Source organism: Cupressus sempervirens, chromosome 1 (genome assembly GCF_028749045.1).
Source record: "Cupressus sempervirens isolate cs-2001-9-10 chromosome 1, ASM2874904v1, whole genome shotgun sequence".
NCBI classification, from domain to species: domain Eukaryota; kingdom Viridiplantae; phylum Streptophyta; class Pinopsida; order Cupressales; family Cupressaceae; genus Cupressus; species Cupressus sempervirens.
In genome coordinates this window covers 797,925,332-797,997,420 of record NC_143118.1, presented here as the reverse complement: position 1 = coordinate 797,997,420, position 72,089 = coordinate 797,925,332, and the positions used below count along the sequence as shown (strand labels likewise).

The 72,089-nt window shown below is 33.9% G+C and overlaps 1 protein-coding gene and 1 long non-coding RNA gene across 2 annotated transcripts; both read left to right on the top strand.

Annotated features, from left to right (window-relative positions):
• Window positions 1-40,992: 40,992 nt before the first annotated feature.
• Window positions 40,993-44,203, top strand: LAS (GRAS family transcription factor). Its single transcript, XM_089790221.1, has 2 exons — window positions 40,993-41,179; window positions 41,306-44,203. Exon 2 carries the CDS (start codon window positions 42,324-42,326, stop codon window positions 43,629-43,631), a length of 1,308 nt encoding a protein of 435 aa, XP_089646347.1. The 5' UTR covers window positions 40,993-41,179; window positions 41,306-42,323; the 3' UTR covers window positions 43,632-44,203.
• Window positions 44,204-44,761: 558 nt separating this feature from the next.
• LOC149580289 (uncharacterized) lies at window positions 44,762-49,432 on the top strand. The gene is made up of 2 exons (XR_016353481.1): window positions 44,762-44,950; window positions 49,018-49,432. It is a non-coding gene; the product is annotated as an uncharacterized LOC149580289 (long non-coding RNA).
• Window positions 49,433-72,089: the final 22,657 nt, after the last annotated feature.

Sequence of the window (72,089 nt, the reverse complement as noted above, 5' to 3'; positions counted from 1 at the left end):
TCTGATCTACAAATGTTCTACTGCACACTCGCCAAAGTTCATGAGACCTTCAAGTTCTGTGCTTTTGCACCATCATTGAGGTGTGCAAGACCCCTCCAAAATTGCAATGCACAAAAGCTTAAAATGGTACACAGTTGCGCACCTGTCCGGGTGTGCTACTACGCACCCCAAATCTAAAACCACACTTCACATGGAGAAAACTTAAAAAACTAAAAAATTAAACCCTCCATGCAAAGGTAGGGCATATAGTTGTGCACCTAATATGGTGAGCTACTGCACACCCTTCAAAACTCATACATCTAGTTCACTTCCGTGTACCCTATCTAAAGCCACAAAACAAGAAAATAGTGCACACTTGCACACCTAATTTGGTGCACGGTGCACACCTAATAGTGCAAAACAAAAAAAGTATGGTGCGCACTTGTGCACTTGGTCTAGTGCGTAGGTGTGCACCTTTTTTATTTTATTTTTTCTTTGCTAAATAATAGGCAGTAATTGGATATTTTTGCATGTTTAATTCTTAGGGTATTAATAAGCCTTATTATGAAATTATTTTGAACTAATAAATGTTTCTTCTTTGTGCAAATATAATGGCATCCTCATCTGGTGAGAAAATGGCACCCAAGCTTGTGGTTTTCAAGTTCCAAGGGGTCCTGTCCAAGTCAAGATTCGAAGATGACTATGCAAAAATTAAAGACACTGATTTGGACACACAAACTTGGGAGAATTTCTAAGAATTTGCAACAAACCCACACAGAGATCAGCCTTGGTATCTACTTTGATTCGATTAGGGTTGATGAGTGTAGCTTTGCATCCAATATTAGTACAGTCATCTAAGCTCATCATGACACTAGCTCAACACTTTGTTCTTGAGGAAAGGGTGGTTAAGAGTGTAACAGGAGAAGTTGTACTTGACCTCTAACCTGAAAACATTGAAAGGGTCTTTCATCTCCTGAGGGTAGATCAGTTCATAAGACTCTCTTATGAGGCAATAGAAAGGTGGTATAGAGAGCACTTGAAAGAGACAACATATATCATTCAATCATCTTACCTCATTGAGAAGACTCCTCTAGGAAAGATAATAGGAAAGGTGGACATAACAAGGGGGTACGTGAAGGAGGATATTAGCTACTCTATTATTCTTTTGAGTAGGGTCATGGGTCTACCAATAGCTGGGCACCTAAATGTTTTCATGGGGAATTTTATTGAGATTATCAAGACGGCAAAGATGCCACTTGACTGGGCCGCCACATACTTGTGTGAACAATTGGGGGTGGTCAAGGATAAGAAGAAGCTCTATATGACTTCATACATCATATATTTGCTAATGGCAAGGGCCACAAATTATCCTAGACTGTACAAAAGAGGCAACATGTAGGATCTCAATGCTTGACCTTACATTGTCTACCCTCAACTGGTGAGGAAGAAACTCTCGGGACAGAGAAAAGAGTACAAAATTGTGAATGATACATTCATTTTTGCAATCATCCAATTCATAGAGGGAGACTATGAGAAGATGTTATCTAATTATGTAATAGTGTAGATAACAGCTCTTGGGGCCTACTACATCCAGTTCAAGACATTTACATATCTACGGGTAGTTGGTGCCACTATCAACCCAAAAAAGCTCCCTAGATATCATTGTGATATACTAGTTTTGTTGGAGATTGTGCGATAGATTTAATCTGCATATGACAGGGTCAGGATGCAATAGAGACCATGTTGGAGATGACCCCTAGTTATAGGACCATATTAGGTGAAGAGGAAGCAAGATATCCTACCCTTCAAATGGGAGTGGGAGCAGTATTCTCTTGAGGAATACAATTCTCCTAGGCCATATTTTGATAACATTGGAAAAGTTGAAAGTCTGGCTGGTAGAGAATTTCACCACAAAGAGGCCATTGAGGACCAATAGATGAATGCAAAAAATGACTACGATGCTCATATTATGAAATATTGTAGGATGACTTTATATGTAGCAGAGAAGGCCCTTAAAATAAGCATTCTTGGAGAGATAATGTAGCAAGATTCTGAGGAGCTATTAGATACTGAAGTTGCTCAAGTCAAGGTGGACCCTTAATTGCCTCCATTTGTGCCTAGCTAGTCTAAAGAGGAAGAAATCGAACAGGTCTCTATCCTTCCTCCACAAGCAAAGCCAGCATCCCCTCCTACCCCCACAAAACATAAAAGGATTAAGATCCATATTAAGAAGAGGCAAAGGGTGAATAAAAGAATGGTCCCTTGCCCATCTATTCCTAAAACCATTCCCGAAGGAGAAGAGGAGGAAGAATAGGAAGATGAAGAGGAACAGGTGCCTTTACAGGGAAGAACCTAGCTAGCTTGAGCCACATAATAGAAAGGGAGAAGAAGTTCCATAGTAACACCACCATCTGCCCCAATGGAATCCTTCAAAGTCTCTTCATTAGAAGATGAGGTACAACAATGGGTGGATGAGTGGGATACAGAGGGCAATATTGTGTTTAAGATGTCAAATTTTGACTTCATGCTCATGGGAACAAAATTAGTTCGGGAAAAGATCAGGGATACCCCTACAGGTGAACCCCAATAGGAAGACTAGATGCAAATGTTACCAAAGTCATAGGGTCTCGATCTTACTCCCCAATCTCCACCACAAGTCTCAATGGAAGATAAAGGTTGGGTTACTCCTCTACCCCAAAGTTCAAAAGAAGAATAGGTTTAGAAGGAACTTTCACAAGAGGAGCAGCCATAGAAAATGGTGATTGATGAAGTGTCAAAGAAGGGAAAAATGGTAGAATATTCTTAACTAGCCTCCCAAGACACAGAGGTGCAAACTATAGGGTCTATGGAGATAGAGGCCAAAAAAGAAGAGCCCTCACAAAGACAAGCAACTCCAAGGAGGATTCATAAGGGAAAGTAGGTAGTTGAGCATACCCCTTCATCATCCTAAGGTAGGTCTTTCATTGAATGAGTCCCAAGATGGCTCAAGAAAGAAATAATGAGGAGCACAAAGCCATAATTCCATGCTGACGAGGAGGATATTTTTGAGTTCACTGACATCTTGAACAAACCTAAATCCTCATCACATGAAGCTAGACTGTTGACATTTGTCAAAAATACCTAGGATCAAGATTTTTTTGCTCAAGTGGTCATCCCTACTAATGATATAGATAGAAAAAGCTTGGGTCCATAACATTACATCAAAGAGGTCATGCTTGGGAATCCCACGTGAGATACAACCAAATTGATGGTAACCATGGGGATTAAGGAAATTTTTAGGAACATGGAACAAGAAGAGATCGAAGTCTAAACACTTCAAAGGTAGAATGGAATCCTAAGAGGATATTTATCCAAAGTTGTTGGTCCTCTAGATCATGAGCATCCTGAGGAGATCTTAGACACTATACTCAGAGAATGGGGAGCTATGCATGTAGACCCATTTTGAAATCCTATCAATAGTGGCAAGAAATTTTTGAAGAAAAGAGCATTTTGATAATCTAGGGGAATCTAAAGTCTACATGCTACACAAGAGAATGTGAATAAAATGGTGGCAATTTTGAAGCAGGATTTCAGCATACTAGATGAAGTAAGGGCTTGGAGTAAGGACTTAAAAGTTTTGCAAACAATAAATGGGCAAAGATATAGAATTTTGGTAAATTTGTATATAGAGGAAGAATTATATTTGATTGATGATTGCATAGAGAAGATTGTAGATAGTAATAAAGTAATGGAAACATTACACACAGAGATCCATTGGCTCAAGGACCAAGCTTGAGAGAAAATTTTGGAAGCAGAGAGGCATTATAGAGATACATGCTTAGAGATTTTTGAAGATGACAAATGGGAGAAGTTGTTGGCTATAGAGGTAGTAGTGGATATTTTCAAGAAGATTTTTGAGGAAGCTACTAATGATGAAGATATCTGATAGGCTTTTAGAACTGAAGAAGCCTTATTAGAATTGGATACCAAACTTAGGGATTTTGCTGAGACTCGAATTGAGTAGACAATTATAGATAGAAGGTCAAGGATAAATATGAGGCTCTAGACTTACCAGATGTAACCAAAATTATAGAGATTATAGAAAAATTCAAGGGCAAACATCCAGACATAGCTTTGGGATGGAGGGGATCAAAACCCAAAAGTCAAAATTTCAATTTTGACACTTCGTAAAATTTTGAGATTTTGGATCATTTTGAGGTGCACAAGTTCGTAGGTGTGTATGTCCACTTTTCCAAAGGTGCATTGAAAGTTAACTACTAGTTCCAAAAATAAAGCTTTCCATGCATCAGAAATACATTTTTGACAACAATTTAACTCTGACAAACGCCTAGTGAAGGATTAGCTTCCATTTTAGCACTTCTAAACACTCCACTTTGACTAAAGGCTTCCTCATTCTTTCTCCTCTCATAATTCTTTGTTTTTTAACATGTAAAGGCTCATGCATCCAATTAATGAATAAAAATGGATGGGGTCTTTCTTATCACTAGTTAGAGTGTTAGTTTGTATATAATTAGTTTGTTTTATTAAATTAAAAGCATTTTATTGCATAAAGATATCTATCACTCTCAACACAAATTAAGGAGACAATTTCTTATAAATACTCCATTGTAATATGTAATTAGGGCCATTGTTATTTTGCAATAAAATTATGTTTTTGGTGCTTGCATTTGGAGTGTAGTAATTCTTGCCTAGATGTGTCATATTTGTGTGGATGTATGTTCATGGAATTGTGATTGAGATAAAAGTTTATTGCTTTGTTTCTGGTTGTGTGATCTTTTAGTTCTGGCATTTGCTATGGTTTTGATGAATTTTGGTGATGTATCTAACTCAAGAAGAAATTATCAAATTGTGCCTACATAACTTTTTGTCTCGCATGAGCGCACTTTCCATTGCCTCGTGATTTGATGAAGAGTGAAATATCATATGATTACTAAGTTTCTCATCGACGATTGCATTAGTGGAATTGAGGAAGTGTTGCTCCTACTTTCATTGGTTACCCATTGATTTCTTTGAAAGTTTAACTCATAGATGTGTTTTTTTTGTAGCTTATGTCCATTAGGATTTCAATTTCATGTTATTTGCTTTAAAAAAAATTCTTGTTATTTTTTTTAGTAACCCCCTTGTTAGAATAGGACTTCATACTAGTTTCATTGTTACATTGCATTCATAAAAAATATAAAAATACAAAACATAGGTCTTTTTTGCATGTTTTATTTTGAAGTAGTGTGTAGATTCTTTATCTCATCTGAGATCAAAATGAACTAGCAAAGGCTTCCTCATGAACATTCACATTCATCTTCAATTGAGCAGATTCTAATAGGTCGCAAGATCGCCTAGAACCTTGGAATTGATTCACAAGATTGACTTTTCAAGAGAGGAATTTGAAAAAATTCATGTCATTAAGCATTGTGCAAAATGACAACTCAACAAGAGACAACCTTTGGAGCCATATATATGCAGATATTAAGGCCACTTGACCTAGATAACTCTAGGGAAGACTAAGCAATGGAGAGGTTGACTGGAAAACTTAGTAGTCATGGTGTGGAGACCATGGTGAGAGACAAAGGCTTGGGATGATGCACCTACAGAGTTGGGATATATGTTTACCTCTTGACCACTCATCAGTCACTCTATACAAGTCATAGAGAGATTCCCACTGACATGAGTCTTGCAATAGTATGGTAAGCCATTATACATCTCACAGGAGTACTATTGATATGCATGACTCACTATAGATTTGGATCATGGGTGGTTAGTGAGGTTAGATCTGGGTCATTTGATTATCAATGTACAAACCATAGTGGCAACATGGTGGGATTACCTATTAGCTCTAACAAATAGGGGGATGATGTTAGCATACCAAGCATACTTGTGAGTCATCCCTTTCCATCATTCATAGACCTAGTAGGGATGGTCATACCCATACAACCAATTTAGACACCATAGCCACCACTATAGTAGCCACAACAAGAGAGAGCTAGGTAGAGGACTTGATAAATTCTGATTCCTCCTTGACAGATGGGATCATATCTGAATGCTAGTGGTAGTGGGACAAGTCACAAGCATCCTCAAGGTAAGATGGGATTGCTAGTAGTGATTGGAGAGGACACCTAGAGGCCATTTACAAAGGTAGAGCAGCCAGTCGAGTAGGCAGAGAAGAGAGTAGGTGATGAGGAGATGTAGGATTAGCCTACTATTGAGCCACGGAGTAGAGATATCCTAGCATAGACCCAGGATGCCCATAGTATATCTAGATATCGAGTGAGGACAACACAATGGTAGTTGGTCGAGTTGCATATATAGCTTGTTGTGTGAGACACACAGGTAGTAGAGAAGGATCAAGAGATCCATGGATTACGAGAGCTATTGGACTAAGAGGCTCATAGATTAGAGTAGCAACAGGACAAGATTCAACTATAGTTAGTGAGGGTAGCATACTATTATGCAACATATGTTGCAGTAGTGCCCCATGAGGCAAAGCATGTGCCCCAATTTTTCCAGTATGCTTGAGAGTCAGGAGGTTCAGAGCCTCTACTGAGACCAAATATGCCTCCTCCTCCTCCTCCACCAGCTGGAGGTAAGGGGGAACAAGATAGTTAGCTTACTTTATTCTAATTTTTCTCTGGCTATGTATCAATTCATGTACTAGCACCATTTTGTATCATTTTGAGATTGATAGCACTCAAGTAGCATTTAGTTTTACACTAATGCACACCTGACTCCATATACATATGAGATTTTTTATTTGAGTACTTTCACATGTGTCATCTTTCTCTTTTTAGAGTTTGTTGTACATGAGATGTTAATGTGATGACTATGAAAGAAATTTTGATATGATGTATAAATGTAGTGTAGATGAGACAAATCATGATGGAATGTACAAAATACAAAATTTGAATGAACTAACATCTCATGCAATGTTCCATTTTGTTGATAGTGATAGGTATCCCATGAAGATCAAGAGGACGAACCAAAGAACCAAATGCTTGTGTAGTCATGAAGAAACATGATACTTTGGAGAAACCAACAATCCCTCATCATAAATGATGCAAGTAAATTAGGATGCAAGTAAACAAGTGATCTAACCGTGTGCTTATCCAATGCAGCCCTATGCTAGATGCAACACTAAGTTTGGTTACCAAGCTTTGAAAATTAGCATCTCTGAGCATTTAGCTATATCCCAAATGTCATATGATTCCCATTGACATATAAATTATAGGAATATGAATAAGACATATGTTCTAGTTTTGTCACAATTAAATGTAAGCATTCAAGGCATAACAAGCTAGAATGACTAGAACATTTTCCATTTTAATGTAGCAAGCTAACATAAGCATCAAAGAATAAATACTAGGATTACTAGAATGTTTCTTACATATAGACACACTAGACACATGAGAGATCCTTCTTATGCTAAGTAATCAGTAAATATTTTGTCCACAACAACCTTGCATTCATAACCTAAGATATAAGTGTGCTAGGTATACTCATAGTAACCTATATGTTCATTTAGCAAGATGAGTATCAGTATTTCCTATAGCATAAAGAGTTTACTCCAACAAGCAAGGAGAAGAACCAACTTTAGTGAATAGTCCATATAAAATGATTCAAGGTACACATGACCATCCAATACAAGATAGAGGCTCTTATAGTGGACACCCCTTTTATATGGATTCTTTAAATCATTGGAACTAAACTATCAAATGGAAAGAAAAGAAAAGATCATGCCCCTAGTCCTTGCTTCTTTAGTCAAAAGAGACATCATCAAGTTTCTCAAAGGGGAATGATAAAGAAAAATAAAGACAAAAAGATAAAAGTTCAACATATCCCAAACAAGTTCCTCATTTCAGTTCAGTTGTTGTGTTATAGGATTGATGTCAAGTGTCAATGTTCAGAACATATATGAAAGAAATCTCTTCAATTGGGTGATGATAGTAGACAAATGTAATTAGAATAACTGGTGACTAAAATCAAAGAGGAATCTTCAATAAGAAGAACCTTAGTAAGAAATTGAGCGACAATAGAAAGACATAGTTAGAACAACTAGTGACTGATGTGAGAGATCTTCTATTGGAGGAATCTCAAAAGTGACACAAGAAATAGTATGCAGATGCAGTTAGAATAACTAGTGACTGATGCAAAAGATATCTTTCATGAGAGGAATCTCAAAAGTGACACTAGCGATAGTAGGCAAATGTAGTTAAAACAATTGGTGACTGATGTGAGAGATCTTCTATAAGAGGAATCTTGATAGTGCACAAGTGACAGTAGGTAGATGCAATTAGAATAACTAGTGACTGTCATGAAAGAGATCTTCTATGAGAGGAATCTCAAAAGTGACACTAGCAATAGTAGGTAGATGCGATTAGAATAACTAGTGCCTATCATGAAAGAGATCTTCTATGAGAGGAGTCACAATAGTGACACGAGTGACAGTAGGAAAATGCAGTTAGAACAACTGGTGACTATCATGAAAGAGATCTTACATGAGAGGAATCTCAAAAGTGACACTAGTGATAGTAGGCAAATGCAGTTAGAACAACTAGTGTCTAACATGAGAGAGATTCCTATGACACTATAGGTTGTTGCCCCTAAGTTATGATAAGAGTCAATCCATGGATGCATGAGTGAAAGTAGCAAACTAAAGTAGGAAAACAACTATACAAGAGCCAAAAGATGCACTACAAGATATAGCATTTGAAACAAGAGGCATCTATTTACCAGGTGTAGATGCTCAAAAATCAGAAAACACTTAAATCATGCAATTCTAATCAATTAGTGCAAATTAAAGAGAGAATCAGAAGAGACACAACAAACTTTCAAATCAAAAATCACATCAGGTCATTAATCACCTATCAAATCGACAAGACCTAAATCAACTTTAAAAGAGGAGAAAAATAATTCAAATTCATAAAATAAAATTCAAAAAAGGAGGGGAAAGACAAAAGTGTTGAAAATAAATAAGGCATTTATTAAATCAACAAAATCATTTATCCTCATAAGATTGAAAATCTCCCTTTTTCATTTTAAAAGAATTAGAAATATCCTCAATTATCCTGAAAATCAAGTCTACTGGACTCTTCCTCTTGGTCTCTTATGAGATATTTCTAGTTTCACTTTCACCCCTAGTCATAGGTGAAAATCCGAATTCTTACCCCAACCCCTTCTGAAATCCTATAAATAGGAGGGAAATCTAAGAGGCAAGGGACCCAAGTTTTTATGCATCTACACTATACGCACATTTGAACTCATCATTTTAACATTTTTATTGTAGCAAGTTCATAGCATTTTAGCATCATTTATTGCATATTAGTTCATGGCATGATCATTTCAAGAGCATTTCTAGGAGTTTTATTTCACCTATAATATGTATTTTAGCCATAGATCTTGCATGTTTTCATTGTAGATCTATATTCTAACCATACTCCCAATCTAGAACTATCACTAAGATGCTACTCTAAGAGCTATTTTAGCAGTTGTAGTTAGGGAAAGATGATACACTCATAGAGATAACATTTTTTTGATGATATATTGGGTCTAGTATAGTTCGTCATCAGTCCATTTTCATTCTACACTAAAGTTTCATGAATACGTGTTCTCACCATGTACAAAATGGTGCCCACCATGGGCCTGAACTAAAAGCCTCTCTGTTTTAAAGTTTTTCAATCTAATTTTTTATTTCTAGTATAGATCTATATTTCTTGATATTCTCTTGTGTAGATTTGATCAAATACAGGTTCTACAATATCTGTGAGACCTCATATCAGCAAGAACAACATTCCAAAGTCCTCCCTAAGCTACAAGGGTTGGATCTAAATTTTTTGACACTTCTACACCTTGTTTCAATGCTTCTGAGAGATATTTTGATGCTTATGAACTTTATTTTAATGCATTTAATCTTCCTATAGCACATATACATAGTTTTGTAATGCATTTACATAGTTTTGTAACACATTTACGTAGTTTTGTAACACATTTACACAATCCTGTAACACATCTACATCTTTTTTATAGTGCATATGAATCATCTTATAGTGCACTTGATTTTCTTATAGAATATTTACATGATAAAATAATGCATATAAGGTTTCCTATAATGCATATGAGCATTTCTTTAGTGCATCTGGTAAAAATTACAGTTTTTTGATTGTAACTTCCATATCTGAATATCTTTTGTTTATGGGTCCCTTTTGCATTAACGAAAAGGCCTTCAAATTATAGACAACGTGCAATAGGAATGAAGACCCTCATAAATGTGCCTAGCCTTTGCTAACTCTAAATCAAGTAGGTGGACCTCGACTCTTGTTGATTAAAAGTATGGCATTTATAAGTTTTCAAGCATAGCTTAATAAGAACATTTGATCTCGCTAATCTAATAAAGAAGTAGGCCTATGCTCTCAACTCCTTCGAGTTGATCAAAATGCCCAACCTTCTGTAAAGATCAATCACAATTGAACAAGGAAAGAACCCACATGTAGCCTAATTAGGAGCCCCTCTATCTTTAGTAGTATACGGGTTGGTAATTAAACCTTTGTGTCTGTCATGTTTGGAGAGCCAAAATAGTAGGGATATGCTCTTATTCTTCTCGAGTGATCAGATTTCCAGACCTATTTGTGACTTCCATTTCTCGCTTTTCACTAGGTGGGATTATCTAGCCATAGAAGGGCTACCTCCCCAGTTTCCTTAGTAGGGCAAGTGAGAGGGATTTCCCCCTAATCTTGTATTCCTAATCAAATGCAAGCCACCTATATTCAAAACATAGCCTTCCTCTAGTAGTACCATAAGGGATTGTACCAAACCTCCCTAGCATTGGTGGGAAGCTCTGTCATAGGAGAGGTAGATCTGATCATAATTGGAACACTAAGACCCACTAGTCACTAGCTTTAGGTAACCATGATAGGAAGCCATTTTTCTTTCATTTTCTATGTGTGTACGATTTTTCATTTTGTTTTGGTCTCACTACTATTGTGCTTGGAAGTGCTTTAAAACTTTATAATGAACACCACTACAAATCACAAAACTTCCAGAAGGACAAACCTCAAATTGGTATCGATAAACAAAGTCTAAGACAAAGACATTGCTAAACAACCCTTAAAGTAACACATATATTGCATAAAAAAATGCTTCTAAATATTCCTGTAATGCTTTTGATTTTTTTTATGATGCATACACCTATAAAACAACACATTTGAGCCTTGAAACAATGCATCTAATTCATAAAATAGCACTTATGACAATTAAATTAATGCATCTGAGTACTTAAATAGCGCATATGAACAATGGAACAATGTGTTTGATTACTAAAATAGTGCATCTGACCATTCCTATGATGCATCTGAGCAAAAGCATAAAATAAAGGCTACCTATGTGCATAATAATCACAAACAAATGATCAATTTGGATACCCTTTTCCTTGCTGGTATTTTACAAAGTCTAAGAAATTTCATATTTGATCGAAAACATCCTTCCAAAACAAGTAGAGCTAAAAACATCATTATCACCTCAATAGTTACCATTGTTTCATTTTGCACATCAATTCAAAAAAATTTGGAGACACACATCCATCCCTTACCTGACTTCATGAAAGTGAAACTCATCCTATCAACTTTCCTAAACACCTTGTCCAATCTAGCTTGTTACCACAAACAAATCATGGTCAATAGGAACCCTTTCCTTTTTGAAAAATGCCTAAGAACTAAAGGAATCCAACTCATGTTTCATGCCACTGCATAAAACTGGTACAGCTACAAGACCAAAGGGATCACCTATATGAGTGAGTTCTAGAACAACCAATAGGACCATCAAATGAACATGACCTCTAAATCTCCTCGAGCCTACTACAACAATAGATTTCCCATAGAACATAGTTATTCACAAGTTGCCCTTGTTTAATCAAAAATTTGAATCCATGGCCACAATTGGTTCATCTAATGTCTGGGATGATAGAAGTATTGAAACTAAGATTGAAGATTTCTAGTAAAATCCTGAGCTTGTCGACATAATGGACAAGATACTTGAAAAACATAAGGAACATTATATACTAGTGTTAGCACAACAAGGTGCAAAATTACCATCTAATTTTGATGTGACCAACTTGAAATGAAATGAAGAAGAGTCACCCCTAGATATTTTCATGCAAAAATTACAAGACTTATAAATGAAAATGGAAAGAGTGAAGAGAGGAAAAACACAACCCATAGAATTCAGCCTCAAGAAGGTGTGCCCTCTCCTCTTTGATAAGAACATTACCTTCATGTCTTTCCCACAAAATGTGCAAATACCAAAATATGATAAATATTTTGGTACCTCAGATCCACAAGACCACCTCAGACAATTCTATACCTTGAGTATGGAATTTTTCCATGACATGACGTACCTAATGTGATTATTTCCTAGAAGCCATGGAGTGGTTCTCTAAGCTACCCTCCAATATCAAAACCTTTGACCAACTAGCTTTCATGTTCATCTCCAAGTACTCCTAAAATATTGAAAGGGAAGTTACAATGATCAACCTATGCAACATGAAACAACTCCCCAGTGAGTCATTCAAAACTTTCTTACAATTATGGAGACACACTTTCACTAAGTACCATAGAGACATACTCGATAAAGAGAAGACTGCCATCTTCATTAATAGTTTCTCCAAACCAATGAATTATTGACTTCCAACTCCAAGGGCCCAAAGTTTTCAAAACCACCTTAGAAAATTTTGCTAAGGTAGAAGAGACTTTACTAAATAATGACATCATTAAACTATCAAATGATGGTAAGGGCTTTTCAATTAACTCCACACAGACTCATAATTCCTCTGATCAGACCACCGATAAACAAAATTTGTGGTGGTGAAACATCAACAAGAACACTGTTAATGATGGGATGGTTGAAGCCAACCATGTGAAACCTCAAAACCAATCCCATCTAAACCAATCATATCCTATTGTCAACAACACTAACCTGAATGCACCCCAACAAGATAATGCCCGCCCATTCTATCAATGTAATGTGGAAACTCCCTCGACAAGAAATCAACAAGTTGCTTACAATCTAGGTTCTCCCTCACCACAAATACCAATCTTCTAATATACCCAAGGTATATGCTCCTATGAGAGTGCCTTGCAAACCCTCTTGGCAGATGAGCTCATTGTACATCCTAAGGCTAAACTCTATGAACCCCAAGTCAAACCAAAATGGTGGAATGACAAACACATTTGTGCTTACCATCAAAACAAGGGGCATTTAACAAACAATTGTTTTGACCTCAAGGGGGCAATCCAAAAATTGATCAATGATGGGTTCATCAAAGTAAACAACCTTAGCAATAATGAGGATCATACGGCCTTCAAGAACCCTTTCATGAGTCATGAAAATGGTGAATCCTCCAAAGCTAATTAGAATGCACTCCCTCAAACTAAGGTTAATTATGTGCATCATTATGACAACACCATTAAGACGATTTCCAGCTTTGATGATACCATAAACGTCATCATAGTTAAGGATAAAAACAAAAAACAATCCTTGAACATTGTTACCCAAGGCCAAGCCTCTAAAGTTATTCTACCAAGACCTGTGACAAACTTTGGCCCTACAACTACAAGCTCCTCCTTGCCCAAGTACAACCTAGTTAATCAATTACTCAAGACTTTGACCCACATCTCTATTTTCAAACTATTGCAAATCTCTGTAGAGCATAAAGAAATACTCACCAAAGCATTAGTGCCAAATGACCTAGATGTGAGTAGATTCTAGAATATGGTCAGCAATCTAGTTGCCCCTCACTACGTGTCTTCTTTAGCTCAAGATGACATTTCTATCATCTAGCCACAAAATTCTTCTTTGCATATTGAAGTATTCAACCATAGGAACCGAGTTAAGAGAGCATTGGTCAATGGTGGGGCTAGTCTCACTTTTTGCACACTCAATTTAGTAAAAGTCCTTAGGTATATAGAGGGTGTTGTTGACCCAAGAAATAAAATTACCATCAAGGCTTATGACGATGAAGAAAGATCCTCCAAAGGCATGGTTAAATTACCAATTAGAGTAGGACTGGTTGTGAAAGAGACTGTTTGTCAGGTCTTAGACCTACAATTAACTTATAACATCCTATTGGAAAGACCATGGATTCATGACATGCAAGTTGTTCCCTCCACCTACCACTAGTGCCTTAAATTTCCTTACATGGGTCAAGAGGTGACCATACCCAGAGATCAACACTTTGCCTAGTATTGTAACTCACTTGTCCCTCATAATAGGGAAGAAACTAGCACATCAACAGGTGACATCAGCCAATCCATAGCTATAGACACTTTACACTCTACTAATCAAATGAGGAACCACTCATCAACATCAACTAAGGGTAAAGTGAAAGTGGTTTGTTCTAGTCCTTCCACTCCTTCACCACCGTCATCATCAAAAGATCCTAAACAATCACACTATGAGGAAATGGATAAACTAGTGAAAGAATTTGATAGAAAGTGTAAGTTGCACCATAAAGGGGTAGACCAATACTCAGTCTCCCTATTTGATCCCCCACTTTCTCTGAGGTCTCATAGAAAACTATCATCCACCAAGCCATATCATGCACATTTTATCAAAGCAAGTGGCACACCTCAAAACTCAGTGGAAGACATCAGTCAATAGAACATTGACATATCCTCCCACCTACATGGGAAAGGCTTTGACCTAATGAAAAAGATGGGATACATGAGAGATGGTCCCTTAGGGAAAGGGACAAGCATCATCAAACCTCTAATGGCATAGTTCAAGTCCAACAAGTCTAAAATAGGGGTAGGTTATGGTAGACAAAACAAAGCGCAAACCTCTTCCAAAGCTTGTTTGAAGCATAATGATCCTTCCTCTTCTACCTTGGTTTGGGTACCCAAACAAAAAGACAATTATACCTTGGCAACAACTAACATCATAAATGTGAATTTGTCCCCCTCAAGTTCACATTCCATGGAAGAACCACCCATAAATACCAATAATGAAGATGATGATTATTCCACTAAATGGGAATTTGAGTAACTATCTAAGTAGTCTCTCCATGACAAAGAATGTGATGTTTTCCACATACGCACCCCTGACAGTTTGGCTACACAAAGAACAACTCATAGTTCAAGATCCACTTCACCGAGAAATAGAGTACATCAGGGTGGCTTAGAAGATGATGAGCACAAGGAACGGTTTCAATTTAAAACCTTATTCCCTAACTTCTTTCCAATAGAAGTTGAAGATGATTACTACAAGCCTCTCACAAGCTCTACTTTCCTCAACACTCTAGAAGAAGTCCATGTCATAGATCTAATGAATACAACATATGAGCCATCCAATGAAATTATGTCTTTAAACCCCACTGAACCCTTTTACATGCTATGAATCATTTTCCCTAGTCCAACCTAAACTCATTAATTTGGATACAATCGAGAGAAGGAAGATCTTATGAAGTTAGAAGATAGATTGTGTGTTATATTTGTAACAACTTAGAACACATTGCTCAGAAGTCATGCACTTGATAATTAGCAGAATCTTAGAAGTAGAGCACCTATATGTTAGTTATGCAACAACTTTGGACACACAGTGAAGTACTACAAAATGGATAGAAACTTTAGAGATAGAAGAAACAATGGAAGAAACTTTAGCAATAGAAGAAATAATAGAAGGTACCATGAAAGGAACTCTAGGACTAGCAAAGAAAATCAAGAACAAAGAAATATTATGAGTAAACTTTGAGAAGAACTCAATGAAGCATTTGTGAAAGGAACAAACATCTCAAAAGAAAATTTAGATGATGATGAGATAGGAAGATCAAAGTCAGTTGTTGAGTTAAACTAAGCTTGTTCATAGAATCAGTATTTGAGAACTTCATTCAGAGACCAAAGTAGAGATAGTGAAGTTGGGAAAAGGCATATTCAGCTATGTTTAGACCATACCTAAGCTTGCTTGTGATGTGGAGCTCATATAAAGAAGTTATGATGGAATTTAGAGTTATTGGTATTACAATAAGAATCAGTCTTATAATAAAAGATAAAAAGTAAGTTTTTTTAGAGAATTTTTTGATGCAAAATCTTGAGGATATTTTTCATAATGGAAGGAGGCTATGGTAAACCTTGGGTGACATCCAAAGATTGTATAGATGATCTTGAGTAGTTAACTGATTGCATAATGCAAGTAATAGATTTTTCATATTTGTGAGGTACACAATTAGTGCAAGTTCAAGTTGAGGGATAAATGGAGTATAGAATTGATTTTAATTCATTGTGAAACATTTGAAGTGAAGAGCATTTTGAAGCAACTTGTCAGAGTGATTTCGAAGCAAACCCTATTTTCGAAAAGAGGTATTTTTTCATTTTTTTTGCAAAATTTGTTTAGTAAAAGATATTGTTTGATAAAGATCATGGATATGTCAATAGTACACAGTGTTGAGAATGGAGATAGACCTAAGTTTAAGATGGTTTATGTAAAACCTAATGAAGCAAACCCTAACTCTATGTTGTCTATTACTCTGAACAATGTAGTTTATGTAGAAGACATAGAAAGTTATTTGAATTGCAAGTTTGAATCAATTAGTAGTTAATATATGAATAAGGATATGGAACTAGTCTTTAACCATCACATGATAGTGAAGCCTGAATTTGAACATTTAAAAGAATTAGACTTGTTTAAGTATCATTTCTACTATGAGCTAGATATAGATGAATGGACTCAAATCATATTGAGTAAGATACATGATGGAAAATTGTGGATGCAAGATAATGTAGTAAACATTTCAGTCAACTTTATACATGAGGTAATTGGTCTTAAAAAATAAGGCAATGTACCCATAGGTGAGAAATTGGTAAAGATGAAAGTAGAAAGTTATATTAAGGTTATATACAATGGGAAGGCTATGGTAATTAGCTCCATCAAGTAGGATGATGTGAGATTTCTTAGTAGAATTATTGCTTATTTAGTTTGTGCAAGTTCTAACAAAGGTGAACTCTCAGCTAGATTTATATATGTAGCTTATAAGATATGTGTTGAGAAGGAGCAAGTAAATCTAAGTGAAATACTAAGGATGCAACTCTTGGAAAACCTTGAAAAGATTAAGGGAACCAAGAATGGTGTGTTTAGATTCCAATCATTGATAAATCACATATTCTTCCATGTATTGAAGAGATTTCCCTACTTATTAGTAGCATATATGATGAGTAGTGACAGATGCACTATGGAGAAGATCATAGAGTATGCAGAAGATACCCTACAGATAAGATATTGGACAATGAAATCCTAATTATGAGGACTTTCCAAAATGAGATGAAACAAAGATTTAGGATTTCACCTACAATTATGGATACATTCAAGGAGGATATATGTATTCTAGTTTATACAAATCATACTTATATTCAAGCAGTGGAACCTTGAGAGACATTTTAAGATCCCTTGAGCTATGAGTTGAGTGATGATGTTGCAGTTCGTTACATTGATTTTTTTTTTAAATTCAAAGAAAGAAAAAGAAGAATATAGATTTGGCACCTATGATGAGAATATATAGCACGCTCATCAAGCAACTTTGGAGAAGGCATCTCATAAGAAGGTTGAATCTATTATGAGGAAGGCATTATCAAAGGCCAGAATGACAGAAAGTGAATTTGAGGTTGTGAGACAAACATTGAATCAAGGTGTATTGAACATACAACTCTTGTCAGTATCAATTGCTGAGACATCTTCAGAGTAGAGCATACCGTATGTGGTAGTATTCGATGTTCAGCATAGTAAGCAAAAAAGAAAATTAGAAAGATTAGTTGAAGCATTATCTTCAAAGGTAAAGAGGGTCAAATAGATGGCCACAAGACCTGGTAAGAGGTAGAAAACATTGTTGACAATTGATTCAAGTGATGAAGAAGAGGAGGAACAGGAAACTAAACAAGCTGAAAAGGTGACTCCACCTAAGCAAGCAGCAAGAAAAGCTTCGCAACCATAGAAGCTAAAGATTGAGAAGATTAACACAATGATTTTCAATGAGGAAAACTTTGTTCAAATAAAAAAAATTTATGACATATAAAATAATTTTGAGAAGGATCAGATTGATATATCTACTGTGAGATATATTATAGCAAATAATATTACTATGAGAGATATCAAAGGAGTAGTGAACCAAAAAGTCTATGAGAGACTTATAGATAAGAAGACTCCTACAAAGAAAGAAGACGTTGAACTTTAGGAGTCTATGCTAAGGACTATCTACAAGACTAGTGATGAAGATGAAATTATGAGATTGTTGAATAACCTCACACCATATTTGAGGAATAAGTTGAGGCCATTCTTATTTATGGTTGGTGAGAAGCATAAGTTGAGAAAGGATATTGCAATAGCTATCAATAAGATGTCGACAGAGTCATAGGCAGCATCTCCTCTAGCTCCAAGAACCTTAGAAGTATCAGTAAGTGGTGACACCATGAAGATTGATCAAACCAATATTACTTTTAACATTGATGATACCAATTCATTTGGTAGCTCCAAACCAAATGTACTTGATACTAAAGATATTAAGAAAACATTGAAACAAATTGAGGAAGAAAAGAGGCTACTAGAAAAAGAAAAGTAGAAGATAGAGGAAGCCAAGCACCAACTACTTGAGGAAGAACAGAAAAGAAATGAAGATGAAGAAAAGATAAAAATTGTAGAGTAAAAGAGGAAAAAGAAAACTAAGGAAGAAGAGAAGAAAAGATCAGAAGAGAAGAGAGAAAAAGAAGAAAAGGAAAAGAAAGAAGAGGAAGAGAAAAGAGCACAATAAGTAGCAAAGAAATAGAGGGAGGATAAGACTAAATCATCTAGTTCATCTACTCTACTCTCTCTTACTAGTTTAACTATTGATGATTATGATCAAACTAATCTAATTTCATCCTTATCTAAACTTTTACAAAAGAATAAAATGGTGAAAATTTTGCAGAGATCATTAATGGAAGTTATTGATAGATTGTACAATACTTTGATAGTACAACATACTGAGTTAGATCCTGAACAGAGAGCACAGGCAGTGCTAAAATCTTTTGATTAAGAGTTTACGATTTTTTGAATGGTGTAGAGGTGAAGGCTCAAATTTCCCATGATGTTAACTTGTTTAGCACCATATGAAAGAATATCAAGATAACTTAGTCAATCTTGATACATGCATAAAAGAGCTTCAAAAATGTCAGTAGGAAGGGAAAACTTTGTATGTTAAGTGTACCTTATAATACAAATTGACTAAGGATTTGGACATTTAGTTAGACACTAAGATGAGTGAGCTAGAAGCTTTATCCAACCAAATCTAACATCCATCTAGCAAAGTTGATGATTTTGAGAGTCAAGTTTCCAGTGTTCACTGCAAGATCAAGAAGTTGGAATTTTAGAAAGAGAAATTTTTGAAGAGAACATCTAATTTCAGAGAATATATTGCTCTAAAGTTATCTTTTGTTGAGAAGAAGCTAGAGGAATGTGTCAAGGCCAAGGACACATATACAAATTTTTTATATTTAGATATCAATGTAGTTGAGATTGTATCATATGCATTATGTGCAATTCTCACATCAACTAAGTCCAAAGAGACATGGACAAAAGGTATGGACAATCAGAAGACTATTTTTGATGATTGTATGAAGATTATTTCAGCATAAAGATGGACAACAATTTTGATACTTTTTAGGCAAAATCTTGACATTTTGACCTTTGTCATTGATGTCAAAGGGGAGAGATGTGAAAATTGTATACATGAAGAAAGGAGAGATTGTTGGGAGAAATACATGTGAAGATTGTAAAGGTATAAAGTATATTGTAAGGGGGGCATATATGTAAAGTTGAACAAGTTATAATAGATATAATGTTTATTTTGATAGTTAAGTTTTGTCACTTAACCAATTTTCCTTATTTTGTTGCCATCAATGCCAAAGGGGGAGATTGTTGACAATTTTCTAATTGTGATATGTAATTTTTTTCATTAATGGCAACGAATGATGTACATGTTGACAAGAAACCATAGAAATAAGGATACTTAGTGTTTGGTAATTAGAAAATTGTCTAAGTATAGAATTTGGTTTATAGCAGTGTATTGTTTTGTTTATAACATGTTACAGACATCATATTATGACTAGAAAAGTTGCATGGAGATATTATACATGTTTATGATGGTGTGTATAACCTTGGAAGTTTTTACGGACTATACAAAATAGAGATAATCATGTTTTGATGATGCAGGATAGCAGAATTGAAGGAAAGAATTATTTTGTTTACAAAAAAATTACTTGTACAATTACTCTAACTTGGAAAAGTGAATTGTGGTCCTAGTTGACCCAAAAATAATTTATGTAAAGGTATGGTATTTATGCAAAAAACTTCTTGTGATGAGAAGTGTGCTTGTGATTGTGAAGCTATGCTAAGTAACTGAACTTTTGTGAAAGTGGTATATGCAAAGTTTTGTATGAGCTATCTAGTGATTTGAGATTGAGATGAAGATTAGTGATCAGATAAGGAAGGCAAATAATAGTAAATTACTTGTTTGAGCAATGAGCTCTTCTTGTAGTTTAAATTGCATGTTTAGGTAGTGGACTCATCTTGCATACATTATACAACTCCTAATAGGGTTGGAATCTCCTACTAGTGATTCAAAGTCTCTAATAGGGACTGCTTACATTGAATTTTTTCATTGACTCCTAACAAGGTCCATCCTCTAACAAGGAACTTATATATTAATATATTATCTAGTGGGTATCATCCCCACCTTGGTTTTCCCTAGCTAACAAAATATGGTGTTATGATTTATCTCTATGCATTACTGTTCTTACTATTCAGCATTACTTTATTACTTTGTTATGCGTGGTTTAAAGTAAGTAATAATATCTAGTTTGCAACTAAAGTTTGTAGATTACCTATTCACACCCCCACCCACCCCCCCCCCCCCCCCCCCCCCCCCCAACCCCCCCAGTAATCCCTATTTCTAATAGTTATCTCCATCTCTGAAGGAATGTGAGGAAAGGTTCCCCATCTTTCTGTTTAAGGTTACACAAGTCTTGTATGTTAACTGGATGTTGCATGTTGTGGGAGTACTATTGAACAAATAGGTTAGCAATCTCATTGAATGCTTTGATACTAATAGGCAATCATGAAAACCATTCCATGGCCTAACCACGTAGACTTCATGGGAATAGATGCATGAGATATGTCTAATTATGCATAAATTCAATAGACAAGGCACCAAATTCCCATAAATGATATTGGAGATCTGAAGTTCCAAAGTATTTATTGCACTTGGGTAACTCAACTCCTCTTACAAAAGCAGGCATGTCTATACTCTTTTCAAAAGAAAATGGACAAAGAGTGTCTAGGGTGTATGTTTTTGTAGGTTTGTCCTTATCACACATCATTTGGGCTAACTATTCTTGCATGATCTTTAGTTTTTTTGCAACTTGGACATTTCAGTTTCCTCTTCAAGTGTAATGATTGTTTCAACATTAAAGTGATTAGGTAGCTTGGCTCCCTCCTGAGCAAGTTTGAGAAAGTATTTCTCTTTCTCTTTGTTAAGCAAGATTTCCATGACTTTATGGAAGTGTTTATCCTTATGAAATCTTTTGATGTGTTTGGGAAGTATTTCTTTGTCTTCCTCATTCTCATCAATAAAATGATCTTTACATCTTTCATTCCTTTGGTGATCTTATTCTCCATTATGTTCTCCATTTTTGGGGTTTTGATCAGCTATGCCAGGAATATGATAAGTTTTAGTGTATGTTGGTTGAAAAGGTCTCTTGAATAAGAATTTAGATTTTTTGTTTAGAGATGTATGACCTTTGTTAGTTTTAGGATCCTCTTGATACAAGGGGTTCCTCATTTGCTATAAGTTTATGGAAAGCGTTCTCTAAACATGAGGGGATCTAATAAGTGAAGGAGATCATGAAGACTCCTCACTAGATGTATTGGATATAGACCTTGTATAAGCTGAGAAGCAACCTCTACCATAATTATGACCCATAGCTCTACCTCATCTAATTCTATGGGGATGAAACACATTTCTACTCCTTGTTGCCACAGTCATAGACAATGACAAGGAGCAAAAGCCTAGACAAAGACCACACTAGAACATAGCCTTAAAAAGTGAGATAAGGGTGTTGTATACTTAGGTACAAGTCATCTAAGTAATGGCTAGAATAGTTAAGGGTTATGACTATCATGACAAAAAGTACGACAAACACAAGAGGACAAAATAAGATAACTAAGTGAGGAGACTAGTCCATGTCTAGATTACAAGTTGTCAACTAAGCAAGGAGTCACCATTTGGCACTATTTACCAATAGAGAAGTGATCAAATATTGCAAACACAAATTAGACTTGGAGTGTAGATAAATCTAACATAATAGTTTGACATCTTCAAGACAAGATCCTATGAGAGGATTCACAGGAAACTGTGTGAGAAAGTACAACAAAGCATGCAAATATTCATAACAACAAAGTTGAACTAATTTTCTCATGTGAGGACTTGCATGGAGTCATGCAAGGATTTGAAAATTTAATAAAAAGATAGAATTTTGGCATCAGTAAATAGTGTTTGGAAAAATCTTGCACAAAAATTCATAGAGAGTCATGTGAGGACTTGCATAGAGCTGCATGAGGAAGTGCTAACAGAGAGTTTTCTCATGTGAGAATTCATAGAACTAGGCATGAGGAAAGGACCAAATCAAGAGTTTTTGATTGAATTTGAAAATATTTTCAATGGTTTCAACAATTTTGAATAGAGTGTTGATTGTGTTGACAAGTTTTAGACAAATATTAGCATAGTTTTCAAGTTTTGGACATCATTTTGGTTTTCGAATAGATAGCTATTTTCAGACATCGAAAGTAAGCACTAGTCACAAAAAATCTAACCAAGGGAAAAGAAACTTAGAGGGACAAGGGAGTCTTGAACTTTTGTTTGTTTGATAGATTTGGACAAGTTTAAAAACTCAAAAAAAAGACGCACTTTATCCCTCTAACCAAAAATGGTAGAGGAAGCAAAACCTTTGTCTCACAACTTATGTGCATGTGTTCACCTCACATAGCCATGTCACCCAACTAGAGGGTACCCATGCTTTTGGTGTATTCCAAGGACTTTATAACATATATGTTGAATCAACACCCTTATGGTAGGGGTCAAGCACATATACCACCTTCCAGCATCTAGGTACATGCCTATGGTGAGTATCTGTAGGAGAGATTCTTCCCCCTCCTTGCACAAAGATTATGCCCCCTTTCAAAGGTGAACCAAGTAGCAATTAACTAAGAGGTTTTTACTTGGCTTCCATTCATATTAACCCCCAGTGGCTTTGTGAATGAAATTGAGGCCAATAGCCCACACCAGCATCTAAAAGTGCACACACTTGACTGGCAAGACTGGGGTTGGTAGTGGCCAATGCAATAGATAGAGCCTCTTCTTGATATGCAATACCAAAATGAAGAAGAGGAAATTAACATGGCTTTGGAGTATTTTTCTCAAAAAATATTTTTTATCATAGTGAGTTGGAATCTTGGATGAAAGGAGTGTGCTCACTTGGCTCATTCCTAGAGGTTGGATCACTCTGGCAGGCCCTCTAAAGGTTTACTTGGACTAGTGGTTCAGATCTAAGGGTCTAAGTTTCTGATTTTCTGCAAGGGGAAAGAGCATACTCCTCTACCTCATCACCTTACCCAAACACATAGAACATGTTCATCATTGAGTTAGCTTATTGATCTTGACTTGTCTTTTCTCAAGATTTTGATTTCCTAAAAGGATGTCATCATCCCTTCATAAAAAAGACTCATACAGGAGAGTCACTAACTTTCTTGCCTCCCTTGGGTACCATCTTTCAAAGGCATCTATGTTTCTAATTTACTCTTGGGTAGTAGTAAAGAGCATACACCCCTATTCCTTTGTTTAGAACCCTACAGAGTTCACAAGCCCTATTAAACTATGTGTAAGAAAGTAGTAAAATAAAAAACAATGTTTAAGTGGGTTTGAATTGATTCTTCAACATGCATATCTTCTACAAACATCCTATAATCAAATGGTCAATACTATTTCAAGGCTCTATAATAAGGTTTCTTTGATAAGCATCCTGCAAAGCACTGTTAAGCTATTGAAAATCATAAGTTTCAAAAGTGAAAATACTTTAGAAACAACCATTAGCTTAATCATGATGATAAAAACTAAATCTAAAAATTGCACTTTACATTTACTAATGTGGAATTTTGCACAAAATCTTGCATAGGCATACGCAAGAAAATAGAATGTACCACGTGAGAAACTGTGCAATTATACACTTTTTCGCATGAGGAAGTGCAGTACAGGGAGAAAAATCTTAGGTTCTTTGCCTAAAAATGAGATTTTTCATGCGAGAAACTGGAGTACTGTACAGATGATAGTGATAGAATATCAAAATATGCAAAAGAAGGAACAAATGAGGCTAGAAACTTTTTTTCTCAGCCCCACAGTGGGTGCTAGAAATGTATGTGGGAAATGTGGGCCTCAATCTTCACACACACTTCAACATGATCATTATATGTGGAATCACCCTAGAATGAACATTGGGTTGTTCATCCGAAATAATTCAGCAAACTGATATGTTGCCTTCAAACTGGATTGATTATGCTATTGCTCTTAGAACACGAAGCTAGCAACCAGACATCTAGAATGAAGGATTTATTTCTATGAAGCTAACCATACATATATTAAGCTAAGAATAAAGAAGAGCATTTTATTCTAAATAGATGCATTTTAAAGCTAGAATGATATTGTAATGCAAGGAAAATGGCAAGCTATGAATGTATGATAGAATAAGTATTTTAGAATAAGTTTGATACAATTCAATTTCAACCTCTATAATGAGGAATTGAAGGCTTCTTAAATAGAACCCCAGAAATTGATCAATAGTTAAGATCAAATAGAACAAAAAGTTGAGATTGGAAATGAGATTCAGTTGGATTGGAACTTCCTTATGTAGATGGAGTTAATTAATTCACTTCTGAGTGTCATGGAGAGTTAACTAATTCTCTTTTGAGTATGAGAAAGAGTTAACTAAATTAATTCCATTTTCAATTTCAGTTCACTCAAAGTTTCCATTTCTGAACTAAAGAAAGAATTTGGAGAGTATATTTAATTTAATAAAATTGAATATGACCTCATAAATGGATATTCTTAATTAATTGAACAATTAAATTCAATATATTAAAATGAGAATATAATCTTATTAAATAAAAAACATTTAATTCCCTTGTACATTAGCTAAAAAGGTAATTTGAATTTAATTAAAAGTATGAAGACTTATAATTAAATTAAACTTAATTAATAGGTATAATGTAGCTAATTTGAGTCAATACTTAGGAATTAAATAAAGAGTGTGACTAATATAGATTAGGGTTTTTTACATTTGACACTTAGGTCAAGTGGTGATTATCAGAATAAGAATTGCCTAGTAAAATAGGACTTAGGATTGATCAAAAAATAGACCCAAATTGGTTTGCATGGCAATGTGCCAATTTTGGGGTATTAAAGATTCGAGAACTTATATGAGCTTGGATACTGATTTTTTAGAGGCCTACAAATTATGTACTAACTTTGAAAATCATTTCCATAGTGACTCTTATGAATATACCTTGCAAAATGGGTTGTTGTTCAAGGGTTAGCAATTGTGCATCCCAAGGAGATATATGAGGGAAAATCGCATACAACAGAAGCACAATGGGAGCATGAGTGAGCATTTTGACCTTAACAAGACCTTAGACCTTGTGAAAAGGTTTTGCTACTGGCCCAAGATGGAAAAGGATATAAGGAGGTATGTAGAATAATGTGAGATATGTCAGAAGGAAAAGGGCACTTCATCCAATGCAAGACTCTACCAACCTCTACCCATTCCTAATAGGCATTGGGAATGCATCAGCATGGATTTTATAGTGGGATTTCCAAGGACAAGGATAGGGTTAGATAGTGTGTTTGTGGTGGTAGATAGGCTTAACAAGATGAGCCATTTCATCTCCTGCAACCCAACACATGATGCAAGCAATATAGCCAATCTCTTCTTTAAGGAGGTGTTCAAGATGCATGGTTTTTCCAAGGAGCATAGTAGCTAATAGATATGCCAAATTCATGGGGCACTTTTGGAAGGCCCTATGGAAAAGGTTGGGAGAAAACCTAGCTTATAATTTTTCCTATCATCCCCAAATAGATGGGTAGACATAGGTCATCAATAGGGTCCTAGGAAACCTCTTAAGGTGTCTTACCAAGGAGTATGGATGGAGTTGGGAGCAAGTCATAGCTCAGGAAATTTTTTTCTACAATGATAGCAAGAATAGGAAAATAGGCTTAAGTCCTTTTAAAGTAGTATATGGAACTCATCCAAGGGGGAAAATGTAGTTAAGAGACCTACTAGTACATGACAACATCAGTGAGCATGTTGATCACTTTTTTCAGCCTATGAAAGAGGTGCATGATCAAGTTAAGTAGACCTTGATGGAGGAAAATCATAAGTTGAAGGAGAAGAAGGATGAGGGGAGAAGAGAACTATAGTTTCAAGTGGGAGACATGGTGATGGTCTATTTCAACAAAGCCAAGTTACATAGGGCATCCCTAGTAAGTTGTAGATGAAGAGGATTGGGCCATGCAAGGTACTAGAGAAGTATGGACCCAATGCCTATAATGTAGACTTACCCAAAGACATGGCTATCTCTCCCATCTTCAATGTTAAAGACTCTATACCTTACAAAGTTCCAAGGCTGGATGAAGAAAATTATTAGGAATATCTAAGTAAGGATATCTGAGACCTACATGTACTTGAAAAGAAGCAACCATAGGTGGAGACGATATTGGATTCTAGAGTGGAAAAAGTACAAGGAACAAGGTTTGTAAAGAACATCTAGTGAAATGGTTAGATACGCCTGAAGCTGAAACAACTCAGATTGCTGAGAATGATTTCAAGAAGCATGGTATCAGGAAGGAGTTCATCTCTCCACAAGTACCTTAGGCTTCTTCTTGTAGGGAGAGAATGGTGCAGGAGCACCTAGGGGTATGGTAATACCCTAACTCAAGTTTTTGTTTGTAAATGGTCTAACCAACCATTTAGGGAATAGGTGCTACATATAAAGTCCCAAGTTAGTCTTAGGAGGTGTGGTTAGTTAAGTGTGGAGTGTGAGTCAAGTTTTCATCAACTAGGTCTTAGCAAGCCTAAAAATTGCTTAATGTTTCTCTATGAGGCAAAAAATGAAAAATGCCTAAAATGGGGCAATAAATGTTCAAATAAGGTCATTAGAGGTCTTAGGTTAAATTTATGAAGATGAAAACCAAATTGGTCAAGTTTCGAGGCTTAGATTGCAAAATTGCAAAAGTTGTCAAAAAGTTACTCATTGACAACTTTACAATTTTTGCACAATTTTGGAAAATGGGTAATGTGGGTAGTTATAGCTCAAAAAAATGGCAAGGTAGTTAGAAGAGCCTATAAAAACACCTTCCAACTCATTTATATGGGTTGGTCATACATCTGTATGCACAACATATACATGAAGGAGAGTTTTGCTTGACAGAAAATGGAGTTTGGAGGATTGGGCAAAGAAACTTAATTGAATGGCTTACTATTTTGAAAGGAGTAGTGTCTTAAGATCATGTGTTAATTTTGTGCATAATTTTTCTGATCTTGAGCGTGTTTTATATAGGGTTTACAAAATTAGTTAAGATTTGTGTTCCTAATGTCTAGTTTTGAATCACCAACACTCAAATGGCTATAGCTTGAACTTCCATGGTCAAAACACAATGGCCTTTGGAAATCAAGAAATATCCCCTATACATTATGTATATAGTGATTTTTAGGTTTGTTGAATCTAAGTAGCTAATTTTACAAGTGAGTGCTAGGCAAGAAAGAAAGGCTTGGCAAGGTGCAATGAAAGCTTGTAATGGAGTTTTGGTGAAAATAGAGGATTGGCATGTGACAATCTTTCTTATTTAATTATGGGATAGGATACCAAGGGTCTATAACTCAAAGGAGGATGTTGGATGAGGAGTTTGGAGCAATTAGAGAGAGTTTCACTATCATTTCCTTTGAAACCCTTAAAACAAGGGTTTTCTAGAACTATACTGTACAGACACCATAGGAGCCTAAGACATAAAAAAATATTCAAGCCTAGGTTGATCGGAAACAAAATCATAAAGACATCAACAAGCCTTGTTAATATTTTTTGTGAGTTATTGCATGTTCCTTCTTTTTAGAAGGGCTAATAGGGGCTCCTAGGGCTACAAGAGCAAACATTACAAATTGGAGTTGTGGGTATGGTAGACCTACCCAAAGGATTCATAATGGAGTGAAAATGATTAAGAACCATAGAAAGATGGTGTGGACTTGATTTTTACCCTTTGAATTCATTTGGTGGAGTTTTGGCTTGCTAGGTCAAAAGATGCATGGTTGGGGTTGTGGAGTGAGGAGTGAAACTTAAGTTGATTGGTGAGTTTCTTGGAGAGAAGGGATTGGTGTTAGGTTGTGGTTAAAATACTTATATAAAAAGGCTTAGGGTTAGGGATTGTTTCATAGGGTGTGATGCAAAATTGGTTCTTGCGATGGTATCAAGCTATAAGGGATTATGGATTGTAATTAGGTTGTAGTCACTAGATCATAAAAATATTGGACTTGTTTGGTGGACATAGCCCAGGGTTTGGGTGAACCACATTAAATCTTGGTGCCTTGTGTTCTTTTCTATGTGATCTATTATTTTTTCTTGTTTTTGGTTATATTTGCATGTAATTTTTACTTCTGTCCATGGTTTAATACTAATTAGTGGTATCAGAGCCTAGTTGTTTTTTAGTTATTCTTTGTAGGAAAATTCACGGTTGAGTTGGAGTCTCACGGTTGAGTAAGAGCAATGGAAGATGAGGGTAAAATGAGGGTTGATAGGTTTAATGGGCAGAACTTCCAATTATGGAACATGCAAATGGAAGACTATTGATATCAGAAGGATTTATGGAAGTTGTTGGAAGGCACAGCCAAGAATTAGGGATCTATGTCAAATGATGAATGGTATCTTTTGGACAGAAAGGCACTTGGAAGAATTCGATTGTGCCTGGCACCATTAGTGGCATTTAATATTACAAAAGAAAAGACAACAGAAGAATTGATGAAAACCCTAGCGACACTATATGAAAAGACCTCCACTTCAAACAAGGTATTTCTCATGAAGTGTTTATTTAATATGAAACTGGAAAAAGTTGGATCTATTACAGATCATTTAAATGAGTTTAATACTATTACTAGTCAGTTATCTTCTGTGGGTATCAATTTTGAAGAAGAAATTAGGGCTCTCTTGATTTTGTGTTCTTTTTTTGAAAGGTAGAATGGCTTGGTAATGGCTGTGAGTAATTATGTTCCTGGATCTAGTACCCTAAAATATGATGATTTGATCGGTGTTATTTTGAGTGAGGAAACTCATAGGAAAATCTTAGGTGCATCTACATCAAGAAGTGCTTTAAATGCACAAAGCAAGGGTAGAACAACTGAGAGAGGAAGTAATTCTAGAAATTGTGGGAAATCAAGAGGAAAGTCAAAGGGGAGGAGGTCTCAATCGAGAGGACCGAAAAACTACTAGTACTATGGGAAACCAGGGCACAAAAAGAAAGATTGCTGGAATTGAAAGAAAAATGAAGGAGATAAATCAGATGGAGACAAGGAGGAAAATGTGGTAAGTAAAAAATCTGAAGAGGATGCTTTTCTTCTATCTTTAGAAAGTGTTGATGATTCATGGGTTTTAGATTTTGGTGCTTCATTTCATACTACACCTCATAGAGGTTATTTAATTGTTTATGTCTAAGGGGATTTTGGGCTTGTTTATTTGGGGGATAATGAACCCTGTCAAATTTTTGGAAAGGGAAAAATTAATATTAAGTTGCAGAATGGAAATCATTGGCTACTACATGAGGTAAGACATGTTCCAATGTTGAGTAGGAATTTAATTTCAGTAGGGCAACTCGGTGATGAGGGTTGTGTAGTTACTTTTAATGATAAAAATTGGAAGGTTTCAAAAGATTCCCTTGTAGTAGCTAAAAGTGTAAAAGTAGGCACGTTATATCTTTGTACAGGTCATATTATTCCTTCTACTTTAATTTTTTTAGAGAAAAATGAATGTTCAGGAACAATTGTTGTAGTTGAGCAGGGAGAACAAATAGCTATTATAGATTCTAATACAGGGTAAAAGCACAAACCTGTGTCACCTTTTATAAAGAAAAGTGATATCAGAATGTGACAGTTCAACATTAATGACAAAAAAAATGGTATTTGCGTTTAAAATATGAAGATGATGATAGCTACATTATTTTATGTTTATATGTTGATGATATGCTTGTAGCTGGGTCTAACATGGATCACATTAAGGGGTTAAAAAGCCAATTAGCACATGTATTTTCTATGAAGGATTTGAGGGCAGCAAAAAAAATCCTTGGTATGAAGATTTGTAGAGATAGGAAAAATAGAACATTGATGCTATCTCAGGCTGATTATGTTGAGAAGGTGTTGCAACGTTTCTCTATGAAGAATGTTAAAGGTGTCAGCACACCTTTACCTAGTCATTTGAAGTTGACTAAGGAGATGTGTCCTAAGACACAAGAAGAGGAGGATAAGATGTCCAAGGTACCCTATGCTTCAGTCGTAGGAATCTTGATGTATGCTATGGTATGTACTAGGCCAAATATTGAACATGCAGTGGGAGTTGTTAGCAGGTATATGAGTCATCCACGAATCGAGCATTGGAATGCAGTCAAATGGATTCTCAAATTTTTGAGAGGAACATCTAATAAGTGTTTACACTTTGGGGGCTCTACTACTGATTTACAGGGCTATGTTGACTCAGATTTGGTAGGGGATATTGATACTAGGTGGAGTACTACAGGTTATGTCTTTACTATTGGTGGGGCAGTCATGAGCTAGGTTTCTAGGTTACAAAAGGTTAATGCTTTATCCACTACAGAGGTAGAGTATGTAGCTACTACAATAGTAGCCAAGGAGATGATATGGCTTCGATTCTTCTTGTAAGAATTGGGACATCCTCAGAAGGATAATTATTTGTTCATAGATAGTCATAGTGTCATTCATCTTGCAAAGAATTCAGCTCTGCATTCAAAGACCAAACACATACAATTGTGGTACCATTTAATTTGGTCATTTTTGGAGGATGGACATTTAAATTTGGAGAAGATACATACTAATGAAAATCCAGCAGATATGTTGAAAAAGGTAGTAAGAAGGGAGAAGTTGAACTCCTCTTCAGCTTTGGTTGGTCTTCTAGACTGAATATGAATAAAAGAATAGTAGAGTCCAGTGTGGTTTGATCCAGTGGGAGCCCCATGTGTTAACGGTATTACTAAAAGATCAATCTCCAAGTGGGAGATTGTTATTTAGTGTGGAGCCTGATCAGTCCCCAAGTGGGAGATTATTAGTTTGTGGTGACTAATCAAGAAAGTACTATATATACTTCATAAATTCTTTGGGGTCCCAAAAAAATAAATTTGGGCCCTATTTTATCGAGATTTTGGGCTGACATGTAATTATTAATTATAACCTTAAAGTGGTTAAAATACTTGTATAAAAGGGCTTAGGGTTAGGGATTGTTTCATAGGGTGTGATGCAAAATTGGTTCTTACGGCAGTATTGAGCTATAAGGGATTACATATTGTCATTAGGTTGTAATCACTAGATCATAAAAATATTGGACTTGCTGTTTGGTGGACGTAGCCCAACATTTGGGTGAATGACGTTAAATCTTGGTGCCTTGTGCTCTTTTCTATGTGATCTATTATTTTTTCTTGTTATTGGTTATATTTGCATGTGATTGTTACTTCTATCTGTGGTTTAATCCTAACAATTGGAAGTGAGTCTGCTAGGTTGGGGTTTGGATAGGAACCCTAGGTAGGCGAGGAGTGTCCTTGTTAGAGAAGAAAATCTCTAGAGTGAAGAAGCTACCCATCAAATATCTTTGTGAGCTATTCCATAACTTGGCCACTAAGACTCTGAGGAAAGACCGGCATAAGATAAGTGTAATCATGCATAAAATCCATACTCAAAGTATAAATTGCCTAGTGTGATCAGAAGGGTCCCTACTTCCATCATCCTTTTCCTATTTGGGAATTACATTGGAAAGAAGAACAACAACATTACACATGTTCAGTCTAGTTCTAAGGAAAAAGCTAAAATAGACCCCCCCTATAGACCTTGGTGACCTAGATGTGGAAACTAGTGAAGGCCATACACATTTGAATAAGATTACTTTAAATCTAAGGAAGATGCAGATGGTGGTTAGAAATATTAATGTTGATGAGGATGATATAGGTTTTGGGTCTAAGGATAGTGTTGAAATAAAGGCTAGTAGACCAAAGAAAAAATAGAAAGTGGTGAGGAGTATATACATTGAAGAAGAAGAAGAAGAAGAAGAAGACATATTAGAGTCTCAAAATGATAAGGCCAAACTAGAGGTGGATACCACTACCAACAATAGGGATTCTATGCATTTCTATTAGCTTCAAAATTAACATTGTTGATTCCATTTCTCCTAAGGGCTCCAAAGGCCTCAAAGATAATTCTCCTATGATAGCTACTTTCCTGTTGGTCCTATGAATAAAGATGCTTCTCCTATGAAAGCCAATTTACTTTTTGGTCCTTTTGACAAGGGGAAGAAAAAATTAGATGATTTTTTTAACCCTCCTCATGTGTAGGATGAGGCAAGTGTGAAGGCTAAAGCTAACTACTAGAATTGTGGCTTCCTCATGGATGAGGAGAAATGTTTGAAGAAGGAGGTGAACAACTTGAATATCATGGTCACTAATTTGTAGGAGAGATTCTCTACCCTAGAGGACTTTTTTGTTAAAGTGATGCACTCAACAACTACTATGATACAATTCCTTAACAAGGAGATAGATGAGGGCTTGAAAGGTGATATCAAGGTGATTCAAAGAGGTTGTAAAAGTTATTGGTGGATGATTGTCGAGAGTTTTTCTCTCAAAATCCTTGAAGAAAACCACCAAAAATAAATGATTTTAATTTATTTAATGTTTCTCTTTAGTTTTGTTGGTAACATGGTTTAGAGTACTTTCCCTACATGACACTTAAACACTTGTTTTAGTAACTCCATATTTGATAGTTATTGTAGTAATATACTTACTCTCTTTAGTAATATGATGAATCACAATACTCTTGGTTTAAACTCTATTTTTAACTACTATAGTTTGTTTAGTATGTTATTTCTAGAGAGGTGGGATGATTTTTTGATATTGAAAAAGTGAATTGGCTGAGTTTGTAATGATATTAGTTTTTTCTATTTATTTGTTGTTAGAGGCTCTATGTCTAGTCAGTACTATTGGGTCAACCCCCTAGTTTTGGGTACTTTTTAATATATAAAAAAAATCATGAATGATTATAAACCATTAAATTTGTACTTAATTTATGACCTAACATTTAATAATGATGTTTTTTTATTCTCATTTATTGGATTTGTTTCTTCATGTTTGCAATAAGTATCTCTTCTTCCTCACTAGGAATATTGGATTTAAAGCATTTGTTGTTAGCCATTGTATGTCCTAGGTTTATGTGAACAACCACACATAAAAGGTTTGATAGGTTTAGACTAAAACCATACCTAAAATATCATCTCAAAGTAGGTGCAAGTTACAACAAGGGTGATGTTTCCAAGATATGAATAGTCAAAAGAGTGGCTAGAACAATCGAGAGATTGACTATCATGACAATAATGAATAACAACATAGTAGAACAAGTAGAATAATGAAGCAAAGAGACTAGTTTAGATGTGGGTCACAAGTGTTCAACTGAGATAGTTTAGTTTCAGATAGTTGCAAATAGAGTTGTGTAGGGAGTTTTCTTAACATAGACTAGTAAAGATTCAAGAAGATGGTATAGTTATCATTTTCAAGTTGTTTCTCATTAGATATTTAACTCACCATTTCACTAGTTTTGACTTATTTGATGTTTATGTAGATTTTGGACTTTGAATACTCAAGCATGCCAAACACATCAACAATCCTATCAAGGCTTTCAACTAGGATATAAAAAGATCAACTATAGGGTGTCCTCAATATACACAAGGTATGTGAGGCCCAAATTGGTCAATGAAAAAAAATATTGCCACATAGTCAGGAGGAGACGGTAAGCCAAATCTCCACCTTCACTTCCCAAAGGTATAAAGTTCTTTGGGGCTTAGCATAAAGTGACAAGATTATACTTCCAAGAGAGGTTTCTTTTGATTCGCCTCCCAATATTTATACTTCGCTAGAGCATGTGAGTTGAGGTCATCCCAAGGGGTGATGAAATCCCCAAGCAAATCTCCTAAAAAATAAAATAAGTTCACTTATTTCTTATGCACTCAAGATCACCTATAGGTGCGAGAGGAGTGAATATGTAAGTGGCCTTGGTGTTTTAAAGATACTTGTTCTTTCCCAATGAATCTTTAGATTTTGTAATCTACTCTTGAAGATACTCATGTTTAGCATGCAAGGTTCTTTCCAACTTACAATGTAGTTAACATAAGAAATTGATAATTCGTCAACAAAAGTAAATCAAGCGTCATCAACATAAGAAATCGATAATTTGTCAACAAAAGTAAATCGAGTATCATCAACATAAGAAATCAATAGGGAAAAGAGCTAATTCCTTTATGCATTCAAGATTGAATGAGTGTTTTTTTTAAGCATTAAACTTGAGTGTTATAGATTCATTCCAATGAAAGCATGTAAATTTCCTTTAAGCATTAAAGATTGTGTTTTAGCATGCATTCCAATGAAAAGTTTAGATTTTAGTTCATGGCATTCAAGATTGATTTTAGTAACATTGATTCAATGAAAGATTTGTCAGTTTATTAAGATACTCAAGATTGAATTTGATTGTATTAATTTTGAAGGCAATCAAGAGTGTGTTTTGATTTTGAATTTAATTACAACATTCATTCAAAGACAAATGATTAATCAATGAAGTTCATTCCTTCCTAATTTAAATTCCTCCCATGTCTGCTTCTTTTCCACTTTCCACAGACCTGCAATATTTTTTTTTGATTAAAATTCAAAGATTTGCATCATGAGTTAATTTTTATGAAAATACATTAAAATTTTTATTAAAAATATAATTTAGAGAAAAGAAATCCAAATTTTTTATTTTGATCTCCTGATAGCATACCAAACATGCACTAAAATGTTTAGATTAAAATTTTGTGATTTGTATCATAAATTAATTTTCTTATGAAACATCATAAAAAATTATTAAAAAATATATGTTTGATCAAAAAAATATGAAATATTTATTGGAAGCTCTTGAAAGCTTCCCAAATATTCAATAAAATTTCTAGATCAAAATTCTATGATTTGGGTGATAAATGAATTTTTTTAATGAAAAATATTAAAAAAGTATGAAAAATAGAATTTTGATAAGAAAATTATGAAATTTTTACTCAAAGCTCCTGAAACCATTGCAAATCTATAATAAAATGTCTAGATCAAAGTTCCATGATTTGGGTGATAAATGATTTTTTTTAATGAAAAATCATTTTAAAAATTACTAAAAATGAAAATTTGATCAGAAAAAATAAAATTTCTCTAATCTTTGCATATCCATATCAACCTAAAAAAAATATTTCATTTTTTAGTTTGATTATTTGTGTCCAAAATGATATTTTAAATGAAATTTTTTTTTTTTTTTTTTAAATTGGAAAATCAACCCAAAAAATCTAATTTTTTAATTTTGAGTTGCGCATGTATACATAAATTTACAGGAAAAACAATCATTTCCCAATTCAGTGATTTGAGCCCAAAATAAAAATTTTAAATGAAAAAATCATAAAAATAAAAGAATATCAAAATTCAATCCAACAAAATCTAATTTTTAATTTTTATTTCTAAAAACATTAAGATAAACCTAGAAAGCAAATTTCATTAATCATTTCCATGTACATTATTCACATATATTGATGATTGACATGCTACATTGAAAATGTGTTCAAAACTCGCCACTATTGGACTTGGAAATTGCAATCATAAAATTGGCCCTTGAGCACAAAACTATGACTCTAGTTTCTCATTCAAAGATATGGCTTGTCAACAACAATCAATTCAATTAGAGTTAAAGGGTAAGATTATTTTTATTAAAAACTTTGACTAGTGTCGATATTTTAACGCTTACTACTATTGATGGTATAAGCAACCTATCAAAACATCTCTACAAGTCATTGTTATTTCAACACATTCTGTTGTCAAGAATATGACAAACTTGTCGAATCATCTCTTGTAGTTGTCAATAGTTCGACAAATCCTATCATCAATGATGTGCAATACTCATCGAACCATCTCTCATAGTCATTGATATTTTAACGTTTCGAACTAGTTGACTAATGTCGCCATGTGATAATGATGGCAATAATTTTTGATGAATTTTGTTGTCAATACATTGGCATTCGTCTTGTGCGTCAAAATTTTGACTCCAGTTTAGCAATAGTAGTTTTCGATGTTTTCGAGTTGCAATTTCGGTGAACGTGCGTCAAAAAATAAGGCCAGATTTACTAGTGATTCAAATAAGTTTCCATCTAAATCTTCTTCTAACACCCCATAAGTTGGGGGCTAAGGCCCAGAAGTCATAATTCTATTGTCTCTCTAATTTTGTTGGGTGGTCAGGTTATCGTTAGTTTAGTCCTAATGACCACTAGCCTATGTGTGTGGGGGTGATGAGATGTCGGGATCCCCTTGTTTTGTTTGTGTACTATTGTGTTTATGTCTTATTTCTTTTTTATAGAGCTTACTACAAAACTTTCAATTTAGTTTGCAAGTTGTGCAACTTTGCAATTGCTCTACATATGGGTTTCAGGGTCCATTCAAAACCTATTCTCCTGATAAAAAACAAATGACAAGCCACCTTTTGTAGAGAGCTCTTTTTAAGTAATTTGTTATTATCAATTTATAGGTATTTTATAAATTTGAAGGTGTCTAAGCTTTTAGAATAGTCATAATTCATATTAAACGTTGTTTAATTTTTTGTTCTATTATTGGAATGTCTCATCCCAATTTAGACATTAAACAATAGCATTCCAATGGAACAATATTGCCACAACAAACTATAAAACAATGTCAACTAATTTATCTATTATATTTTATTTATACCATAAATAAATTTTTAGAACATATATATGATAAATCAAAACATTATATATAATAAAAAAATATGAAAAACAAAATTGAACCACTCAATGTCATCAACAAATCACGAGCCACAAAAAATAGATCATAATGTTTGCACTTAAATGAAACTTAATCTTTGATTAAAAAAAAAACATTGAACCATTCAAGTTGACTAAAAAATGACGAGCCTCCATTCAAAAATTAATTTATTCATAGTGTCAATTTTAGCATCTTGGTTTTGGTAGTTTGGTTAAATATTTTGTTTTTATTTTATATCAAATGATATTGCTTGCATGACGATGTATGTAAACATTAGTTTAATGAAAAAGCTTTCATACAAAAATTTGTGCACGCTCAGGTACTTTATAAAAAAAAGTGGAATTGGATGGATAATTCCTTTCTTTATCATTTATTGTTTTATTAAATCTCAAGTTTGTTGCACCCAATCACATCATATCTTACCACCGTATCTCTTTCCTCTACATTTTCTTACCAAATTGACTTGATAAGAAGACCTTAAAAAAGTTTTGTCTGTGACTTTTATGAATGTACACATTCATATAAAATAATTGTTTTCAACAAAGCAAAATTCAAGGAGAAGATTGCAATCAAAGAAGGGGCCAATAGGGTTAAATCATTCTTCATTGATTGATAAGATTAATCATTGGATGCTTTAAATACATCCCACAATTCATATCCATACAAAGTTGTAACAAAATATTGGGAGTGAAGAATCTTTGATGGAGTTAATAATCAAATCATAGAGTAAGAGTGTAAAGAAAGGAGAAATGATTAAAATGATAGTTATTGTATGATGATGATGAAAAAGGTGTGGACTAAAATATTATTCAATAACTTTGCATATAATCCATGGTGGTTGTTAGTGATGGATGAGAAAAATTAAAAATTGAATTGGTGTGGTTACTTGACAAGAAAGAATCTTCCGACATTTCTACTAAACCTTATCATTAAATATAAATCTTTAAGGAATAAAATCAGAAAGAAGGGAAGACAAGATCCCGAAAGGAGGAAAGAAGAAAACGTGGGGCCTTTGGTTTTAATAAGAATCATTATTGCCATCCAGAGTAGGAGAAGCATATCATTTTTTTAAGTAGTAGGTATGATAATACTATTGTAAAGTAATGACGTTAGTATTGTGTTGCAAGATTATTTTGTGGGTTTCTAAGATTGAGTTCGTTGGAGGATTGAAGATGCTTTACATGGTCAATGCATCTTCTTTATTTGGATCCTTTTGGTGGAGTGAGTGAGGGAGGGAGTGCCTAAGAGTCTTCTATTTTAGGTTGCAAGTTGTTATCTGTGATGATTGGTGATTAGAGTTTTGAGCATATTGAATTGACTGAATAATGAAAGAATTCTAATGATGGCGTATATAAAATAAAGTGGTCTAAGGAATCAATTTAGATTCGTCTCTTTTGTAAATATTTGCTTCTCAGAGAGTTCAAATTATCTGTTGTTAAGTTGTCTATCAAACTGACTACGAGTATCTAAGGGATCAATTTAGATTCGTCTTTTTGTAAATATTTGCTTCTCATTAAGTTCAAATTATCTGTTGTTAAGTTGTCTATCAAACTGACTATGAATATCTTCTCGTACTTGATATTTTTTGATGCAATGCAACTCAATCTCATCACCCCATTGTTTAAAAAATGCAAGTCACTTCTTGTTAATCTTCTTTGATTATCATCCACCTACATGTTTCACATATCAAATAGTGAGAGCTACTAGTCCTTAATCTTCTTTGGGCACTCCTCGTCTACCTATTTGGCATCCCACATGATCAGATAGGTTAGAGCTAGTCCTTGTTCATTCAAACTATCCATTTATAAGTTGCAATGAATTTGACAATATATCTCTTCACATGTTGCACACTTCTTTAATTGAATGTCATTAACTTTCCACCATCCTCTTGCTCCAAAAGTGCACGTCCAATCTTCTGAGTATCGTCCATCTACTCATTTCACATCTCAAATGGTGAGAACTAGTTAGACCTAGTATAGTTGACCTTTAAGTCATTATCAAACTAACTACAAATATCTTCACAACTCATTCAAATTGTCCACTTTTAAGTCATTAATGAACAAACTACAAATGTCTTCAAACATTACATATTCCTTGATACAATGCCATTACCAACCCTTACTATGAAAAGTCTTGAAGTCATCTCTTTGGGCAATCAACTTTTGGTACCATTCATCTAGTCAAAGCTAGTTCTCACTTAGTCAAATTGTCCATCTTTAAGCTATTATCAAACTTACTATAGATATCTTCACAAGTTGCAACTTCTTGATGCAATACAATTCGATTTCGACCACCCATTTGTTGCAAAAAATACAAGTCCTTTCATTCCAATCTTCTTTGGGGACTATCCATGTACCTCTTTTAGATCAAACTGTACAAATATCTTCATATGCTACACAATTATTGATGCAATGCCATTTAGTGTCCACCACCACCTTGCTACAAAAAGTGAAAATCCTTTCTTCACAATATTCTTTGGGTATTGCCTAGATCTACCTATTTTACATTAAACTATGCACATTTTAGTCATATACACATATATTCACACATTTTGCACTCATTGATGTAGTTGACACCTTCTAGTTTCCTCCACCCCCTTGTTGGAAAATGTGAGAGTCTTTTCTTTCCATTTTTCTTTGTCTATTGTTAGTCTACCTATTTCACATCTAGATGGTGATAGCTAGTTAGAGCTAGTACTCATTAATTCAATTTTGCTTAGTCTACCTATTTCACATCTAGATGGTGATAGCTAGTTAGAGCTAGTACTCATTAATTCAATTTTGCAATCTCCAACAGATTATGAATATCCATTAATTTTGACAACCCTCTTGGGCCAAAACCTAAAGGCCCTTTCTTCACAATCTTCTTTGGATATTGTTCATCTACTTGTGGGTGATTTTTTAATGGAGGGAGAGAACCATTGAGATGTGTAGTTGATGAGAGATAACAAAGTTGAACTAGCTGTCTAGAAATCCATCAAAGTTGTGCATGTCTTTTTTTCGCAATCTTCTTTGAGTACTATTCATCTACCTATTTCACAAGTCCTACTTTGCAATCTTCTTTAGTATTGCCCAATCTACCCGTTTCACATCTAAGATGGGGAGAGCTAGTTGCCAAATGCACAATTAATATATTGGTAGTTAGTGGATGATTGATTTGTTAATGGAGGAAGGAGATAACTGTGGAGATGTGTAATTGATGAGAGACAACGAAGTTGAACTAGCTATGGATATCCATCAAAGTTATTCAAGCCTTTTTGTCACAATCTTCTCTAAGTACTATTCATCTACCTATTTCACAAGTCTTATCTTCACAATCTTCTTTAGTACTATCCAATCTACCCGTTTCACATCTAAGATGGAGAGAGTTAGTTGCCAAATGCACAATTAATATATTGGTAGTTAGTGATTTATTCATTTGTTAATGGAGGAAGGAGATAACTATGGAGATGTGTAGTTGATGAGAGACAACAAAGTTGAACTAACTATGAATATCCATCAAACTTGTTCAAGTCTTTTTGTTGTCGTAAGTAATCTTCTCTGAGAACTATTCATCTACCTATCTCACAAGTCCTATCTTCGCAATCTTCTTTGAATAGTGTCCAAGCTACCCATTTTGCCCCATTCCACATCTAAGATGGGGAGAGTTAGTTGCAAATGCACAATAAATATATTGGTAGTTAGTGGGTTATTGATTTGTTAATGGAGCAAGGGGCATAAGTATGGAGATGTGGAGTTGATGGGAGAAGGTGGCGCCCCCACATGAAGTGCAACGTCCATCTAAATGATTTGGAATTTGTGTTTTATTCTCTTATTTTAATTGCTCTGTGGATTCTTCCTTTGGATGCACGCATGACTGACCTCCACTTTGGTTTTCCCTTTCTCTCCATCACACTCTTTCTCCACCATGTTTTGCTTTTCAGGCAGAGGGCAACAGACACAAGCAAGGCATCAATGGAGGATTACAAAACAGCTTGTCGGTGTAGAAATCCATCAACAAATCGGGCCACGGATTAAGGTATAAAAATCTTGTCAATCGGGTGGCTAAGCACAAGAAATAAAATCAGAATGATTTGTTGTTGCCATTTTTTCTTTTTTTGCGAGTAGATGAGCGAAGAAATCTGATAGCTGGTTGTCAAATCAGAAATAAATTGTGGAAGAAGGAGAGCTGGAGTGTATTGAGATTCACACAAGCAAGGGAGATTCAGACATAACGTTTCGATTTGGACAATTCGGTGGTGGAATTTTGTTTTTGCAGGTGGAGGAACAGGAATTTCAGGGTACAGTTAATATTCCTGTGCAACCAAATCCCCTGACTTGTCGATCAGAATGATTTATATTCTACTTGTTTGGCAAACTGCTGTACAAGATGCTGAGAGAATGGATCGGAAACCACAGCTGGAATTGAAGGGAGAAGCGAGAACGGGCAAGGGGCTATAGGCTAGGGCATATGTATTATGTTTATTTCGGTATATGTACATTGTGTATGTACATATTTACATGGCGTGTGGCTCACGGTCAGAGGATATACTAAATGAATATGTATGAATGCCATGGAATGGGCGTGTAGTACAGATGGGCCAGGGGTTGCGTTTGTGCTGCAACTTAGCGCTGACAGGAAGTCATCCCGAAAAGATTGGTGCCACAAATTGTGCTGAACAAATGCGACAAGGGTTACAGTGTTCTTAGGGCGAAATTGATGGTGTCTTTGCACAGATTTTTTGTGGTAACTAGCGGTACGCATACTATTTCTGCCCGGATTTTCTTTCAAAGCCTGGATAAGCATGGGGTGATTGCGTGAGGTGAAGGAATATTTCTGGGGATCGACAGCACGGCCGTCCTTGCGATAATAAAAAAGGCGGGGAGTAGAAGAAGAAGATGAAGAAACAACAAAGCCGGATCAGGATCTTCTTCTGAGAAAGTGCAGTGTTTGATGTTATTATTATCAATTTTTATTTTATTTCTGATCGCTGATTGCTTCTTGGGGTTTGCAAGCAGTAGTACTGGAGATTGGCAGGGCAGGCAGGCAGAGGCGGGCAGGGCTGTTGATCTCAGATCATGTTGTCCTCAGTTGTCAAAGCGTATAGCGTTATTATTATAACTAAGGGCTCCAGCAGTCTGGTGGCTCCATTGCGGAGACTCGAACTCGAGCACAGGTGCAAATGCAAAGCCAGCAGAGGACGCAGCAAAATCAAGAAGATCAGGAGGAAATTGAGAAGAAGAGCGGTGGTTACAGCTTCTTCAACCTGCTCTGCTGCTCGACCGCATCTTTCAATGAAATGCTGGCTTCTTCTGATTCTCACGAGGAAGAAGAGGATCAAGAGCAGCCTTCTGGAAATGTCTTTGAAAGCGGATCAAGAACAGAGCCTGGACCTTTGCCGCCGCCGCCGCCATTGGCGTCGATTTCCGAGCTTTTGATGGAAGCCTGTGAAGCCGTCGCGCAAGGCGACCGGAACCGCGCAGGGCGACTTGTGGAGCTTCTTTCCGCGCGCTCGTGCAACCGCGGCGACGCTACAGAGCGCCTGGCGTGCGAGTTCGTCCGCGCGCTCTGTTCAAGAATTCAAATCCCTTCCATTTTCGGTGAATCTGCCGAATCGGCCGCGGATTTGGAGACGGCGTACCTTGCCCTAAATCAGGTCACGCCTTTCGTCCGTTTCGCTCACCTGACGGCGAATCAGGCCATCCTGGAAGCCATTAATGACCACGAAGGTTCGATTCATATTGTTGACCTAAATATTATGCAGGGAGTCCAGTGGCCGCCGTTTATGCAGGCTTTAGCGGAGCGGCCCCGCGGGCCGCCAAGCCTGATGAAGATCACCGCCGCGGGGTCCGAATTGCAGAGCTTGAACAGGACCGGACGGCGCCTGCACCGATTTGCACAAACCCTAGGTCTCCCTTTCGAGTTCGTCTCGCTTCCATTTACGGAACAATTTACCGGCAACGTAATTTCTGCCCCCGGCGAAGCCCTAGCCGTGAATTGTGCCTTCTATTTACACAGATTGTTAGACGACAATGTGCATCACCGATTGAGGTCCTTGCTGCTTCAAATCAAGGGCTTGGAACCGAAAGTTGTGACTGTTGCAGAGAAGGAAATGGACGGCAACCAGGCGGATTTTGTGCACCGTTTCCCCGCAATGTTTGGTCATTATTCTTCCATTTTCGAGTCTCTTGAGGCGACTTTGCCTCCTAACAGTAGAGAGCGGCTCAGTGTAGAGGAAATCTGGCTGGGAAGGGAGATCGTTAATACTGTTTGTAATGATACTAGGCACCAGAGATTTGAGCGGTGGGCTGAGGTCATGAATGATTGTGGCTTTAACAGTATTCCTCTCAGTGAATTTGCTGTCTCACAGGCCAGGCTTCTTCTCAGACTCCATTACCCTTCTGAAGGATATTATTTGGAAGCTCTCAACAATTGCTTCTTTCTAGGATGGCAGAATGCTCCTCTTTTCTCAGTCTCATCTTGGCATTGATTTGATTTGATTGACCAGCATCCTTTTCCAGATCCAGTGCTCTCTCTGGTTTCTTGTCATTACATTTCAATTACCTAATGCTACCATCTTCAACAATTTCAAAGATTACCTACAACTCTGGCTCTCATTAGTTAGTTGGATGCAGGCTGCTGAATTCAACCTTCACATCACATCACTATATCCATCCTAGTAATCCTCATGTATTTAAGGCCATTAGATGAACTAACCAATAATATTGATAATAAGATTGAAGTCATATATATATTTTATGAAATCTAGCTGTGTTATTGAATTTAGAGAGCTATAAGTTCTTGTTGAATGTGAATCCTTGCCTAAACACCAGAAAATGGTGTTTTGCAGAGATACTCAAGAAAGAAAGCAACTGACTCAGCGCAAATGTTGCATGTATGCTGTCTTTCACAGCATTCATGCAAGTTTTGGAATCCTCTCATTGAACACTTGTTATAAGATTATTTTTTTCCTAAGCAACGAATATGTATATCATTTTCAGACCAAGATAGCTTTTTTGCAGACTGGTTGGTTTCAATTCATAATTTGATTTGATTTGCGTACTCCAAGGCTTGCTGGGTTTTGTTATTATTCAATGCAAGAGATGCCTTAATAGATTCTTTCATTTGTTATTCATGTTTTGTTTTTTCATATGATGTCTTTATTTCTGTTATTTTTCATGTATTCAATGCAAGAGAATGTCTTGATGTGATCTTTTAGCAGAGAGCGTCTGTGATATATCTGGTGTTCATCTTTTCAAACCCAACAGTAGGAAAGATTAACGAATTAGTTCAAAGTTCACCGTGTTTTTTTATTACATTTGTTATCTTTCTTGCATTCAATACAAGAGAATCTGTTAAATTCTTTCATGCTTGCTATTGCATTTGTTATCTTCAATACAAGAGAATCTCTTAGATTCTTTCATGCTTTGTTATTGCATTTGTTATCTTCAATGCAAGAGAATCTCTTAGATTCTTTCATGCTTTATTATTGCATTAGTTATCTTTCTTGTATTTAATGCAAGAGAATCTCTTAGAGTCATTCATGCTTTGTTATTGCATTTGTTATCTTTCTTTCTTTATTGGTGTGTTTATTTTTTTCAGACCCAACTGTAGAAAGATTACTGAATTACTCAGAGGGTATTTTAACATTGCTTCCAAAAACATGAAACATGGTACATAATTATATTAATGTTTCAGTTTGTCTGAACTTTTGTTGTTGTTTTTCATGTAACAGAATGTTTCAGGAGGATATATGAGTTTCTGTTGTCTTGCAGTAACGTGGAATAGATCCTGTCAGCACTTACACAGGTATTAAATTCGTTGGCAATCTTATTTTGAGTTTCGTATTTAATGTCTCATAGATTGATATATGCAAGTTGACCTGTAATATGGGTCACTCAATCTCCATTATCTTCCTCGTCCTTTCTCTTTATGTATTATTTTATGCTGCTTCTTATTCCTTTTTCCTTATTTATTGTATTTCTTCCAGTTTTGTGGCAATGAGAGGTGTTAGTGCATTGTGATGTATGCACATTGTAACTATTTTGTTATTCGAGATGATCTTTCTTCCTTCAGAAAAGGTCAAATCCATGTACTCAAAAGATTTATTATATATAATATAGGTGGTATGGGGAATATTGATGCATAAGTGCCAACTTTTTTTTTTTTTTTGGCTTTGTCAATTTTTTTGAACTTTTGTTTTTATTTCTTGCAGCATAGTTTAAACCATTCTTTAATGCAATTCGCTTTTGCACTTTCATTTATTTACGTCCATTACAACCTGAAACGTAAATCATGTATCCTGACCAGGTCAATTCTTCCCCCAGGTTGTTTTTCTTCTTCTTCTTTTTGGCCATTGTGTTGCGAGCTTTTGCAGTTACAGTTGTTTGTATGCTTCACTCTTCTTTCTTCGTAGAATCACGACGTGTAGCGTGATTGAGTGGACTATTACATTCAACTAATGACACGTAAATTGATGAATAAGTTAAGTTCTCCTCGGGGAAACCATATGACGAATGAGTTAAGTCCTCAGGGAAACCATATGATGAATGACAGTTTCTCCAACTGAAGGATCTTATGGAGATTCATTTTGAAGTAGGTGAGGGAGAAAGAAAAATAGACCAGGTTTCTGTTTTGATTTTGATTTTTCGATTGGTATTTGAATAGCTTTCAAATTATTGGAATACCGTTGAAATTCAATCTGACCTTTTTCAAGGTTGGTTTGATTGTGTCGTATTGTCATTTTCCTATTGGGAATAGGATTGGAAGTGGGGTCTAATCGATTGTTTGAAGAATATGAGTTTTATGTAGGTAAAGAATAATAATAATGATATATTGGTATACATATTTTGGATATTTGATAGGGTTATGAAAGAAAAGATGCATGGGAATTATTTATCAATTAGAAGACAAAGAAGAATGACATATAGAGCTTAAATTTGGAGAAAATGTTGTCAATATCATAATCAAAAGGGAGAGGTAGGTCAAAGATTGATATTTTTGTTGTAAATTTGGAGAACAAAATGGTTGAGTAGTAAACATATACAACATAATTTAATAACAAAGAAAAATTTGGATATGGGAGAAACAAAAGCAACCATCAACTTGAAGATGAGAAGAATGGTAGATAAAACTTGACCTTGAAGCAAATACCATCAATACCATAATCATATAAAAAGGTTGATCAAAGAAGCTTTTAGATAACAAAATTAGAAAAACATTTAATGTCTATAAGTAGTATAAGAATGTAACAAAATCTAACAATTGAAAACTATATAATTGTCCATTCACTTGTCATGGAAACCTAAATCAGTTAAGTAGGGAGAGACATCTTCTCCAACTCAAAAACTTTGACAAGGTGCAAAAGAGAAAATATCTCAAATTTTTCTTATAGAATTAAAAGTCTTCTTATCATTTACGTTAGAAACAGTCCAATACAAGATACAATGTTTATATAAGACAATATAAAACCTTTTGATTCTAGTAAAAATTTAAGATGGATTAAGTATTTTCTAGTACTGATGATTTTAAATGACTTCTAGGAATAGAGGAATGACCATCCTTTTGGTATGGGTCAAGAAAAGTCTCTCTCTTTATATATCCATGTATACACAATTACAAATTTGATTCATACTTTATTATTTAATTTTTTTACTAATAAAAATTTAAGTCAATATAAGAATAGAGAAGGTAGGTTCGCCTATTTTGTTAAAGAGTAAAAAAATTAAATGTAGACTACATAATTTTATAACTTTCTAGAAATAAAAATTTATATATTTTCCTTGATATGATTAAAAATAAATAACTAAAACGAAAAAATGCTATATATAATAAAATATCAACTTTTTATGTGAATGTTGAATATTAATCAAACATCAATATTTACTTCTTATTTAATTTTTATCTGTACATTTTTATTAATTTAATAATATGTTTTTATTTAATTTTCTTGTCATAATTTGATAATTATCTTTTAATTCCAAATTACATATTATTAGCTTCAATTTTTTCATTCTAAATCAATAGAAATGATTAAAACATTAATACACAATAATAATAACTACAAACATAAACTCCGGAAAACAATAGTTGCTTTAAACTATTAAAAGGAATATAGTGAATAAAAAAAAATGTTAAATGCTAATAATTCAAAAATTAGATTAGTTTATTTACTATATTAAAAATTAAAAACATTTTAATCTGTAATCTTTAATAAGCTATATTCACATGATTACCTACCAATTTCACCGACGATGAATATAACCCAGGTGTTCACGATAAACGAAACTAGGAATAATAGTATATATTCGCAGTTTATAGTAGAGACTGCTAGCAGGTTGGCAAAAACCTAAAGTACAGATAGTGATGCAGTTGCTTGTAATATATAAAACATATTGAGAGCCACTGTTTTTGCAGTGGACTTATAATACTTTCTTCGGGTTAATCTATTTCAGATTTAGTATTTTGTTTTGTGTTTATAGGCGACCATTAAGGCTATTAGGATGAGATTTCTATCGTCCAGTAATTTAAAGGTTACAGTTTAGAAGAGATTAGATTTAGTGATGGAGGCTACTCTGACTAACATGAGCCTTGTATCATTCAGTTTATATGTTATGCATATTGACTGTGAGTATATACAAATTAGAAAAAATTCAATCTATTAATTCTCACCTTCTATTTGAATTTATAATCTCTCTATACACACATCCTTCATCCTTTTTATATAATAATGATTATATACGTATAATCTCTTTATAATCTCCTTTTACATATTTTTTCCACAATTATACATAATATTAGACTTAGACTGATACTGATAACAATATAATAATAATAATAATAATCAAACCCAACGGATTTATATTAGTAACTTTGATATCATATCAACTTTACAGAGCAACAATTATATTCTCATATTAATATTATACATAGTATATTTATGTTGTTGACAATAATTGTATGCCAGATGGGATTCCATGTATTTATTCACCATATTTCAGATCTGAAAAGGAACGATACACCCAGTTATCTGAATTACTTACTATTTTAAGTGTAAAGTACAGACGTGATGTATAATAGCTTGAATTGTTTTTTAATGAAAATGAAATCGAAATTTCATCATAATATGAACCGTAGAGCCTCAAACTCATATATTCTGTAGAACTTCAATTAATGAATTTGGCATAATTCTGTCTTCTATGCAACTGTACTCTTACAAGTAATTTGCATGGTTAGGAGTATTAAAACCATTGAATCCACTTTTTGAATCATGCTCATATAACTAGCAAAAGCTATCAGCCAGCCTAGTAATAGACTGCATTTAAATCTATTATACTTTTATATAACGATAATCGTACAAATGCACTTCTTATTCAAAATATGGAAATACGGTATGCTTTGTTTAATGCTGCCTGGGTCACCTTTCAGAACATTTTCGTAGGCCGTAGAATGATTTTCTTATTATACGGTAGAAAATCTAATAATACGGGGATAACGAGTTTAGATTTCGCGTTAATAAAATGTTTCAGTACAAAGCATTTTACAGTAGAAATGCCAATATGATGTTATAATCTGTAGATTTCATTTTAATAGAATGCTTCAGTAAAATGCAGATTACATTAGAAATACCAACATGGTTTTATAATCTGTAGATTTCACGTTGATAAAATGTTTTTGAGTACAAAACATTTTACATTAGAAATACCGAAATGATTTTATAATGATCTGTAGATTTCGCGTTAATAGAATGCTTCATTAAATGCAGTTTACATTAGAAATACCAACATGGTTTTATATCTGCAGATTTCAATTTAATACAGTGTTTCAGTACAAAGCAGTTCACGGTCGAAATACCAATATGATTATATAATCTGCAGATTTCATGTGAATCGATAATTCGATAGAATGCAATTGATAAAAATGTCTGGCATTTTGGGAGCAATCGCTATTAGAAAAACAATATTGATACAGAATTTGCAGGCAACGCATTTACAAGGATGTTGCTTATTGTACTAAATTCTTGACTTGACTCCATCTTTCTTATAATTTTTATTCAATGCTGGTCAAGTATACGTACGTTTATCAATGAGAAACCAGTTTTTGGTCGGTCAAAAATTAAGAATCATTGCGAAAGGGTGAAGGCAGACATAAATTTGTCTGAGTTTTGAATATAATCACCAAATTATACGTACGTGCATGTTTTAGCAATAAATTTCCTCGATTTGTACGTTTGTGCAAATAAACAAACACAACAAAAAGCGTTCTCAATGGAGACAAATTTGTTTCTATTTATTAATTAGAGTAGAAATTAGAGAGTAGTTATGTTTTGAATTTTAATTTAGTTAATACATTATCTTGTCACACACCTTTCGATCTTTTGATGTCTTTATACACATTTCCTTGTCAATGAAGGCATACAAAATAGTCTATAGCCCATAAGTAAAGTTCAAAAGTGGATTGGTTGTGAAGGTTAATTTGGTTAATATGGATTTTTTTTTTATTAATCTAATTGGAATTAAGATTTAGAAGTGTAATTAAGATTTGAAAGAATGACTTATTATATAACTTGCTAAAACTCTGTAGAGTGTGGAATACTTCTACAATGATTTTTGGGAGTTTCAATCATTATTTAAATTTAAAAAAAATTAATTAGTAAACAAAAAAATTATTTGTTGTTAGTAGAATATCATAGTTATATTTAAAATATAACTTATAGATAATCTTATTGGAGCAAATCCCTATTACTAACAATAGATCTTTGTTATGTCTAAGTTTTTTATCTAATAAAAATTGACCAATACATTTTATAATATAAAATAGGATGGTGCTACCACAATAATTGTACAGATAATTTTTTTCTATATCATTAGTATCAATACTTAATCTAAAAGTTCTTAGTTTTACCAAAGAAAATTGCTAAAAAAATAGTCTATTGTGGAAATTTTGTAGATTATATTTTTCGTCTTATAGTGCATTTTGTATGGAGATTAGCTAACTCCCCAAATGTGTCTTAGTAAAGCTAATTATAGGAACATGAACAATTTTATTTCATTTATCATTTGTACTAATACTTAATGTGAATTTTTTTTATTTCATTTATCATTTGTACTAATACTTAATGTGAAAAATTCTTAGTTATTGAACAAAAAAATTAATTATGGTTAGGGGAAAGAACCTTGTACTTGAATAAAGTTGTTAGTACAATGACCTACCTAAATGGACCAAATACCCATAAATTACTTTTGTTTGGAATATAAATGGACCACAAACTTATTGACAATCTTTCCCATTTTATGGAATAATAAAAGGCATTTATTGTGTTCATGTTTTATATATGTGATAAGACAAATTATTAATATGAAATACTCGAGATTTTGTGATATTGCTATTAGAATTTAACTTTGTGATTCTTGAGTCAAACTCATTGACCCATGTTTCATGGGTAGTGATTCAACATGAATCCATCTCTATTATCTTTATTGTTTCATAATAAAAACAATATATATATATTAGGTGGCCCCACCCCCCACACCCCCCACCCCCCTTTCTCCTCGTTATTTCTTGTCCCATCAGTGGTTGTTCTATTGTTGCACAACACTGCTACAGAACACTGCCGCTAGGCTGACGGGCCTTTAAAAAATGTTAGAAGTTTATTGTTATTTATTTTATTTTATTTTTAATAAATTTTATTTATTAAAAGTTATAAATTAATAAATATTTTTATATATAGTTTTTTAATATATTTAAAATTTATTACATTTTAAATAAGTTAATAAATGTTTTATTATATTTGTTGTTAATTTATGTAATTAATATAATTATTTAATTATATTATTATTAATAGATTAGTAGTTATTTTATTAATAATTTAAAATAAGTTATTAATAGGTAATTATAATCATTAATGATTTAATGATTTTTGGTTGGAGTTTAATAATTTTTAATTAATTTATTATTAAAATGTATTTATACAACATACTTTGAATTGTGATTTTAGAAGATTGGTAACTTTGGGTTGTGCTTGATGTTTCAGTTTGGTCATAAGATCATTTTTATCATTAGGGTAATTGTATGATTTGAAAACTTTAGTAATTATTATACCTTCAAAAGATAGGAACTGAACTCTGATGGTAATTGAGAATTTTAGTGAATCTATGATTTAAAATGAAATGAAAACATAAACCATTTATTGTAATCGAAAACCTTAGTCATTATAATAATTTGAAATAGAAAATGAAAATTGAAACCCTAGTTGTGAACATTGAATCTTGTATTTGTTTTGGTAATGAATTGAACTAGGAAACTATGTTTAAACTATTGACAATTGACTAATAGTGATATGTAATTGTTGTCATTAATGACAACACATGATGTACATGTTCACACGAAACCTTGGAAATATACTTAGTATTTGGTAATCAGAAAATTGTCTAAGTATAGAATTTTGTTTACAACAATGTATTGTTTTGTGTATAACATGTTATAGATGTCATATTATGACTAGCAAAGTTACATGGAGATAGTATACATGTTGGTGATGATGTGTATAACCTCAAAAGTTTGTACAAACTGTACATAATAGAGCTAATCGTGTTTTAATGAAGCAGGACAATGGAATTGAAGGAAAGAATTGTTTTGTTTACAAAACAATTACTTGTCCAATTAGGGCCAACATCCTAGATGTTTACTCTAACTTGGAAAAGTGAATTGTGGTCTTCGCTAACCTAGTAATAATTTTTGTAAAGGCATAATATTTATGCAAAGGACATTTTCTGATAAGATTGTGAAGCTGGCAAGTGTTTTACAAGTGCTATCTTGTAAGATTGTGAAGTGAGCAAACTTTTGTGAATGCGATATCTATGAAGTTTTATATGAGTTATTTGGTGATCTGAGATCGATCTAAAGAATAGAGATCAGTCAAGGAAGGAGATACAATACTTATATCCAATCTGATTACTTGTTTGAGTAGTGAGCTCTTCTTGTGATTAGAGGTGCATGTTTGGGTAGTGGGCTCATCTTGCATCTACTACACCACAATTCCTAATAAGGTTGGAATCTCCTATCAGGGATTCAAAGTCTCCTAAAACTGAATTTTCTCATTGACTCTTAATAGGGTCCATCCTCTAACAAGGAATTTATATATTAGTATATTATCTAGTGGGTATCATCCCCACCAGGGTTTTCTCTTGGCTAGGATTTCCCTAGTTAACAAAATATGGTGTTATGAGTTATCTTTGTGCATTGTTACTATTGCTATTCAACATTACTTTATTGCTTTGTTATGCATGGTTTAAAGTAAGTAATATTATCCAGTTGCTGACTAAAGTTTTTAGATTACTGATTCACCCCTCCCCCCTTCTTAGTAATCCATATTTCTAACATAAACGACTTTATATGATTTGTTGAATCATTTGGAATTCCAGTGAACTCAAAAACCTTAGTAAATCTGGTAACTAGAGAAATGGAAATTGAAACCCTGATTGAAATTGAAAACATTATCAACTATAATACTTATAAACATAAATGAAAACTTGAAAACCTTTAATAAAAATTAAACCGTTGTGTTTTCTAAACCTAATATTTTGTGAAAATTACTTTTGTATGTACTCTTTTTATGATGTGTTATTTTATTGTTGGGTGTTGGGTTGACTTAGCTTTGACCAGTCAGGATGCTTACCAGAGGCTTGGGGGTTTTGTTTTGTGATGTCTTAATGATGTTTTGATCATGATCTTTTATACTCAACCATGGTAATGTATCTTGTGTGCTCTATGAGGTGTTTTGATCTATTGATTGTTATTGCTTTCTAGTATTCTTGCGTGAATCTAAGGCAAATGGTGTGACCTATCTGATATAACCTGAGTCTTTGATCAATTGTATTTGGATTGTTTTCTAGTCGCTTGCATAGGAATGAGGTGTTTGTATGATTTTTTCTTGGTGATGTCATGTTATGACATGGATTAGTTTATGTGTATTTGACTAGTGATTTTGGTACTTGTCAGTTGCTTTTTTAAGAACTAATGTGTGCTTTATGGTCATATGAGACCTTTTGATTTTATTGAGCTTAGGGTAGGTTATTTGTATGTCATGTTGGGAAGTGACTTAGAATGGATGCCGAGGCCCTAAAGAGGCTAACAAGAACCCATTGTAGGTTATGTTAATAAGTGATAACTTTTAATTAAATGGGTTTAAAATAAATTAACAAGATATTGGTACTATAGAAAGTCACTAGGGGGCCGAAGGATTAAAAGACTAGTTGGGTAACCTTAGAGATGATTCGTTAGTATGCCTTGTCAATACGAAAGGATACCAGTGCCACATTGAGTCACTAGGGGGTCAAAGAATTAAAAGACTAGTCAGGTAACCTTAGAGTTGGCTCATGCGATGACACTTGCTCACATGCATAGTAGATTCCCTGCATTATTGTTGCCTATGAGTTTAGATGTATTCTATGTCTTGGTACCTTTAAGTTAGATTTCTTTTAGGTTTTTCTTGACTTAGATGTTGGATTTGATTATTGAGTTTGTTATCCTATTTGGGACTTCAAACTATCTCCTCAGCATGGTGGGAGTGGACCTTTTTGGGTTCCACAAGGTTGGGTGGTAATGCTTTTTCTTATACCATTGAGATTTGACCGTCGAATGTTGTTGCTAGATGTGTTTGTGTAGATGTTCTTTTCTATTTCATCTTGTATTTCTAGGATGGATGGTTATGATCTAAGTGTATTTTATTTGATTTCATAGATCTTACAAGATGATATAATCTATTTCATGATTATATTATTCAACCTTTCATACCCTGTGACTTGTACAATGGATGATTGTGCATTCTGTTTATTGCCAAGTGGCATCCTGTAATTGTATATTATTTAAATGAAATTTGTACTTGTAGTTATTCTTTAATGTGGTTGTGTTATATATTGGTTTTAGTATTAATTAAACTTAAATGTGATTCAACATCATGGGACCCTTAAGAGTTGTAACTTGATTATGTGTTGTTGATGTATGAGTGTATGTTAATTACTTCTGCTATTCTATAACTATTGTTGTATCTTTATCTTTAAAAAAAATGTTTGACAAATTATTAGTAGGAAAACTTTAGGTTAACTTCTTTTTTTGGGGTCCCTGGCGGGGCATTACATGGAATGTTTTAATATTGCATATATTAAATTAAATAATTATCATTAATCAATTTGGTCTTCTTTCTTGTAGCTTTTAAGGTGTAATTTTATATGACACCTAGTTTTTTTAGTTTTTTAAAATTGTTGATTCATTGTTATTTAAAATATTTTGAAGAATAATAGTCAATTTTTTATCATTACTTCTAGCTGTTCAAAAGTCAGTGTAAATAGAGACAAATGCGTCTCTTTTATAGTTGACCTTGTATTTTCCTCTACCTATAGTCCATAAAGATGTATTCAAGAATACTGGAAGCACAATATTGGATTTTATGAACATTGGTTTGACTCAAGTAAAAAAGAATAATTTTATTATAATTCACAACCATTCTAAATGATGTGAATCATTTAAGTGGCAATATGAATAATAAAATGCCAGGACCAACATGGAAACACTCACAACTAGGGGGGATCAATTGTGTGATTAAACTTGATAGTTTAATTAAACAATTCACCATATTAAGAACTTACAACTAAAAAGTAAACATTAATTCATAGAAGATCACAACACCATAACACATAAAACCATTTTATTTACATGGAAACCATATTAGGGGTAAAACCATGATGAGGATCAAACTCACTAAATAATGTATGACCACAAATATGTTGTTAAAGGTAGAAGTGGAATGTACATGCATTCACATGCCACCTAGATATCATTTCTTAAGGATACAAAAGAGGAATAATCTTGAGAAAAAAAACCTTGAAATTACAATAAGGGAAATAACCCTAATATGGACCACAATCCACTATGCACAACAATGAGCTATAGACAACAATCCACTAAATTAAAAAGTGATTAATAACATCTTTGATATACCAATACAACTCCAATTAAATACACCAACTCGCTGTCTCAATAATAAATTCCACTCATGCCCATTCTCTTGATTTTGACACAAAATTCTCATGCACTTTCCTTCTGTCACATCACACACATTCATCCCTTTCATTTGCAAGAATGATTTCATCTTTATATACATTACATCAAAATAAATATGATTGACCTTAAATATGACATCAACTACAAAGATGAATTACAATTATTAATGTAATCCAAGCCATGTCAATGAGAATATCTAAATACTGGGTTTGATGTTTTTTCTATCCCAAAATGACCACCCATGCCACCACAATTCTTTTCCTTTATGATGTTTTTTCTCATAGAACACCTAGATATGCATAGTTGAGCCCCTTTGAACAAGAGACCATTTAGGATTAGAAAATCAAAAAAATCAATATGATATTTGCTTATCATCTTGTTGCATACCTCAAAGATTTCCCCAAAATCTAGATCATCTACATATAAATGCTTTAGTGAGTCAATCCCCACACTCTAAAGTTGTACTTCTTCAACCAAACAAGCCTTTCTTCTAAGGGAATCAACCACTTTGTTCATTACCCCCGTTTTGTGTTTAATATTAAATGTATATGCCTACAATTGTTCTGTCGATTTGATGTGCTTGACTCCAAGTTTTTCCTAAGTATTTAGGAAGCTCAATGCATGGTTATCAATATAAACAAAAAACTCTTTTGGGAGTAAGCATTTCCTCCATTTTTTAAAGGCTTGCACTATTGCATATAGTTCTGAATCATATGTAGAGTACTTTTTCTTGGCATCATTTAACTTTTCAAAAAAGAATTCTAAAGCCTTACCTTCTTGGCTCAAGACTGCACCAATTGCAAAGTTACTTGCATCATTTTCAAGAGTAAAGTTTTTATCGAATCTAGGAAGCACTAGGATTGGATATTGGGACACATTCTTCTTTAGGTAGTCCATACAAATCTGGTCTTCTTACCACCTTGATAGTGTCCAACATGGGAGCACACACATGACTACAGTTCTTAATAAATTTCCTATCAAAGTGGCAAGACCATGAAAACTTCTAACATCACCTTGGTTCATTGTTGGAGGCCAATTGACAATTGCTTCAACCTTTTTAACGTCCATTTTGAGGGTTCCTTGTGAGATGAAAAACCCTAGGAAAGCAAATTCCTTCTTCATATACATACATTTCTCCAAGTTAATCATTAACTTGTGTTGATGGAGTCTCCTCAAAACATGTTCAAAATGGTCAAGATGCTCTTCCCTACTACGAATAAATATTAGGATATCATCAAGATATATAACAACAAATTTGCCAATAAAATCAATGAAGATTTCATTCACGAGTCTCATGAATGTACTAGGTGCACTACTCAACCCAAATGACATAACCAACCACAAAAAGGCCTTCGGTTATTTTAAAATTTGTTTTTCATTCATCTCTTGACTTTATCCTTATTTGGTGGTATCTCGATTTTAAACTATTTTTTGTGAAATAACATTGATTACCCAATTGATCAAGAAAATCCTCCATTCTTGGCATAGGGAACCTGTATCTTAGTGTAATTTTATTGATGGCCCTATTATCAGTACATAATCTACATTTACCATCCTTTTTAGGGGAAAGAACAAACATGATTGTACATGGGCTAAGACTTCTTTGTATTAAGCCTTTTTCTAATACTTCATTGACCTATTTTGCAATCTCTACATGTTGAGTAGGTGTCGTCTTATATGGGGCCTTATTTTGCAAGGAGGAACTAGATATTAGGTATAGTTGATGACTGATTTCTCTTAAGGGAAGGAGGCTTATGGTTAGGTCACTAGTAGTGACATCACTATAGTTGGTTAATGGTTTCTTAACTTCATCGGGTATGGGATCCTTATCATAAGATCTTATGCTATCTTTGGGCTTAGAATCTAATATGAAGATTTAAGTCTTAGGTTCATCCAAGACTTGCAACATTTCCTTTTTCCCTATGGTGATTATAGTTGGCTCTTTCTATGCTTTAGCATTAGGTAGTGGCTTCATGGTGAAGGTCACTCCATTTTTGGTTATGGAGTAGCTATTCTTCCTACAGTGATGTGTCATCCACATCATATTGCTAGGGCCTACTAAGGAGGATGTGTGAAGCATCCATTTCAACAACATCACAAAGAACATTATCTTTAAAGTCAACTATGGAAAATTCTACCCAAGCCTATTTCACTAGAGGTTTTTGACCTTTGGTTAACCAAGAGACATGATAAGGAAAAGGGTGAGGCTTCTTAGGAAAATTCATTTTTTCAACTATTTTAGAAGAAACTAGATTCTTAGTTGAACCAAAATCAATTAACAAGTTGCATACCTTACCTTATCATTTGATTTTAGTCCTAAAGAGATTCTTCCTTTGAGGTGGTTCTTGAGTTTGAGGTACTTGTAGGAAATTTTACCTCATCATCAAGCATGCACCTTATTTAGGTTCTAGTTCTCCATTGTCATCATGTTTGTCTTCTTTAATGAGTTGGTCTCTTCTCCCCCCTTGAGCATTGTTATTCCTCTTCTCAGGGCATCTACCTGCATGGTGGCCCAATTGGTTATAGTTATAACATTTTATAAGGCCATTACCTCTTCCTCTACCTTTGCTAAAGGGTCTTCTTCCTCTATAATTTCCTCTAAAACTTGATTCACCCTATTCTTTATCTCCTTGGCTTTGATCAGAATTTTTATTTCCATTATATTGTCCCTTATTCCATGAATTTCTCTTTCCTTTGAATTTTTTGCTATTGTCATTACCTTTACTTCTTCCTTGGTCTTGTTTCCTCATCCACTTCTCCTCTACTTTTATTGCTAACTAATAGCATTTGTTCATAGAAGTAGGGGAATGCAAGCGCAATTCCTCTTGAATAGGCACCTTGAGACCATTCATGTATCTAGAAAGTTTTTCTTCCTCATCTTCTACTACATTTTTCTTCATGCAAATTTTTAGGAATTCTTCTATATGGGATCTTACATCAAATTCTTTTTGTTTGAGGTTTCTCTTCCTTCTATGGAGTTACAACCCATAGTCTTCAGGCACATAAGTTTCCCTGACCAATGCCACCATCTTTTTCCAAGATGAAATCATACTTCTCCCTTTCTTTGCCCTTTTAGTTTGGATGAAGTTCCACCAAGTTAGGGCTACTCCCTTGAACTTGGACTTTTCCATTTTTACCCTTTTTTTTTTCCTAGAATGTCTTCACATTCAAAGAAACTTGTCAAGGCCTCAATCGAGTCTAAGGCCAAATCTACATTCATCTTTCCATTAAAATATGGTAGTTCCAACTATTCTTCCATGGTTCTCTTTCCCATGGATTTAGTAGTATCCAAGAGGTGCATCTACTCTGCAGGTACCTCTACACCCTATTCAAGGTCATTTTCATCCTTATTCCTTTTATCTTCATAATTTTCCTCCTTACCCTTGTCTATCTTATGTTCAAGGTCTTTTAGCCTTTTTTCCAATGCAACATTTGTTTCCCTCTATTCCCTCATAATAGTTGCAAGTTTAGCATTTGTGACCCTTGTAGGTTTTCCTTCTTCTTCAATAAGAGACATGGCTCTAACACCACTTTGATGAAATGTAGCCCAATCCAAAAGCTTCAAAGAATGAATTTGGTCTTCAAAATACTCTTCACTAAAGGATCAAGTAAGAAACATTTTTTTTAAAAGTCAATGTGCCCAAACACCTATTACAAGTGTTAACAAGGATGGTTCAAGTCTCTCACTACCCAAACCAAACAAGGCAATCCTAATCACTAGGACAACCCAAGTTTCTAAGACAACTAATCACAAGTTGCTTACTTATGTACACTGTCAACTTTTGACACAAACTCCCCAAAACACAATCTAGGAGCAAGGGTGACTCTAGAATGAACATCTAGTCCATTTAGGCCCTAGACAATATAGGATGATGGATAAATCCATACTATGCAACTTTCTTCAAATGGTTTCTTCACAATCCCAATCCTAGGCTTGTAGCCCTTCAAAATTACAAGACAAGCCTAAAGTGAGAAAACTCCACACAAGCCCTATAAATATTCATTAATTTGAATACCCTTTTGGATTTTATAAAGTATTATTAAGCCCCAAGACTTGAAGGTGAAGGTAAGCCAGACATTTTGCTCTTTTTATTTTGGAAAACAAGCCTTATTAGGCCTCCATTTACAAAAGAAGTGTACTTTCTCCTTGAAAAAACCCCAACTTAACAATTGAAACACTAGTAAATTTGGACCTATTTTTTGATGCTAGGTAGTTGAAAGTTTGACATCTTAACATCAAAAAATAATGTCACTAGAATTACGTCAAAATTTTTATACACTCAACTACTATTGATTTATCAACGAGATTGTTTGTCGAAAAATCATCTCCATCTATGTTATGTATGGTGACATAAAATAACTAGATCAAAATGTTGAACTATCAACTCAGTCTAGAGATGATTTGATGGTGTTGTCACATCATTGATGCCATCCCATATCGGGATATCGACTCTCACTAGAGAAGATTCAACGGGTTTGTCATATCATTGATGTTAGTAGGCATCGAAATATTGACTACATCTAGAGATGATTTGATAGGTTTGTTATACCATCGATGGCAGGTCATGTCAAAATATCAATGAAAGGTAAAGTTAAAAATAATAATATCAAATTATCTCATTGCATATGAGGTTAGTAACATCATTACTATGATTTTAATTTGGAATCTCAAAAAATAAGCACAAGATGAAAGATAGACATCAAGATGAAAGATGGAAAACTTGCTCACAACTTAATCTCATTATATTTTAATAAGAACATTGACAAACACACTAATAGCACATGGAATCTCTAGAGCACATGACTTACTTTTTATTTATCTTTACTTTGCATACTGAGACTGATGGAAATAAGATCAATCTAAATGTAGATTTCAAAAATCAAATCAATGAAAACAAGACCATTTTAATATAAAGAAGATTGGAAATTTCTTTACAAAATACAATAATAACATACTTTAATAATTTAAGAGCAAAAACCACATAATACATGTATGAGTGATAGAGCAAAAACTCCTTAGCATGCACAAGTTTGACATATGCATTGATAAATAAAAAAACATGCTACAAAATTGCCAAGAGATCAACAATAATATTTTTGTAGTATTTTGTGAACTGAAAATAGACTATACTTTGGAATCTCAAAAATGTTTAAGAAAAAGTGACTAGTGTGATCACATATTCCTCTCATTGTGCTCATATGACTTTCACATCTTTTATATAATTAGTCTATCAAATGTAGGATAAGCAATGAAACCAAAATAGAAAATAGTGATGGACGAACTTGTTATCGGCCAAATCTTATCTTGCAAAGCATTGTATCTGTTGGTGTAAATAAGTATTTACTATTTACACTTTACTTAAGATTACTTAGGTTGCATTTTCATATTAGTTTTCATGTAAGAGTTTGCATATTTATATGAGTTGTCATGTTGACAACACAGTCGTTTGCACTCTTATTGAGTACATGTTGTCTACTACATCTCTTTATGAGATACACCTTTGCATTCTTATCCTCTCATTGTTGCACACACATTTATGCACAATGGAGGATAATCCACTCTTGGTGGACATGTGCTTAGTTGGTATGCTTATCTCTTTGCTGACTCCTAGTCATATCAATTGCCTTTATATACAAGGCACTTGATGTTGTATTCATCCAATTATTTGGTTAATCCAATCATCTGATATCCATTCTCATTTGATCATCATTTGTCTCTCTTGCGCTATCTACTAAGCTTCTTGATCGTGGTGTTGAATTATTGCCTTAGGAAAATTCTTACATGGTATCAAAGCTATTCCAAATTCTTACATGGTATCAGAGCTATACCAAACTCTTACATGGTATCGGAGCCATAAGAGTTTCATTGCATATCCATTGGAGAGATTTTTTTGTAGGTCAAGATTGGAGCTTACTGGTGCAAATCAGATATTGGTATCACAATCAAAAGGTTAAAAAAAATTCCCAAATCGACTTTTGTTTCATCAAAATCAGACATCTAAGGTGAAATCTAGAGTCATTTGATTTTTGGAGGTGTGACGATGGTGGTTCAAGAAAAATAATTATAGAGGTTCTTTTCAAACAACAAAATCTCCCTCATATGGACTCCTTTTTTTTAGCAATTTTTTGTTTTGTTTTGGGGTATAATTTTGTGATCTACACATTGGTGCAGATTGTTAGTGATCTTTGTTCCTGATTTTTTTTAAAAATTGACAATCCCAATTTTCATAACTTCGAAGGCTTCATTTAGGCTCATACGGACACATATTTAGGCCCTATTTTTTATGAAAGTGCATAATTTTTTGTCTACTTTCTAGATCTGGTATCAGTTTGGAGTAATTTTGAGTAGACATAGTACTTTCAAGAATTGGTCATTTTTTGGCCTATTTTGGCACTTGTAATTAATTAGATCCGTGAGAGGTCTTATGTCTTATCATGTTGAGTCATATATAGCTTCATATTTTTAGTTGTAAATATCAAAATTAGAAGTCCACTCTAGTTCATTCTGACAAGTGGCAATTGTACACGCACTTAGTATAAAGTGCCAAAAATCTATTTGTGGGGGAGGTGGGGGGGTTTGCATTGATTAGTACATCATGGATGAGGAAGATTTAATTACCTTGACAACACAAAACTACAAGCAATGGAGTGAATTAGTTCTCACTTATCTTAGTGAGCATAATACATTACCACATGTGAAAGGACTTTCATACAATGGTGACACTGTTACAATCATTTTTTGTGCACTCTTTCTACATATGGATATGGCAGTTATGGATTCACTTGATGACATGAAGTCAACTAATTTTTATGATATTTGGATTTATCTTTGGGAGATGTATGGAGATCCACATGTTCCTCCATTCCCAAAAGATATTTTACCTCCAATTGTAGCTACTAATTCTCCTTTTGATATTGCATCTACTATTGGTCTTGATGATGCTTGTATTCGCACAATCATGGATTCACATGATTTAGTACAACAAGATATTCATTGTCTTCTAGACTTAGTTCCTTGGGATGACTTCTTGACAGGCATTGTAGGTTTGCTTATGGAGTCCTACATTGAGGATATGGGAGATACTATTGATGATATAAACCTTCTCTTTATTGAGGATGATCCTTCTTCAGTTACTATGAGGGAACACTCTAACCCTCATGATTCTCCACTTAATCTTTCTTTCGAGTTTGACATGATTGTGGATACTTTCTTACAACATTTGTAGGAGGTCCCCTTCACTTTAGAGAAGACATTTGAGTCTTTGGACATTGTTTTATATGAATCTCAAGCATCATTTGAGATGTCAGATTGCATGGTTGATAATACTCATGTGTTGCAAATTCCTGAGAAAAATTACATTACAAGAGTTTTTCCTATTGATTGGGGAGGATTCTTTTGTACACCCATGCTACCATTTCTTCCTTAAGGGAGAAATATCATTCATTTTTCATGGTGCAACTTCTACATTGATCCAGGAGCATATTTCATGGGTGCAAATTCTAGATTGGTTGGGGGAGCCTTCTTTGTTTCTCTTCTTACTTTTTTTGAGGAGGCATCTTGGTCTCTATATTTTGATCCACATTATTATATGGAGCAGTTGCCATTGGTTCCTTGTTTGTCACCATCTTCTATTGGACTTGATCTTGATTGGTTCATGACATCTTCATTATTCAAGGACATGGTGACATATCTTCAAACTTTAGAGACAACATACTTCATGCAAATTCCCCTTCCATCTTCCTATCCACAATGAGAAGCCTTCTTACATTTGAATTTGGTGTATCTTCTTCCTAAAGGGAGAAACTCTATTTGTAGGCATTGGATTCTCTTTTGTCTTCAAGCACTCATCATTCTTGTAGGAAATCATTCACTATGGGGGGGATTTCATTTCTCCTTATTTCCTTCTTATAGAGGGATTCTCTATTGTATATACATGATGTATGTCATAATATGGGGGTCTTGATTACTCCATCCATACAAGCATCTTACTTTATTTTTCTTCTCTCTTTTTGGGGGAGGGCTTTTCCCATGTGGCTTTCCCTCTTTCTCTACTTTATGAGAGATTGCATTGCATATCATTTGCACTTGCAATTTGTACATGGGTACCCAACATGGCCTAGTATCCAGGACCCATCTTGCATTATCATCTAGCTTTTGTGAGCTTAAGTGTATTCCCTTAAGTTTCACTTAACAGGGGGCGTTGATGTAAATAAGTATTTACTATTTACACTTTACTTAAGTTTACTTAGGTTAATGCATTTTCATATTAGTAGTCATGTAGACACCTAGGAGTTTGCATATTTATATGAGTTGTCATGTTGACAACATAGTAGTTTACACTCCAATTGAGCACATGTTATCTACTACATCTCTTTATGAGATACACCTTTTCATTCTTATCCTCTCATTGTTGCACGTACATTTATGGACAATGGAGGATAATCCACTCTTGGTGGACATGTGCTTAGTTGGTATGCTTATCTCTTTCTTGACTCCTAGCCATATCAGTTGCCTTTATATACAAGACACGTCTATGTAAGAATTTGTTATAGCTATGATACCATGCAATAATTTGGTATATCTCTGATACCATGTAAGAATTTTCCTAAGGCAATAATTCAACACCAAGATAGAGAAGCTTAGTAGATAGTACAAGAGAGACAAATGATGATCAAATAAAAATGGACATCAGATGATTAGATATCACATAATTGGATATCAATATCAACATGGAGAACAATGTAGATTTACAATTTTAAAATATGGTAAATGAGGTACATGAAATTTTTTGGGGTAAGTAATTTTTTTCCATACCACACAATCTTCATTTCTATTTTGAGGCTAGAGATAGCGAATAGTCCAAGGCTGAAAATTTGATTAAAAAGTTACAAGTAATGTTTAAGAATCTATAATCAAGTTTCTCCAACAAATCTAGTAATAGAATTATGATAATAGTTGTAGAGTAGAAGAACTCTATATGTTTAAGGTGAATTCATTTCATTAATATTGATATATGTACACCTAGTTAAAAAAAATATTTCAAAAAATTACATGGATTGAAGATATACTATTACAATCTGACTATTTCTTCTTTTACTCCCTCAATGTTATTATGATCCAATTATTCTAAGTAAAAAATATTTAGTAGGTCTATTATACAAACTTGGACTAGCAATTGTAAATACAGACAAAATATAGTTAGACCAATAAACATTACATATAAATAAAAGATACAAATAAAAATATAATGAATCAACAAAGAAAATGTTTTATAAATGCAATAGTGGTAGATTAAAATACTAATCTATGCATCAAAATGGGTAGTGATGACTTTGATTTGGATAAAATTCTTACACTGATGTAACATACAAATTACACAATACAATTAAATGAGGTCCTACAATCAAAATATGAATGCTTGAATAGTAGTGTAACATGCCATGATTAAGAATAGGAGCTTGAGGGTCTACCCATCCATGAAGTACTAAATTATTGTTTTTCCACTTACTGGAGAGGAGTATACACTCAAGGGATAACGATCTTTGGATCTTGTCACACAAATGGTTAAGGGGTTGAACTTTGAGTCTTATAGTCTAAAAGAGGGCTCTATAAATTTGTTTTCATCTAAATTGGCTTTGAGAACAATTGGGTTTTGAGTTACCATATCAAGGGGTATGAACCTAGTTGCCTATTTAAGTATGTTTGAGGGCCCATTACTCAACTGCACATAATCCAGTCTAATTATCTCCTAATCACTATGAATAGGATTACATAATTTTGAAATGAGATATAGAATAATATAAATAGGGTGAGGATAGGCTATGTTTAGGCATGATATTGCTATATGGCTCGAGACAGAGGTTCTCATTGGCTATGGATAAAAATTCTACCATGAACCAAGTATGAATCTAGCAACATAAGTAATGCCACCATGTAGAATTTAGTAAGGTTTGTTATAGGACTGTTGATAGATCCATTCAAAAGAATCCATGGTTAACTGGAAAGATTTAGAGATGAATATATCAATTAGAGCACAAGTTAATTGGAAATATTACGAACACTTGTCTTCATGATTTTGTTTCTTAGCCTTCTTTGCTAGGTTTGCAACCATTACCTAATTGAGAAAATCAATGAAGCATTAAGTATCTCCTAAACAACGGTTGAATAGCCACATAACTATATAAGTGAATGAAGCTAATGATAATTCTAATGGACTTTATAATCTACATTTTGATATCAAGTCAACACTACAAACATGGGAGCTTTAATATAAAAGTGATTCAATGGAAGGGTGCACAAGAGCAAAATTATTTGAATGGAAATTTTAAAAATAACTTGTATCTTGAACTTAGGACCTTTCTTAGGACCATCAATAGTTTTGTTATCAAGTTCTTTGATTTCTTTATCAAGGTCCTATTACAAAACAAATGATACCCATTCAACAATGAACCACACAAATGCACCATCCATGCTTGACAAAGAAAAAAAGCATAACAACCATTATAGAATGTGAAAAATAAGTCTAAAGAATGCATTAGATCTCAAATGTATTGTAATATTATATCAATCAAACTATTGCATCAAAAAAGAAAAAATCATACTTATGACAAATTATTGTTGTGACATTTGATTTTATACTTACAACATGTGTTAAGAAGTGAACGAAGCCAATAGACAAATTACTCTTTCTGCATATAGCAACTCTTTCTAATTGCAACCACAAAAAAATTTCTCAACAACTAGTTGAGAAATCAATCATTGTCAAATTTTCATTTTATTATAAGAAATGAAGATAAAACTATACTTTCCCAAAAGGTTCAAACAACTTTCTTAAAAAGTCTTCATTAGCATTGTTTGGAAGATTGCTAAAAAAATAGTTTTTACCTACAATTCAAAACAAAAATCATATCAAACCAGAAACACATGATAGTTGATATAGAATTTTTGTCTCAATCATGTATGAAAAAGCATATAACCTAATATGAGACCTTGAAACACATAACACAAAGAAAAAAGCCTCTACTTCACTTTCATCTTAGTCAGCTATAGGATGCCACTTGCCTCCAAGCTAAAAGTCCTATTTACTCCCAACTCAATAGGTTTAGTTTGAGATTCACTTGGTTTCGAGAATCCTTTCATATTCTCCACTTAACAAGGCCAACCACGTGAAGGTCGAAGCTCATTTGGCCTCTCCCTGCCCCTATAATCACTCTAAATTCCCCATTAACAAATAAGAAAATATTTCATTCATTCATTTTAGAAGTATATCATTGAATCATTTTAATCATATAACATTCATTAACACTACATACAATTACTTAATATGTATAAACATTCATCAATAATTTGTGAACACATCAATCATTATATTCACACTACATTCATTAACACTGCATATAATTCACTAATACCTATAAAGATTCATCAATAATTTGTGACCACATCAATCATTATAATGACATAACAATATTCAATAACATGACATAAAATTCATTAATAAGCATCATTCATAAAAATCCATCAATTCATAAAAATCCATCAACACATTCATCATCAAACAAGGTTTTTAACATTCATTTCTTTTTTTTTTTTCTTTTTTTCTTTTTTTGAAGATAAAGGCTAATAGCCACATGTTGACTATCTTTGGCATCTTGTGGCTCTTGTGGCTCTAATCTTATGACATGAGGCTTCCTCTTCTTTTTTCAAGGACAAGGCTGATGCACCCTTGCAATAAGCAATAAATGGGTTTAATTCTAAACATTTTAAAAAAATTTATTAGTATTTCATTAATTTAAAGAATATAACAAGGATTTTTGTTTACTTGATAGTGTAACATCATCTACTATCACATTTTTTTAGCCCCAACCTCAACATTCTCAACACTAACATCACACTCTCCATACTCAAAATTTATCACATAAAGGTTACACCAATTGCAATTTAAGATGTTAAATTTTATTAATAATTACACTATTAATTTTTAATAGAAATTGAATATGTACCTGTATCATTATGATATACATAGAGGTCTTCATCATGTATAGGATATGTGCCTTCGTCATCATGAGTAAGATATGTGTTGGGAGTAGTAGGCCGAAGTGAAATGTCATGCACACATTGTTATCATTGTTCAAAATTAACATCAAATAGATTATTTCTTATGAAGTTATCAATTACTATTATTATTCATTAGGCCTATTTACCTATGTGTCAATTGGTGCACCGGAATCTTCTAAGCCTATTTGGCCACATGGAATCTATGCAGTGGCAAGAAAACACTGCTTTATAGCCTTGCTTGAAGCCAATTTTCTTTTCCTCTTTTGTGGGTGCTAGATTAAATTCAATGCCTTTCATTTTTTTCATAATATTTTCAATAATTAATGTATTTCTTATTTGTAATTTTATATTAAAAAAATTGATATGAAATTTCATTTACTACTACTTACAAGGTGTGAATGAATTTTCACATATCCACCAAAGCCAAGATGGTGTTAACCAACCTTCTCTTTCCTATCTTGTGTTGCCTTTGATGTATCCTATAACTTGTATATGTAAACTTTGAAATATGTTAAAAATATGTTAGATTATATAAATTCACAATCACACTTCTAAAAATATCTACCAAAATCCACAATCCAAATAAACACGCCATTGTTTCCATACTATGTTAATTTTAGGGTGGTACAACTATGGTGCAAATTGCATGTTGCAGTTTGTGCTTAATGCTTCAAGCCTGTAGTTAGTGTAAATTATTTACCAAAATAGAAAGATCAAAAAATGCCAACATTGGAGCCTCAAGCAAAGAACTTTCTTATAACCTCAAGCATCTTCCTCTTTTGGTTGATAATATGAGAACTTCAACAAAGGAAGTGGGACTCCATTCCTTCTTACTGGTCATATTTTATCATGCATCTTTCTCTACTGTTGAAAACTACAATTCTTATGATTGAGAACATTTCTTTATTTTTATGGTCAATTTGGTTTGTCTCAACAACATTCTTTTCTGAAATTTTGATATAAATTACTAAAATCACATAATTTTCTTGAGAAATGTTCACTCATTTTCATAACTGTGAAAACCTCATGTCTACTATTTAATGCTTTTGTCAAACAAAATTAATTAATATTTTGAAATCTTTTCATTAAAAATTTAAATCAATGTGCTCCAAGTGTCTTCACATGTTGCAATCGCAAAGTCATGACAGACATGTCAAGATACTATTGAAATGGTCACAGGATGCAAACTATTATTCAAAAAATGCTTCAAGATTCTTGTATGGGTACACCAATGTGGTAATGATTGCACCCAGTTTTCACATTTTTCAATTCCAGTTTGAAATTTTCTTAATAAATATGAAAGGAAATGTCCTAGCTTAATCTAGAATAGGTAGAATATCCCATGCTTTAAAATTCAAATATCAAGGCTAAACAAACATCTAGTGCACTTTTCCAAATTGGATAAAACAATAGTATTACCACAAGATTCATGCCTCTGATGTCTACCTAATTTTAACTTAATATTAAAAATAAAATTATATTGAAGAAGATAGCAAATGCTATTAACTTTGGAAGAGGTATCCTTGTGTCAAAATTACTACTCCTATGTGGTCGTGCATAATTATATTTATACTACCACATACCTATTTTTTTTGGGTGGTGGGTTAATTCCTTTATCCCTTAGTTTGATCTCTTTTGCATCTTCAATGATTTTATTCCACTCTAGTTGTGGCACCATAGGAGGACAATCGTACTTTGGGATGAGCTTTAGAGCCCTTCTATACTAATCTGTCATAGTCTTCAGATGTTTGCAAGATTTTTTTAGAATTTGGGCTCTGTTCAAAATATTTTCACCAAAGAACTCCTCCATAGTTTTTATGAGCTGATATTTTAATTTCGGGGCTTACTCATTCGACCTTTTAACAAAAACAAATTTGTTAGATAAAAAACTAGTTCAAGATATGTACGTTGAATATATTACAACAAATGGATGTACAAAAAAATGTAGCAACCAATTATATCAAGCTATGTACTTTTTACGTAATGTGGGCTCAAATATCTTCAATGTTAAATCATAAAAAGTTTCATAAAATAGATTTTTTCTTGCAAAATCATCATGAGATCATTAGTAAAAAATGAGTTATGAATAAGTAAACTAAAACTAGCTTATATATACTTATATATATATATATATATATATATATATATATATATATATATATATATATATATATATATATATATATATATATATATATATATATATATATATATATATATATATATATATATATATATATATATATATATATATATATATATATATATATATATATATATATATATATATATATATATAATGCCGAGAGTCATCCTTCTCGAGGCACCTATTTTAATTTAAATCGTAATGGTTTTTTTGTGTTGGATATGATTTGAATTAAAATAGGTACCTCGAGAAGGATGACTCTCGGCATTTTATATATAAGTATATATAAGCTAGTAGCAGTCACCACGAATATGGAAGATATGATAATAATTTTAATATTATATATATATATATTCTAATTTTTTATTTTTGATAAAATTAGTATCGATTTATTTGTTTATATATATATATATATATATATATATATATATATAAAAGAGTATATATAAGTATATATATGTAAGTTTAACCCTAACCCTAAGCCTTACTATAACTCTAATCCTAACTCTAATTCTAACTCTAATGCTAATTCTAACCCTAAATCTAACCCTAATTTAAACCCATATTCTAACTCTAACCCTAACTCTAACTCCAACTCTATCTCTAACCCTACCCCTACCCCTACCCCTAATTCTAACCCTAACTCTAACTCTAACTCTAACCCTCACTATAATTATAACTCTAACTCTAATTGTAACCCTAACACTAACCCTAACTCTAACCCTAATCCTACTCATAATCCTAATCCTAACACTATATATAATGCTAATACTAACCCTAACACTATATGTAACTCTAACTCTAATCCTAACCCTAATTCTAATCGTAAACCCAATCCTAATTCTAACCCTAACTCTAACTCTAAACCTAAATTTAACCCTAAAGCTAACCTTAACTCCAGCCCTAACCCTAAATATAATCCTAACCCCAACTCTATCTCCAACTTTAACTCTAGCTTGATCCCTAACTCTAACTCTAATTCTAACCCTAACCCTAACCCTAACCCTAGCCTCAATTCTAGCCCCAATTATAACCCTAACACTAACACTAAAACTAACACTAATTATAACCCTAACCCTAATGCTAACCCTAACTCTAACCATAACCCTTATGCTAACCATAATCCTAGCGCTAATTCTAACCCTACCTCTAACTCCAACTCTTGTTCTAATTCTAATTCTATCTCTAAATCTAGCTCAAATCCTACCTCTAAATCTAACCCTAACCCTAACCCTAACTTTATTTGTAACCCTAATTCTTTCCCTAACCCTAATTATTACCCTTACCCTAACTCTAGCTCTAACTCAATATGTAACCCTAATTATATTTGTAACCCTAATTCTAACCCTAACCCTAATTCTAACTCTAACTCTAATTGTAACTCTAATTCTACCCCTAATCTTAACCCGAACCTATATAACCCTAACTCTAACCCTAATTCTAACTCTAACCCCAATTCTAGCTCTAACCCTAACCTAATTGTAACCCTAACTATAACTCTGTTCCTAACTCTAACCCTAACTATAACTCTAACTCTAATTCTTACCCTAACCGTAACCGTAACCCTAACCCTAATTCTAACCCTAGCTCTAACTGTAATGCTAATTCTAATCCTAACCCTGATTCTTACCCTAAATATAACTCTAACTCTAACTCTAACCCTAACTCCAACTCTAACTTTATCCTTGATTCTAACCCTACCTCTAATTCTAACCCTAACTCTAACTTTGACACTTTTTGTAACCCTAACCCCAATATTAACCCTCACCCTAACTTTGACTATAAACCTACCCCTAATCCTAACCCTAACACTATATATAACTCTAACTCTAACACTAACCCTAATTCTAATCCTAATCCTAGCCCTAACTCTTACCCTAACTCTAAATCTAATAAGGTAACTTTAACCCTAACCCTAATCTAACCCTGTTCACAATTCTATCTCTAACTTTAACTCTAACTCTAACTTGAACCCTAACTCTAACTCTAATTCTAACTCTAACTCTTATACTAAAACTAACACTAACAATACCTCTAATTTTAACTCTTACTCTAATTGTAACCCTGACCCTAATGCTAATCCTAACCATAACTCTAACACTAACCCTAACCCTAACTGTAATGCTAACCCAAACCATAACCCTAACACTAACCATAACTCTAACTCTAACACTAATTCTAATCATAACCTTAATTATAACCCTAAATATAACCCTAACTCTAACTGTAATTCTAACTCCAACCCTTATTCTAACTCTAATTCTAACTCTATCTCTAACCCTAACCCTAACTCTTATTCTAACCCTAACACTAATCCTAACTATATTTGTAACCCTAATTGTAACCCTCACCCTAATTCTTACCCTTACCCTAACTCTAACTCTATCTCTAATCCTAACTATATTTCTAACCCTAATTCTAACCCTAACCCTAATCCCAACTCTAACTCTAATTTTAAACCTAACCCTAACCCTGACTCTCTTTGTGCCTACTCTCTAGATACACCTCATAGTCTATTTTTCTCTCTCTCTACATAAAACATGCCTCTATAAGAAACATAATATGAGCTCCTTCTTGTCTACATATATGCTCTCTCTCTCTCTCTCTCTCTCTCTCTCTCTCTCTCTCTCTCTCTCTCTCTCTCTCTCTCTCTCTCTCTCTCTGGGTGTGTGTATATACATATT

Coding starts and splice junctions, on each gene's coding strand:
- LAS (XM_089790221.1), top strand. CDS start 42,324: ATGCAAAGCCAGCAGAGGACGCAGCAAAATCAAGAAGATCAGGAGGAA.